Source organism: Mesocricetus auratus, unplaced genomic scaffold (assembly GCF_017639785.1).
Source record: "Mesocricetus auratus isolate SY011 unplaced genomic scaffold, BCM_Maur_2.0 Super-Scaffold_100015, whole genome shotgun sequence".
NCBI lineage: Eukaryota > Metazoa > Chordata > Mammalia > Rodentia > Cricetidae > Mesocricetus > Mesocricetus auratus.
This window is the reverse complement of record NW_024429198.1, coordinates 33,232,816-33,295,809: the sequence shown is the minus strand read 5'-3', so window position 1 is coordinate 33,295,809 and position 62,994 is coordinate 33,232,816. Positions and strand designations below refer to the sequence as shown.

General features: G+C 47.2%; 1 protein-coding gene and 1 long non-coding RNA gene across 6 annotated transcripts; one reads left to right on the top strand and one right to left on the bottom strand.

Annotated features, from left to right (window-relative positions):
- The first annotated feature begins 3,492 nt into the window (after window positions 1-3,492).
- On the top strand, window positions 3,493-60,212 carry Ctdp1 (CTD phosphatase subunit 1). Of its 3 annotated transcripts, XM_005065412.4 has the most exons (13): window positions 3,498-3,964; window positions 11,861-11,944; window positions 12,631-12,724; window positions 13,137-13,265; window positions 15,647-15,797; window positions 19,121-19,211; window positions 20,966-21,132; window positions 22,077-23,123; window positions 24,665-24,806; window positions 25,808-26,017; window positions 37,326-37,488; window positions 48,941-49,128; window positions 59,406-60,212. In XM_005065412.4, the coding sequence occupies exons 1-13, from the start codon at window positions 3,651-3,653 to the stop codon at window positions 59,545-59,547; spliced, it is 2,922 nt and encodes a 973-aa protein (XP_005065469.1). In that variant the 5' UTR covers window positions 3,498-3,650; the 3' UTR covers window positions 59,548-60,212. The 3 variants fall into 3 exon arrangements, with proteins under 3 accessions (XP_040613716.1, XP_040613715.1, XP_005065469.1); XM_040757782.1 differs by lacking the exons at window positions 48,941-49,128; window positions 59,406-60,212 and adding an exon at window positions 29,618-29,778 and having other exon boundaries at window positions 3,493-3,964; window positions 37,326-37,462; XM_040757781.1 differs by lacking the exon at window positions 37,326-37,488 and having other exon boundaries at window positions 3,495-3,964; window positions 59,406-59,541.
- Window positions 18,161-31,049, bottom strand: LOC121144306. Of its 3 annotated transcripts, XR_005881633.1 has the most exons (6): window positions 30,908-31,049; window positions 28,538-28,636; window positions 28,278-28,428; window positions 21,586-21,804; window positions 19,922-20,116; window positions 18,161-18,640 (listed from the first exon to the last, which is right to left on the bottom strand). It is a non-coding gene; the product is annotated as an uncharacterized LOC121144306 (long non-coding RNA). The 3 variants fall into 3 exon arrangements; XR_005881631.1 differs by lacking the exon at window positions 21,586-21,804 and having other exon boundaries at window positions 30,908-31,046; XR_005881632.1 differs by lacking the exon at window positions 21,586-21,804 and having other exon boundaries at window positions 30,876-30,918.
- Window positions 60,213-62,994: the final 2,782 nt, after the last annotated feature.

Genomic DNA, 62,994 nt, shown 5'->3' with positions numbered 1-62,994 from the left:
GCCCATTTTAAAATTGCCTTTGAATTGTAGAAACTGTTTGCATAGTCTGGATATTAGCCCCTAACCACACACACACCTTGCAAATAGTTTCTCATTTTGCAAGCTGTTTTCCATTGTTGTGTCTTCTGAAAGCAGACATGTTTCAATCTTGATGTGGTTTTGTTTGTCTATTTTTACTTTTATTGCCTGTGGATCCGTCATATCAAGAAATCAATGCTAAGTCCAATGTCATGAGGCTCTTCCTGTTCTAGAAATTTTGTGGTTTTTAGATTTGTCTTCAACCCAGTTCAAGCTTTTTTTCACTTACCTTATTAAGATGTGTGCTCATGGCTTTTCTGGAAGCCACAAGCTTGTGCATGAAACAGGCGCCTGGTCTTTAGCACAGGCGTACAGACATGCAGTTGAAAGTCTGGTAGTCTGAGAAATCTGGCCTTGTTGAGGTGTTGTTTTTGCCCTGGCAGCTCTCTTATCTTTCCTCTTAACTGCCTCTCAGTTTTGACCTCACTAGCATTGACCAGTGTCTGTTCATCAGAGAACAGGGTCTGAAAGAAACATATCTCGGTCAGGAAAACAGATGAGGTAATTCTTCAGCTTGTGTAAAACTGTCCAGGTAAAGTAAATCAGGCTGGAATTCAAGAGAGTGGGGCCTCCTTCCCCTGGGTCATAAAGATTAATTCATCACATATCTAGATAGTATGTTAGGTCTCAACCTCAGGACAAATGGCTGAGTACTGATTAGCATGTCAAAACTGACACTGGCTCTCCCAGCATCCCTCAGTCCCTACCTGTTATAAAGTCCTCTTGGCTGGCATTCCCAGCCCCTTATCCTAAACTTCTCTAGCTCAGAGCCTTGGCTGGGGTGCCGCTCCCCCAGCCACTCTTCCCTATGTAATTCAGCCATTTTGGCTACACAGGTCCTTTTTTGGCCTCTTACCCTTTTGGCTATTGCTCCTGGTTTGCCTCTTTTCCTAGCCCCTCCCCCTCTCCTCATGTGGCCTGGTTTGGTTGGCTGGTCATGTTTGTTGCAGGATAAAAGACCCAGAGACTGATACTGGGGTTCAAGCTTCAAGCTGAAGATCAGAAAAGCAAAGCAGGGCTGGGCGTTGGTGGCGCACACCTTTAATCCCAGCACTCGGGAGGCAGAGGCAGGCAGATCTCTGTGAGTTCAAGGCCGGGCTGGACCAACAGCCTCCAAAACAATACAGAGAAACCCTGTCTCGTAAACCAAAAAAAAAAAAAAAAAAAAGGAAAAAAGAAAAAGAAAAGCAGCTGGCTACTAGCTCTCACTCTACCTCAGAGTGAAATGCAATCCTGGCTCCACCAAACCTCAGACTTCTGCCTTTCCTCAGCGTGGCTGGAGAATCCTGAGACTTCAATGTCTTTCTAACCCTCAATGTGGCTGGAGAATAAATCCCCAGTACTGACTACTGAAGACCCCACTCTTATCTTTCATACCTCCTAATGCTGGGATTAAAGGCGTGTGATCCCAGGTGCTGAGATCATCTTTGTGTGAGCTGTTTCTCTTTAGGACTGGATCAATCTTGTGTAGATCTGGGTTGCCTTGGACTCCCAGAGATCCCTCTACCTCTTAATCCTGAGTCCCAAAATTAACAGTGTGTACCACCACCTTGTAGCTTCAGGCTGCTGGGATTAAAGGTGTTTACCACCACTGCCTGATCTCTGTAGCTTGAGGCTGGTTTTGCTTTCTGAATCTTCAGGCAAGCTTTAACAAATCATAAACAATGTATTACCATACTCTTCCAGACGCCTCTGGCTACACTTCCTCTCATATCTACAATAAACCACATCCACCACACCTGGGGGTAGTCATGTCCTTTTAGTTTTTTTTTTTCATTCACAGTACTCATGTCTTTCTCCATAGATCCCAAAACCCATAGCTTAAAACACAATAACTTTAGTGTAACTTATCTGATGGCAGAATCTGACATGAATTGACACAGATTAGTTTCATACATTTTTTGTCATGTTTCATGAAGGTGCTGTTTCTATTTGCAGATGATAGGTCCACACATCAATTTCTTAAAATCTGAAAAGTTATGGACTCAAAAACCCATCCATTCCTAAGATTTTAGGATAGAGAGTTGTAGCTTATGATAAACTTTCCTGGCTATGGCCTCACCTTCTGCAAACTAGTTACTGTTCTTTCTAGTGAGTAACAATCCTGTTACTGTTCTTTCTAGTGAGTAACAATCCTTACAATCTTTCTGATGCTTACATTTTGTCTCAACGTACAAACAAAATAACTGCCTGGCGTGCAGGAATTGGTGGCGTAGGCCTTTAATCCCAGCACTCGCAGGCAGGAGCAGGTGGATCTCTGTGATTTCAAGGTCAGCCTGGTCTACAGATCTAGTTCCAGGGCAGACTCCAAAGCAATACAGAGAAACCCTGTCTCCAGAAACAAAACAAACAAAAATCTGCCTGGTGGATTTGGGCTGTAGAACAGAGGTCACGCCCCCACTCCAGTCTCATAATCTGGTTACACTATTTCAATTCATTTCCTTATTTACTGGTGGACTAGTAATAAGTAACTTGGAGAACCTTTGACATATTCTCTTGGTTTTAAGCTAGAAAAACAAATTCCCCGCACGCTATTCGATGCACTTTAGGCAACGTGTTGGACCACAGCCAATAGGCACAAAGGCCTGATAGCTTTGCAGAGGATGCGGTAACAAGTGTAGGCATTTTTGGGACAAGCGTGTTCGCGCAGCTTGGGACACCCACTCAAGCTTTATGAAGAGTGCTATTTGATAGGATTCAGAAACTGCGAAATCTCCAGTCAGAGATACTCCTGGCTCGCACTTGTAGGCTTGATGAACACCCCAAACAGGACCCGATAAGTAATTAGCACACCACAGTCCAGGAGAGGCGAGCAGGCGAGGTGGATACTCTAAAAGCAAGGGGCGGGCAGGCGAGGTGGACACCCTAAACCAACCACAGCCCCAAGCTAGAACTTCACTTTGAAAAGAGCGCCAGCTGCTCGAGGCCACTGCACAAGATCCTGTGCCAAGCACAGGACTAGGGCAGAAACGAGTGGGACCAGCAGGTACTCAGTCCCGCCGCTCCAGTATTCGCAGTGCATCACGGGAGTGTTGGGACAGGGGTTCGCGTTGCATGCTGGGAGTGGTAGTCTCTCCACGACAGCGTATCTCTCACAGCGGTCCGCTCTCAATGCTTTTAGCATCCGAAGTCTCCCGTAGTCGGAACTCGCAGTGGACGACGGGAGTAGGCACGAGACTCGCGCTGCATGCCGGAATCGGTAGTCTCGATGCGTCAGCACTTGCAGCGTGTGACCGAGGTCTTGTGACAGCGACCCGCTTGGCATGTCTGTAGTCTCAACGCCGCGGCCCAGCGTCCGGCGGGTGTGGACCAGCGCCTCCCGGTTTCGCGTGGGCCGACTGTCTACCCACGGCCTGAGAGCACGCAGTCACGCGTCCGCACGCCTCCGGCCCCGCCCCCGTGACGTAGCACGCCTCCCGGAAGTGAATGCGCAGCGAGCGGCGGGTGAAGCCGGTGTCGGAGCGGGAACCGCAGTGTCGCCGCCGCCCGCGGTGGGCGCCGCGCCCTGAGCGCCTGTGTTTTCGTTCCTCACCTCCGTTGTCCTGACCGCCCTTGCCGCTCGCTGGGTCGCGATGGAAGCGCCGCCCGCGGCCGGCGTTCCCACCGAGGGCGCTCCGGCGGCGGCCGGGGCTGAGGTGCGCTGCCCGGGCCCCACGCCGCTGCGCCTGCTCGAGTGGAAGGTGGCTGCAGGCGCGGCGGTGCGCATCGGCTCGGTGCTGGCTGTGTACGAGGCCGCTGCTTCCGCGGAGCCCGCCGCACCAGCCCCGGCTCGCACCGCCTCTGGGGGCTGCGTGCGCGCCCCGCGGACCGAGCGCAGGCTCAGGTCGGAGCGCGCCGGCGTGGTCCGTGAACTGTGTGCGCAGCCAGGCCAGGTGGTGGCCCCTGGGTGAGTGTGCGGAGACCCGGTTCTCCGGGCTCTCAAGGATGTCGGGGGGGGGGGAGGGTCTCAGGGCTACCGCTGTGGTCGGGCGTGCAGAGCCGCCCGAAGGTGCTGCAGCATGACAGTATAGGAAGAATGGTCGCCGTTTGTGATCTTCTCAGACCCCAGATACTTCGAGCTTGAAAAGTTCTCGATGACCCAAGGTTACCCTTTTGGGAAATGTTTTGCATTCGTCCCTCTTCTATAATTGGTGGACTCCACCTTTGTGTGTGAAGGCAACTTGGGTGGCTGTGCCCACAGGACTACTCAGGCAGGTTCCAGGCTCGTTACTGAAATAGAAGCTGTGGGGCGTGTGTGTCTCTTTAAACGCTTATAAAACTTTGTGAAACGCGGTTGTAAAACCCGGTGATTCTGCATCATAGCCTCGGAAAGAGAAGGGCCCAGGCTGCATCGGGTGATGGGCTCTTGGTTCTCAAGAAATCCGAGGACTTTTTTGCTTCGTACTTGTGTCCTAGCTCTACAGGATCTTGAATTGGTTTGATCTGCCGCTGTCTGGCTTTATGCTCGATTTTGCCAGAGTTGTGTGTTGAACCTGAGTTAACACGTGGGCATGTGTGTCACATGGCTGTGATAGTTTTGGTTGTAACAAACAGAAACTACTGGTGTGTGTGTGTGGGCGGGTGAGTGCTCCTGCCTACAGTATGTTGTGCTGGGAGCTTCCTTCTGAAAACATCCTTTCTGTTCCTTTTCTGGTGTCCTATGCTTCTTTGGTACCTGTCCTGCCTTTTGAGTATTTGCTACCCATCATTCTCCGAAGGGAAAATTTCCATTTTCCACTGCCTGACTGTCTTCCTGGCCACTCCTCCTAGTGCATCTTTGTAGATGTTGTTTGGGTTCTTGGCCTTGGACCTGGCACCTTTCTCCTGCCCACTGAGGGTGGGGTGGCACAGCTACCAGAAAGACTTACTTCTTAGGGGCTGACCCCCTTGAGAGAGCTGTCTGCTTGGTTTCTCTGGGAGGACAAGGCTGTGGGCTTGGTAGGCACTGTTCCTACATCAGAGAAGCTACTATCTCAGCTTCACCTGAGCCCTCTCTAGCAGTGGTGGTAACCTGCTTTTGAGTAGAAAATGCCCACAATGAATGTCTCATTTCATTCTGGTCCCCTGTGGCAGCAACACAGGCCCAAACAGGTACTACCATTGTCCCATAACTGGCTAGTATACATACTCAGGCTCAGATCCACCACTCTGATAAATCAAACCTACCTGGTTCATTACCCAAGGAGTCAGCCGAGTGGCTACCAACTTTTCTTTGATGTTTAAGATCTTGGTGCTCGGAGCAGTGGCTTGTAGCGGGACTCGAAACTGATGTTGTGTCCCTTCTTAGATGGCGCATCTTGGTGTCCCCGAAATGATTCTTGGAATTCTGGACCACTCATGGTACATGTATCATCAGTTCAGTGATGTCAGTTGAATTCCTACTTCTGGGAAAATCATTAGCAACATTACTTTGATTTAAAATGTTTTCTTCCCTTTTCCTATTATGTGCATTTGTGGACTTCATTTTGCCAGCTTTCTGGGGAGTATTGCAGTGAGGTGATGTGCATATTTCCCATAGTACTCCTATATGCCTGCATGTACATGGTGACCAGTGTGAAAGATCCAGGAAGGAGCAGTTAACAAAGCCTTAGTTTAAATCTGTTTCATGCCCTAATGTCGATCCTAATAGTTCCTTTGGAATAAATTTCATGGCTGTGGGTTGCCTTTCCCAGTTGAGTTCTTGGGTGTTTGGGCATGAAGCCAGGGTTGATTGACATGCAGTAAGTTTTTGGAACTACCAGCTCTTGGGAACACCAGTTAGGCCTCCCCCAAAATGCCATACTTTTGTAGAACAAAATAATAAAAAAACCACTTTGTACAAACACCACTTAGTAGAGAATTATCTTGATACGGCATCAACCTGGGAGAAGCAGCATCCACTGAGAGTCTGCAGAGATGGTGCAAGGAGCAGTCAACAGAGCTCTTCATTTTCAGTCTGGACAGGCTTTTGTAGCACACAGATTTCAGCTAGGTGGGCCTTGACTCCACAATTTAGTTGTACAGGTTGGGTGTCCTTAATTCTAAAATCCAAAGTCTAAAATATTTCAGTATCCAAAGCTACGGCATATTTGCCCTTGAGTTTTCCAATGCTTAACATGTGAGACCTATGTAAACATACCAAACTCCACATGGCCCCCACAACTAACTGCAGCACTTCTGGTCTCTAGAGGGACTTGCATATTAGGAAGTCTTTCTAAAGGGCTTGTGCATTTCCCTGTTTGAGAAGACAGAGTAGTAGATATCATTTGAGCCTGGTATTGAGTGATACTTGCCATGACTGTTAGACCTTGGTCAACAAAGAGCTGCCTGGCTCACACCAGGTACCCTGAGCCAAAGCCCTCTGTTATTAGAAGGGTTTCTGTCTCTGGCTGCAGCCTCATCCAGCAGCAGTTCCGTCACAGCAGTGGCTTCACCCCAGGTGGGACCCAGGAAGGGAGGGTATCAGGAAGAAGTAGCCATGCCTGATCACCCTAGCTAGATGCTTACTTCTCTCTGAGCACATGCCGGAATCACACTAAGACTACTTGATAAAGAATTTATCAGTACTGGAAGTTTGTTCATGATCTCAAGTTCTGGTCTTCCAGCAATACTGCTCCCTTTGTTCTTAGTGCTGGGATTAGAGATGTGCACCACTGAGTTTGACTACATATTCTTAAATCACATGGGAGAGCCAGAATTTACTGACATTTTCATTGAACCTTTGTAGAGTGATTATTGGATGGTGGGCCTTAGAGCCCGCCCACACACACACTTAGTCACATCCATTTATATAGAGTTATGATGGGTGAATTCAGAACTGTTTTGAGGAGACTCTTACCCACCTTCAGCTTGCTTGTTGGCAGAGGAGCCACCTGTTTGTGAGCTTTCCTTCTCCGCTTGAATCTCCCCGCACCAGTGGGACCTGTGGCTCTTGTGATGAGTGGCAAGCTCTGTACACTGCTGAGGAACTTGGTGGTAGAGTGTCAGTCTTATACAACTGCCTAAACAATACGCAGCTGAGTTAGTCTGACAAGCGATAGACATTGCTTCTGGGCAAACTGGACCTGCGTCTTCATCTGTGTACTGCACTGTTTGGTCCTCATTGGCACCTCTTCTGAGATCAGACCACTCTTAAGCCCCTGTAGGCAGCATGAAGATGTTCTAAGCCCGACATCTTTGTGATTTTCCTGCCCATTATTGTCCTGATTTCTCCCAGGGTTGACTGACACCACACTTTTGAAGAATGAAGGAAGATCACCCACAACCTGGGTGTTATGGCACAGCTGAGCCCAGATGTGTGTGCACTTACTTGGTGACAGCAGACCTCATTGACACAAGCCTGTTTTTGCTGAGACCAGGAAGCTGGGTAGAGAAGGTGGCTTGTGTACTTAATAAAGATTGACAAAATGAGTCCCCTGTGGTTGTAGTTGGCACTGCTGTTTTGGTCATTAGCAACACCCAGTAATGCCACATCTGTGTTTGTTCCCAAAGAACTCTGGTTGAAGTTGAAACATATCACTAGGCTGTCTTTTGAGTTGTGCTGGTACTGTTTCCGCAGCACTTCATCCTCCTGGATGAAAGATGCTCTTCTCCCAGCAAACGGCAGGCACTAACTGTCGCCCAAATGCAATATACAATCGCTGCCGTTTGCTGGGAGAAGAGCATTTGCATAGCCAACCCTGGCAGGATCACCCCTGCTAAAACACGGAATTATTCCAGTTGCCTAGAGGATGAAAAGAATCTTAGAAAGCCTGTAACAAAACTCAGGGGTTGTTCTTAGGATTAGCCCCCATTTCAGTGTTGGAAAGTTAGATGGGCAGAGGGGCTCCAAGTCAAAGCACACCCAGGTGCCATTCCACCGAAGCTGGTGCTGTGCACCGTCTGACCTTGGGAGTAAGATTCTACACTCCCATACCCAGAACTTTTATGAATGAATATTCTTGGCTAAATACTCATAACTTTCCCTGTTGGCGTCTGTTCTATCTAAATAATTACTCAGAAGACATTCTTGTCTGAAGCTAGGGAAACTGTTACTTTAACTGGACTTGTTGAATACAGATGATTTGTACTTCAGATGGAGCTGCATTATATTGTGTTGTGTTCCTGGTTTTGAAGGAACTCTTCAGGCCTTTTTTGGTTCCTGGGTTTTGTGGGGGGTTTTTTGTTTTGTTTGTTTTGGTTTTTCGAGACAGGGTTTCTCTGTATTGCTTTGGAGGTTGTCCTGGAACTCTCTTTAGATCAGGCTGGCCTCGAATCCGCCTGCCTCTGCTAGGATTAAAGGTATGCACCACCAACACCCGGCTCTGCAGGCTTTTAAGAAGCCTGGCAGTCATTTAACAGAGGCCTCTGAGATAGGTGGGCTTTGAAGTGTGTCCATCTAGGAACAGCACATTGGCTCTAAGATTTGTATGTGCACTGGGAAATGTATTGCTAGTCTTGTGTTTTCTTTATTTCTTTATTTTAGAAGAGATTAAACAAGGGGTTCAGAGGTTAAGAGCACAGACTGCACTTCAGAGGATCTGAGTTCAATTTCCAGCACCTACATGGTAGCTCACAACCATCTGTGACTCCAGTTCTAGGGAGCCCAACACCCTCTCTGTCCTCTGCCAGCACCAGGCATATATGTAGTACACAAACAATGTATGCAGCAGAATACACATACATATTAAATAAAAAAGATTAAATGAAATCTTCATATGTGGAGGAATAGAGAATCAATTTCATATATTTTTTAAATAATGCATAGATAATGTTGTCATTGCCAAACATGACAAGTGATATAGATCCATTGTCCCAGGAAAAGTGCATTTTATTTGCAGGAAGAGAAAATAGAACAAATTAGTTTTGAAATGGTTAGAAAATATTTAGTAAACCATCAGGTGATTAACTCAGGTGCATTGTCATAGCCAAAAAAAAAAAAAAATGGCCAGCAGCCAGCGAGCGCTTCAGACTTAGAGAAAAGTGACAAAACAGCAAAACATTCTCACCTGAATGTCACTCAGGTTTCTAAAGTGTCAGCATTTACCATGTTTACATTGCCACTTTTCTCTGAAGAGTTGGAGCATCAGTTGCACTGAGATATAACGTTCCTAAATACTCACTCCTAAATACTCACTCTTCAAAACACAAAGTGAGCACTGTGTAGTCATCAAACCGGAAGTTAATGTCTGTGCAGTGCTGTGTTGTCCTCTGCAGACTTCTCTGCTTTCCTCCTGACTGTGGCCTTTATAGTAGAAGCAAACTACTATAAAGTAGTAGTTAAACTGTGGCTCTGTGTGTGGCTCAGCGGATTGACAGTGGTGATAATCCTTCCATGAGGTCTTCAGCTTGAGTTAGTCTCACCTTGTGTGGTTGAATGTTGATCACTGGGTAAGTGGTGGCATCTGTTGGGTTCCTGTTATGGAAAGATACTGACTTTCTCATCGGGTTTTACTCATCTGTAAGTTCTGTATATTCTCATCAAACTTTGACCCTAAAATAACTAGGTGTGGTCTACTTTTCTTTGAAGCTTGTGTAGGCTGTGTTCTCTCTGGGCCATCAGTGTACATATTGTACCTGTCTCTGTGTTTTGGGGGGGGCATAGTCCCAACCCCAGACGCCTACATCTCTCGTGCTCCAGAAACACCAGAAATAGGGTTGGGAATGCTCAGCAAGCAGACACAGGCATCAAGAGTGTGGCAGCAGATAGCATGTGGGCTTTGCTTATAAGTTGTGTAGCCCACTGCTTAAGTTATGGAAATGCTGTGTTTGAAGCTGAGACTATTTGCAGAGGATTTTTTGCCCATGGCTTCCATACTCCAGGGAAGACCAAACTGGCCAGATTACCCACCAAGGTGGTTATCTTTGTTTCCAGTTCTGTCCTTACAGCAGACTTCATTATGACTTTACTCCTGCCTTTGATGGTAGCTCAGTGCTGCCATGTAAAACGTTCCTTGTCTAGTTTCTAGACAGGCACAGGAGGGAGATAACCGGGCTGAGCCCACAGAGGCTGGTGGGCAGAAGTCTTATGGGCTCAAGGAATGTTCCTGTGTCTAAATTAATACTGATAAGGTGGTAGCACTTGGGTGGTCTCCTGTTGGAGGATTGGGAGGAGGTGGCACATCACCTACTTACTCATGCAGCCTATGCTGCCGTGTGGAAGATGCTGACTTGTTCCCCAAGCAGAGTTTAAGTTTAGCAGCTTATGGAAAATGCGGAACTGGTCCTAACGCTTGTACAGAAATACAGGGAACCTTGAACAACCACTGGGAAAAAGAATCGAGTTGAGAGCTTTTATTAACTGGTTTGGAGACTTGTTTTAGAGCTACAATAATCAAGGTCCCATTCAATTTTATTGTTGACTTGTGAGGGTTCTTCATGCTAGATAGTAAAGTAGCTCTTTGTTAGGACTGTGGGTCCCTGGCCAAAAACTCAGAGAGAGCCTGCACCTGGCACTGGGCTTCGTGTTTAGTTGTAATCTGTCCTAAGTCAGGTTTGGTATAAGGTATGAACATTAAGTCAAAGGTCCTCTTTTGCTTTGCATTTTCTTGCCTATGGTATCACACAGCACTAGTGGAAAAGGCTCTCCCGTCTCCACTACATTGTGGTGTAGGCCCTTGGGCATATGCCCAGCTCAGGTAGGTCCCTCTCCCTGAGTAGAAACCCTGTCCAGTGAGGCTCTGTGTCTTGGTCTTGACCTTCTACCTATTGCAAAGTACCATATATACCAGGGAAGTGCCCTTTGTTGTTCCTGCATGGCTGAGCTTCGGTCTAATCTTTGTCCTGCTTCCCTTTCTCTCTCTCAGAGTGGTGTGAGGGGGGCAGTGGAAAGTCTTCTCTGCCCAGGTCCCTGGGAGAGCCAGGTGCCCTGGCTTAGAGTATGATAGGTCAGACCCTTGGGAGTTCTGCTGGGGACAGGCGAGACCCAGTGCTCTTGAGTGTAGAGTGGGGCAGGCCAGTTCTGGTTTCTGGGAGGTGACCCTGCTTCTGGAAATTGTTAATTTCATGCCACTAGGAAATAATTGGAAAGGTCCCAGCAACAAACATGGGCCTGACAAGGACCCTGCTGAGCCATATTGGAGATGTGAATCTCTGCTGAGTTATGAGGGTGCAGCCTCTGCTTTTGCACTCTTGAGAATTGTCTGTAGTAATCCCTCCCTGAGGCAGTGGTGTGTGTGGAGATAACAAGAAAACCAGTTTCTGTTTATTTAGAAACTAGAAAGTGGATTTGGTGGCATATCCAAGTACTTGGGAGGCTAAGGCAAGAGGATGGAGAGGCCAGTGTGGGCTACATGGTCAAATGTTGTTTTCAAGGAAAACAAGCAAACGACCGGGGATATTATAACTCTGTCAGGGAATGCCAGATGACTATGAGCTGCTCTAGACTGGGAGTCATCTGTGGGAGGGAATGGGAGTTTACTTTGGAGTTATGCAAACCTGTGCTTATAGTAATGTAGGCAAAGCTTTGGTATTAATGCATTCTTTGTCAGAAACATGAGAGGATTGTGTGCATGTAGTTATTGAGACCATCTGTATGTCATCTTCTCTTCAGACTAGATCTCTGCATCTCGTTCTTTCAAAGCAGTAGACAGATGCTTGTCCTGGCTGGAGTAATTTGAGAGTCAGATGGAGCCAGCCTGAAGACTTGCTTGGGATGCTTTTACGAGACAGGGTTTCTCTGTATTGTTTCGGAGGCTATCGGTCCAGCCCGGCCTCGAACTCACAGAGATCCTCCTGCCTCTGCCTCCCGAGTGCTGGGATTAAAGGCGTGCGCCACCATCGCCCGGCTTCCAAGAGATTTTTTTTAACGTAATTCAGTTGCTAATGTTTGCTTCTGTTTTTGCAGAGCACTTCTGGTGAGATTGGAAGGATGCAGCCATCCTGTTGTCATGAAGGGCCTGTGTGCTGAGTGTGGCCAGGACCTGACTCAGTGAGTACACATGGGGAGTGAGGCTCAAGAGTCCTAGGCTCTCTTTTGGGTGGGTAAACCCGTGGGTACTGAGGGCAGTGGTGCTCAAGGCAGGATACAGGGTCGTGCTGCCTCTGTGCAGAGTTGGACCCAGGACCATGGCCAGTTCCCAGGGAAAGAATCCTTTTGTTTTCAGCCATCATTGCCTGACACCCTAGGTTATGCAGGGTACATTTCTTCAGTGTTTCTGGAAGGCATATGCTTTCCTCGCAGTTGAGACTACAAATCATCTCTACGTCTGGAGCACACACCCCTACCCCCTTTAGGATATAGCACAGCTTTGACTCTGAGCCTGTTTTTCTGATGTTCTGTAGCTGACCACTGATACTAAGTGTTCTCTATTCAGTCAGCAGTGTAGGTGGAGGGTGGCTGTCACTATCTTTATTTGGTTCCATGTAACTGCAGTTGGTTTACACAGAATTGACTCTTGCATTGAGCACATGACTGGCATATCTGGCTGTAGGTGTGCCTTAGAGCTCGATTTCTACTAGTGTTTTCCTATTTTTAAAGACAGGCAGCATTCACTTGGCTATCTGTACAGGAGTATGCTAGGATAGGAGTGTTGGTTACCATGTGCTGAAGGCATGCCACTCACAGTTAGATGTGCCTTCCATTCGCTTAACCAGATGTTCTTTCCACACTCACAGGTTGCAGAGTAAAAATGGAAAGCAGCAGGTACCACTTTCTACAGCGACCGTTTCCATGGTCCACAGTGTGCCGGAGTTGATGGTGAGCTCTGAGGTGAGAGAAGCGGCTGCTGCTGGACTCTTTAGGGGAGCTCTGGAGCCTGGATTATAGACATCTTTTCATAGGCAACCCTCATCTGGAATGTAGCTTTCCAGGCCTCGGAAGCTGCCATTTTTTTCTTTTTCCTGCATTAACACCTATGTCTACATGGATGCCTCGAAGCCCCACAGCTCTTAGTTCTGTGTATCAGTGACCTCCTTGGTGCTACCAACACAATAGCAGGCAGGGGTGGCTTCTGTTCCCCTTGAGCCAGACTTTGCTTAGAGATTCTGTGATAGGCTGCTAACATGGAGACAGTGGTGATGGCTAGGAACTTGCTATGTGCTTTTTCTTAATCAAATTGAATTTTATTTTTAATCAAAATATACATACACTGACATTTTTCTCTTTTCCTTTTTGACTTTAGCAAGCTGAAAAACTAGGAAGGGAAGATCAGCAACGGCTACATCGAAACAGAAAATTGGTCCTCATGGTTGATTTGGACCAGACCCTGATTCATACAACTGAGCAGCAGTGTCCCCAGATGTCCAACAAAGTGAGTGACACCAGCTTTTCCCACGGTAGCCCTCACAGCAGCTGTAGACCTCATGATTATATTTCAAAGTACATTATCTTGTTTTAAGTGAATTCCTATGATCACCTAGATGTGGGAAACAGGCCAGTCATGTATCTGTGTCTGGGCTGGGCCTGGTAGAAAGTGGAAAGTGGCCTCTTACCATTAGCATTGAGCTTTTGTGTGAGGGGGCGTTGGGGGGTGGCGCTGACACACAAGTAATGCTGTTGGGGACATGGTCTTGGGAAGAGGTATCATGTAGAGTTCCTCATATCTGGATGTCTAGAACAAGAGGATATCTGGATCTGTGTTCAAGAGAAGATGGGAGTCACCATGAGGGAATCGAATTCTCCAGAGTGACATAGGAAGTGACCAGGTGTGGAGTCACATTGAGGTTAAGCACGGCTTGGTGGGAAGTTGAGGTTCAGGTGCAAAAAAGCTTTTGTTTAGCGCCTATTAGAGAAAGATGACCTAAAGCCTGTAGTCATGCGGACTGTTAACAAGGAAGGCCTAGCTAGTGTCAGGTTGCCAGGTTTTAAAATATTAGCTGTTGGGCAAGTGACACATAGACTATTATTTTAGATTTTGGGTACCATTACAGCTTTGTATGTGTCCTTCTGTGCCAGGGATGAGAAGATACTAGAAGCTGATCACAGCCTAGGGTATGGTTTACTGTAGAGCCAAATTCCTTTGTTTGAATGAACTGCTGTGGATATAGTAGTGATATGAATAGTGACCAGTGAAAATAATTTAATGACAAGTGTAGGTAGAGTTTTTGAAGATTAGCCTAATATGACTAGAGTTCCTCCTCCATGGCACAGCTTATACTTACACTTGTATTAGTTTTCTTTGTGTGTCATGGAATGTTACAGGACAGTGCATAGAAGGTATTACTGAATAGTGTATCATTTCAGTCACACCACCTGCCTGTGTAGGGAGCATTTGCAGGGCCCAGAATGGAAGGGGCTTTGTTCCTGTGCGCCTTTACATGTGTTGCTGTGGTTGTTTCTTTTATTGGGCCTTTGGAGTTGCACATTTTACATTAGTTCAGTAAGATAGCCTGAACCAGTTCTCACTTGTAAGGGATCTGAACTACTACAGTGTCTTCACAGGGGTAGTCCCTTTCACACAGATTACCTAAGACCATTAGGAAATATTTACATTACAGTTTATAACAGCAAAATTACAGTTATGAAGTAGCAACAAAAATAATTTTATGGTTGGGGGTTACCACAACATGAGGAACTGTGTTAAACTGTGTAGGATGATTTAGGCAGGACCAGATCTCTCTTAGTGTCAGTACTGCCAGGATTCCTCTAGTCTACAAAGGGCACCTTTGGCCAGGACTTGGGCCACCACTGAAACATAATTGTAGACCTCTGAGTTCAGTTCTGAAGTCTGAACTCCTGGGGAAGAGCTCTTTATTCTCGCTGTGGCCATCCATCCATCCATCCATCCATCCATCCATCCATCCATCCATCCATCCATCCATCCATCCATTACGGAGGTTGACGTTACAGCTGTTGGACTGCTTGCTGTTGAGAAGGTGAAGCTAATAATAGAATCTCTCACCATCCTGGTGTGTTTATACTAGAGCTAGGGAGTATCTATCCTAGAAGTCAGTATTTTTGCTGAGAAAATAATGGTAAATAGAAGTAAACAGATGGTAGCTTAGTTCCCTAAGGAAAACACGATTATCTGCAAAATAATAATGGGAATATACACATTTTACCTGCCTGCAAGGTGATCTAGAACACCAATTCATCACTCATATACCTGAGTGAAGCAGTTTATCAAGCCACTGACAGTTGTACCCTCATTAGAAGCTCAGGAACCACCATGGGTGTGTTTAGGACGGTGGCTACAGCTCTGTTGCTTGACCTGTAAGAACATGTGAAGTAGCAGAGGTGTAGGCAATAACAGGATAAGGTAATGCCACAGATAATAGCACAGATGGGACATATAACCTAGCACTGATCCCAAGACATGATTGGGTAGTCACTAACAGCCATCATCAGGCTGTCCTGATTGTGGTTATCACAGATAGTTATCATGGTGGTTATAGTGACTGATAGTTACCAGGTAGTTTATAGTGAGTAGTGTCATGGACAGTTATAATTATGAGAGGTAGTTATTGCAGCCTGTTATTACAGTGGCTTGTTGGCATAGCTATGGTAGTCAGTGGCATCCATCATCATGCACCTTCCCATGCTGCCTCATTCGTGCAGTATGTGGATCTCATGTGCCCTGTGCAGTCCCTCATCTAATCTGTACTTCTACAGACTTTGCAGGGTCCACAGCTCAGATGCTACCTGGGCAATTCTCCCTGCACCCTCTTCTCACTCTTACTCTTCTTCTTACAGGGCATCTTTCACTTCCAGCTGGGCCGGGGTGAGCCAATGCTGCACACCCGCTTGCGCCCTCACTGCAGGGACTTTTTGGAGAAGATTGCCAAGCTGTATGAGTTGCATGTTTTCACTTTTGGCAGCCGTCTCTATGCCCACACCATTGCAGGTCAGTCAAGCACAGTGTAAGGTCCACAAATGCACGTAGGTGGCAAGTTATTTCATATTTTCAAATGTATCTTCTTCAAAACAAAGAATGGTGCAGAAACTGAGGGTTAGAACTGGCAGTTGCAGTGGGAATGTTGACTGGGACCATAGGTGAATTAAACTTATGTGGGTGAGTTTTCAAAGGTAGTTCCTTTAGCTGACTAAAGATGGCTTTGGAGCTCTGTTGTTCAAGTATATGCCAAATACTTTATAGGCCATCATGAGTTACTTGAGGACTGAGGGACTGAGTGGCCTGGCCTTTGCTTGTCTTCCTGGGAGTCACTTAACGTCCTCTTAGTGTGCAGTGTCCACCAGATGGCAGCACTGTCTGGGGAATGAGTTTGGTAGGAAGTTACACTGAGCCTCTGTATATCTCAGTCACTGTCTGAATGATGAGGGAGGACATGTTCTATTCCAGCAAGCTTGTGGCATCTGAGTGGGTAGCAGTTGCAGAAGTTGCTCAAGTGAGCACTTTAAGTTCAAAGTCTTGGCACTGGGAGTGGGTACAGCTCTTACTGTGCAAGCTTGAAGACCTAAGTACACATCTCCAGCACCCACCAAAAATCAAAACGATCAGCAGTTTCTGAACCAGTGGGATCAGAGACCATGTTTCAAAACACAGAAAACAATGAAACAAAGAGAGGAAGAAACCTGGTGTTGACCTCTGGTTTCACACATGCATGCGTGGATGAGTACATCAACACCACACACACACACACACACACACACACCCCTACACCTACCCACCCACCCCACATCCACATGTGCACAGGCACATAGCACTTCAAAGATACAGATTGATCTCTGTCTTTGTTGATGGAGTTGGTACTTTAGAATCTGTTTAGTCTTTCGTTTCTTTGTAGCCTATTTTTAAATAGGCTTTGTTTTTTAGGTCAACTTTAGGTTCATTGCAGAGATTTCCCATATACATTCTCTCCTCCACAGACTCTGCCCCTATTGCACACACTCTACCCTAAACACATCCTGCCTCCCCGCCATCAACAGCTCCCACTAGGATGTATACTCATAATTTGTGAATCTACACTGATACTGTGTTTGTCACAAACATTGAACACATGTTAAAGCTGATCCATATTGTCTGTGATTCAGTGTTTTAAGGTTGTGACTCCTGTGTACCTGGGACATGGGATTTGAAGATTTGTGTAATTGTATAATCTCAGACCAATAAAGAACCCCGTGCTCTGAATGCGTATTCTAACCTTTAATCAGCAAGGTGATTATTAGGTGGCGGCCTTGGGAGGTTATGAAAGTGACCTCAGGGCACTTGCTTGTCCTTTCTGCCCTTCAAAGGCATAATGAGATGGTACCATCAACAGAACACTACCACCTGTCACTGAAGCTGCAGATGCCTTGATCTTGGGTTTATAACCTCTAGAACTATGATGTGTAGATCCCTATTGGTTATAAATCACCCAGTCTGCAGTAGTTAGCTGTGGTAGCCCCAGCAGCTAAGGCATCCTATATAAAAGTAGATCCACACCCAAGCTTGTGACTTTTCCATTGAAACCTTGCCTCTCTGGGTGGTAATTAGTGACTCATGGGCTAATAGTGATAATTGTGCAAGCTTTAGGCAGGTGATGTGTAGACATCAGCAGAGTTTAAGGAAGTAAATACCCCAGTTAAATGAGTACTTTGGTACTTAAAATTTTTAAGTTTAAGGTGTCAGAAAGGCTAAAAATTAGAAAAATAATCATCACTCTCATGTACACATGTGTTCCCTCTTTGGTGTGTGTGTGTCTGTGTGTTTGCATAGTCTTACATAGTTTGTCTAAGTACATACACACTATGCCATGTTCTTTCACATAAGATTCTTAACATCATTGTGGTAACTACATAGTAACTATTTCTTTTTGAACAATTACATTCATTTTGTTCTTTCTTCATAAGAAAAATCTCCACTGAGCATCCAACTTTTCTCGCTTTGGATTGGCTCCTGTGAGTGAGCCTGTGCCTCCTGCCCAACTAGTGGCAATGCCAATATTTCCTATTTGGGGTTCTTTTAGATCTTATAGTTATTTAGGAAAGTTGCTGGACAAATCCTAGAGCAGTGGTTCTCAACCTATGAATCGAAACTCTTGTGGGGGTGGAAGGACCCTTTCACAGGGCTCGCATATTAGATATTCTTCGTGTCAGATATCTACAGTCCTGTTCATAACAGTAGCAAAATTACAGTTATGAAGTAGCCACGAAAATAATTTATAGTCACGAAAATAATTTATAGTTCAGGGTCACCGCAACATGAGGAACTATATTAAAAGGTCACAGCATTAGGAAGGTTGAGAACCACTGGCCTAGAGTCACTCCTCCTTGTAGATAGTGTGTTTTATTGATCTGACCATATAACCCAGCAAGAACCAGAATGAAGAGGCTTAGGGACTATGTCAGTACTGAGCAAGAGGACATTTGCTTAAGGAAAGCCACACCCTGGGTTTCATCTGGGTCCCATCCGCATTCGTCCTTTTAACACTCAGTCAATGTGTTACTGCACCAGATCCCTGTCAGTAAGGCCCCAGTGATGAAGTTAAGAGAAGAAAGAATGCCAGGCTACTTTCAGCTCTAATAAAGGAGAGGGTGTGGTTGCTTACTGCTTTGATAGTGTCCATACTGGTGGTGGTGTTGACAGTGTCACCATATGCGGCAGCTAACAACCCTGGCCCTGTGTGACTGCCAACTCAAATCCTGCCGCTGGGTCTCCCTTCGCTAGCAGACACTTGAGGCTTGGGCACCAACTCCATTATAGCTGTGGCTTTAGGGGAGAATTCCAGTATCCAGTCCATCAGAAGCCTGTTGGACAGAATCAGAAAGCAATATCCAATAAAACTGTAGACAGTGTCTTTACCAACATAAGTGTACGTTTCTCCTGGGAACACTGTGTGCCAGAGCCTGAGGAAACTGGGCAGGGTGTGAAATCCAATGGTAGTTACACCTGCGGATCCTAAGTCCTAAATGTGCTGCACAGTGCACAGCAAGGTGACTGTGTACACTTGTGGGAGGTAGTTCAGCCTTTAGGAGGTGGGGTCTGGTGGGACAAAGTAGGATCATTAGGGCAGTGTCCTTAGGGGATGCTGAGACCATGCTTCTCTTGGGCTTTACACAGCACAGTGCATCTTCCAGATGCTTCAAGTCAATGCTAATGTAGACAGCAAATGTGGTTTTGCTTTAGACATTCTGGCATGTGTTAAAGAAGAGCAAGTCTCAGCTGTACCTGTCACAGTTTGAAGTGCTGTGTGCACAGCATGACCTTTGTCCTTTTTAATCTTACAGGTTTTTTGGACCCTGAAAAGAAGCTTTTTTCTCATCGAATATTGTCTAGAGATGAATGTATTGACCCATTTTCTAAAACAGGAAACCTTAGGTATGTACTTGGCCAGTTACCATGGGGACAGCTTACTATTCAGTTTCCAGACAGTGGTGGCACAAACCTTTAAGCCCAGCACTCAGGAGGCAGAGGCAGACCGATCTCTGAGTTGAGGCTAGCCTGGTCTACAGAGTCAGTTGGAGTACAGACAGGTCTACACAGAGAAACTCTGTCTTGGGGAAAAAGAAGAGAAATGAAGTTTGAGACTCAAGTTTCGGAGGGTTAGTACACGACCATCGTTGTGGGGAGTGTGACAACAGGTGGGTGTGGGGTACTAGCTAAGAGCTCATATCTGACCCACAGTGAAACTGGGTCTCCTCCAACAAGGCCACACCTCCTAATGTTCCCAAAGCTCTTCACCAGGTGGGATCCAAACATTCAAATCTATGAGCATGAGCCTATGGGGTCTTCTCATGCTAACCACCACAGGCCTAAGGGTACCCAGTCCTTTCTGCACCCTCCAATCCTATTCCCTCCTCTGGACCACACAGCTGTGCAACTACTCTTAGGTGGTTCTTCATGTCTGTCAGAAGTGTTGCAGTGATCATCTTCCCCTGCATGGGCTGCATGGTGGCTTCTCCTTCACCTCTCACCCATCTGCCTTCCATGCCTCGCTTCACCAGCTGGCCTGGGAGAATAAACCTTGAATTTCTGGCCTTTTAGAGGCCTGGGTAGACCTCACTATTGCAGAGACAGGAAGCAATCACCTTGGAGGTGCTGGGTTTTGGCTCAAAAGGCAAAGTAGCTGAGAGAAAGTGAAGGATCTGTAGGAAGCAGCAGTGACTCCAGCAGCTGGCAGAACGTCACAGTTTCTTCACATGGCTTCTGAATTGATGGAGGAGGACAGCAGTGCCAGCTTCTCAGTTATAACTTCTTAGCAGTTTGCCAGGCATTCATTCCACCTATACATAAGACCCAAGTTAAATAGCTAAGTGTTACATCTTCCCTGTTTCCATGTCTTCCTTTTTTGTTGTCTTTCTATTGCTTCCTGTCTTCTCTAAGCTTTTGTGACAGGGCTAGCTCATCCAAGTCCTACTTGGAAAGCAGTGCTATATCTGAACTTTGCACAAGACAAGACATTTCCCGTTTCTCTCCCGAAAGGCTGTGTCTGCCGTTCGTGTATCAAGTGGCATTCATTTCTATAGTGTGTTTATGCCAGGTGAGGGGGTGTGGCTTACGCAGGCACCCTCTTCTGACACTTCATCTTTAAGGACTCTGTAGAGACCAAAAGCTGTGTGTGTTACCAGTAACGAGACTGGGGTGTCAGTTGACACCAGGCCTCACTTTTGCCAGCTCATGTAGAGGGAGCAAACTGAAAGCACAAGATCATGCAAAGCTGTCTGAGGGGATGGTTGCTAGACCCCAGCAAAATCACACGCCGTGTGCTCAGGGACAGCTGCAGGTCCACGCTAGGGTCCCACGTGAACTCTTGGCTCTGTACCCTGGCTGTGTTTGTGAGTGTGGTCTGACCCATTTGTTTACAAGAACTGTGCTCTGACCTGTGACTGGAGAAGTTACAATTTAGGAGAGTCAAACAGTGGAAGAAAATATTTTAATGTTACTTTCTCTGGACAAAACAGTATAGATTGTGAGTTAAGCGAAAACAACCTGTTATAGCTGGCTTCTTTGAAGAAATCTGCTCTTTGCCCTTTATATGTAGTCAAGAGTCCTAAACTATCCCTTTTAGCAGAGTAAAAGATTATTGAACTGGCAGATCAGCATTTGTGTAAACTGCATGTTTTTGCTTGTAGAAATCTCTTTCCCTGTGGAGACTCAATGGTTTGCATTATTGATGACCGAGAAGATGTCTGGAAGTTCGCTCCTAACCTTATAACTGTGAAGAAGTATGTCTACTTCCCAGGTACAGGAGATGTGAATGCACCCCCTGGGTCCCGGGAACCTCAGACAAGAAAAAAAGGTGGGTGACTCCTCATTGTGAAGTTAGCATTTTGAAGAATGTTTACCTTTTTTTTTAACCTGCATAATGACTTATAAATTCAATATTCGCTTTATTCTTCTTTGGTTTTTTTTTTCTGTGTTTCAATTTTCCTGAGGCAATTGGGTTTATGTAATGAAAAGTAGAATATTCAAAAATCTTATTAGGGTCTGGTGATACTGTTTATGGTTATCCTGCTCACCTACCTTTCACGTGGCCCTGGGTTCACCTAGAGGAGGAAGTGGGGGAGCAGTGGCGGTTATACTGTAAATTTTTACTGGGTGAGTAAATATTAAAAATGCTGAGTATCTGTGATGCTGTTGCGTTTCATCCCAGGCTTTTTTAAACAATATGCCCTGTGGATTATATATACCATAGAGGAAGTGAGGTTATAGTTGTTCCCCTTGTAAGAACCAACCCCAATCAGGGACTTACTGCGTGGAGACTGCAGGAGCCGTGTCTGTTAGAGACATGTGAGCCAGAGTGTCTGAAGGAAATGTATGTTTCTTTTTCCTTCCTTTTTTTTTCTTTTTTGAAGATAGTCTTTTTATGTTGCCCAGTTCCTCTACTTCAATCCGAATACAGGGATTGCAGATGTGCATCACCAAACAATTTAAAAGAATGTTTATAGGCATGCCATTACTCCCATAGTCCCTAAAGTAGAGAGAGAAGATAAAACCCCTTTTCTTGGGCCTTGTAGACAAGGACATTGACCTTGGAAAGCCACTCCCACATGGACTATAAAGGCAGAAGGTATGTGTATGGCCACAGACCTGCACTACTTATTGTCCGGCTGTTGGATCAGAATCTTCCTGAGGCCTGAGCTAGAGGGCAGACAGTTCAGGCTGTCCTGGAGAGGGGGCAGTTTTGAGAGTTTTTTTTAACCACTGAGTAACAGTAACTTTTCCTTTTGTGTGTATATTTAGTCAATCACTCTTCTAAAGGAGCCGACATCTTAGAACAAGCTCTGTCAGTGAAGGATCCTGAGGAAGGCAGATCTGCTCCTGGGGTGGAGCAGAGCAATGGCCTTGGGAAGGCCTCCAGGGAGCTCAATGGTGGCGAGGCTGTAACAGGAGCTTTCCCCAGTAAAAGTGACGAGAAGGATACCTGGCCCCTCACCCGGACCTCTCCTACTAGCAGCCCCGGTGGCCATGGGCTGACAGAACCATCAGAGCTCCCGGTGTCTTGTGAATGGGATAATCGCACCACGCCAGGGGGACAGCCCGTCCAGGGAGACTCCGCCCAGGATTTGAATTTTGACTTGTCCAGTGACAGTGACAGCAGTGAGAGCAGCGAGTCAGAAGGGCAGAGGTCCCTCTCGGCTTCTGATGCAGAGAACGAGGAAAAAAGAGGCCAGAAAGCTTCAGCTACCCAGGACAGAACCAAAGTTCCACAGCAGGGGGCGTCCCCTGACACAAGTGGGGGGAGGCCTACAGCAAGCCCCTTGGGTGAGTCTGGGCCTAGCACTCACCCACATGATAAAGTACCAGACCTGGACACACAGGAGGAGGGTGAACGGGACAGTCTCTGTGGCCTGGGCAATGGCTGTGTGGACCGGAAGGAGGCTGAAACAGAGTCACAGAACAGTGAACAGTCGGGTGTCACTGCGGGCGAGTCCCTGGACCAGAGTGTAGGGGAGGAGGAGGAAGAGGACACGGATGATGATGACCATTTGATACACCTCGAGGAGATCCTAGTCCGGGTCCACACCGACTATTACACAAAATATGACAGATACCTCAAGAAGGAGCTGGAGGAAGCTCCAGATATACGGAAAATTGTGCCCGAGCTTAAGAGCAAGGTGCTGGCAGATGTGGCTGTGATATTCAGTGGGCTGCACCCAACAAACTTCCCTGTGGAGAAGACTCGTGAGCACTATCATGCCACGGCCCTGGGAGCCAAGGTCCTCACTCAGCTGGTGCTGAACCCTGATGCCCCCGACAGGGCCACTCACCTCATTGCAGCCAGAGCTGGTATGTGCCATCATCCCTGATCCCTCGGGTAGGGACAGCAACCAACAGTGCTCCTGGGTGGGCGTGCACCTCTTGTGCTTCCGCTTGATCTCCTTTCGAGGCCATATCATAATGGAACACTCTTTATAATCATGACATTTTAAAAACAAGGCTAGGGAGATACATGAGTAGATGAAGTGTTTTCCACATGGGTATTAGGACCTGGGTTGGGATCCCCAGGAGCACGTCTGTAATTTCTATGCTCCTACAGTGTGATGCTATGGTAGACGGGAGAATCCCAGAAGCTTATGAGCAGGATAGCCTGGCATAAGCAGACAACAGACCCTGCGTCACGGTGGAAAACAAAAACCAACATCCAGGGGCTCTCCCTCCCTCCCTCCCTCCCTCTCTCCCTCTCTCTCTCCCTCTCCCTCTCCCTCTCCCTCTCCCTCTCTTTCTCAGTTGATAATTGACTTTGGGTAAAGTTTTTTTTTTCCTGTACACATTTCACTTGTCTTGGGTCCCTAGAACAGTTACTTTGATGTTTTGTATAATGGTAATGGATGCTGCTTTAAGAAAAGCTTAAAGAAAACAAATAGCTAATTACTATTTTAAAAGGTCTTTAAAAGCAATTTGACTTTCCCTTAATAAAGATCACCCATGCTATCTAGGCACTGCTTGTCCCCTTGCTATTTCTCAACAATAGTCAGTGAGTTGGCTCTGCTCGGCTGTCAAGGTGACTCATTCTCAGTCTCCCTGAAGGTTGCAGTCTTGTTTGATTGGCTCTGGCTTCTGGCTCTGATGTCATCTGCCCTGTAGATCGAGCAGTTAGCACAGATTGGTGGGGGTCAGACAGGCTCTCTGGCCCCAGCAACATCTTTTGTCGTCCTTCCAGGTCAGGGCCCTCCTTGGGTTGTGTCTGTGTGTGCACCTGCTTATGGAGGGACTTTCCAATACTTGGTCCACATCTGTGTTTTACCTGGTTCTGAAGCTCTTTTCTCTGTGGACACTTCAGCCATAGGGATGATGTGAGATGTAACAGGCATCCTACCTTTTCCTTTGAAGAGAATGACTTCCTTGAAGACACAGTTAGCCAGGGACTCAGTTGGCTATTTTATAGCATAGGGTCACTGAGCTGTGCACAGAGTAGCTGTCATACACTAGGATAAGGCAGGATCAGCTGGAGATAGAATGGAGTCAAGGAGTCACTCAGTCCTCAGGGGATCCTTTATACACACAGGAAGGACAAAAAGAAGCAGGGGACAGGGTTAGGCCAGATTGGTTAAGGAGGTCCTGGAGTTGAAAATTGATAGATCTCTTGCCATGGGTGGTGCGGGAGCCCAGGTCATAGACAAGCCTGGAGGGCAGGGCCTCAGGCTGTCTGTGGGGTAGCTCGAAGATTAGAAAGTAATTTAGGTACAGAATTCCTGTTGGCAGAGGTTGTAGCTCCAGCGGTGAGGAGGATGCTTGTCTGTAAGCCTGGTGTGCAGCTCCATCCTAGGGAATATATAACCCCCACTCTGGTACACCTGGGCATGCAATCTGACATGTTGTCTCTGTAGGCACAGAGAAGGTGCGCCAGGCACAGGAGTGTAGGCACCTACATGTGGTCAGCCCTGACTGGCTGTGGAGCTGTTTGGAGCGCTGGGACAAGGTCGAGGAGCAGCTCTTCCCGCTCATAGACGACGATGCCCGGGCACACAGGTAGGCTCCCTCCCATCCACATCATCCTATTCCACGCTGCCTTTCCTCCCTCAGGTACTCAGCCTCAAGCAGGCATCTAGGTCTGCCCCCCACCCCACCCCTGTGATCTTCCCATACTGGACCAGAAGTTTCTGCAGACTCAGTTCTACTTCACATCCAGCAGTGATGTGAAGTGGATATGTGAGGAGAGCCTTACTGCTGCAGCGTGTAGACTTCTCAAGGTAGTCATTACTAAGTGTTACAAATGACACCCAACTCCCAAGGCTGCAGGGCTCCCGAGAGGAGCCTGTTCTGTCCACCCTGGCCTTGACCTCTGCAGCGGGAAGTTGCAACTCTTCTGTGAACTCAAAGATGAGCAACAGTTAACATCCAAGGAAGCATCAGATCTGGGTTTTCTCTTAGTACAATTCAATGTGGGATTCATTCGTACATCCTAGTTTGTATACATTTCTTCGGGGCTGATATGCCATACATTATATAAAGGAACCAAAGAAGGGGTGGTGGGATGGAGGCCGTGGAACACGTTTGCAGAATTACTCCAAGGGGGAGGGAGGTATATGGAAAAGGAACTTCCCAGTTTTTGTGTATTTGTGATGAGAAAGTAGGATGTTGAGGGCAAGTGGCAGTCAGTTCTGTTGAGAGTAGCTCTGGTCATTGTCGGCTCAAGCAGATATCACAGCATGAAGTGTAGAGACCTGACGTTGTCCTGCTGGAGTAAAGGCGGCTTCCTCTAGGTTGTCCTGCTGCACAGCAGGCTTGGTGATGCTGGCGGATGAACACCATGTTATATTTACACATCATTATGTTCTAGAGTCCGAGTTACAAATCTTCCATGTTAAGGGTTCGGTCAAGAATTGAAGAAGCTTTTCATCTGGAGCCTAGCCAGTAGTTGCTGTTGTCCCTGGTACACATCGCCACATTCCTGTATCCACCCCCTCTAGTTGTGCCTCTCTTTCATCTTGTTGATAATACCGTTCATGGCCCTTGCTCTCATCCCACAGGGGGAACAGCCCTGCAGCCTTTCCAGACAGACAGAATGTGCTCCCAGCAGCCTTGTTCCACCCAACACCCATCCATTCCAAGGCCCATCCTGGCCCCGAGGTTCGCATCTATGATTCCAACACAGGCAAGCTCATCCGGATGGGTACCCAGGGTCCTGCACCAGCTCTCTCCAGTGCTCCACTTATCCATGGGGAGCCTTCCTCCTTCAGGTACGTTGTGGCACATCTAAAGTGTTAAGTTTTAGTTTCCTGAACCTATGAAGATGGTTATATTGGACCACAATGAAGACAAGTGACATTTGAGGCTCTGCTCAGTCCTTGGTTTGTGTTGTCCTCCGTGACAATGGTAATTTCCAGTGCAGAGAGCGCCTCCCAGCTTGTGCTGGATTCTGGTGTTTACTCTGCCTCATCTTGGGTTACAAAACCAAAAGTAAAGGAACCCTTGCTTTAGTTCTGCGATATCCTATATGAGTCATGTGTTTCTGCAGCGTGCCCAGTGCTGGCAGGGTACTCAAGAGTGTCCTGGGGTGCCCAGCAGAGGAGGAGTCTATGGGGGCCTCCGACCTCCCTCCCAGATGTGTCCTGCAGCAGGCAGTCTTGGTCTCCTGGACTCTTCCACATACTTGTCAGAAGGTTGTGAGAACACTCCGTAGATTAAAAGTCATTTGTTGGTTGGGTTGGTGGTGCCCCACAAGGGACAGACCCTTCTGGCCTTCTACTTTCTCTATGCAGTCTTAGTCACCCCATCTCTATGAACCCCTCAGACTCCCCTTATATAGCTGAAGCACATCCTGCTTGTTTAAATAAGGAGCCTAGAGGTTTGGGGCAATGATACAGTGTTTGGCTTGCAGTCCACATGCAGTCACCTGCCCATTCCTTTGTGCCCCTCCAGAAGCTCTGAGATCATCCCTGGTAGTTGCCCTATATGGTCAGCAGCCCAGAACTATAATGGTGTTAGTTCTGCTCTGATTGCAGTAGGCCCTGGAGGCCTGAGCAGTTTGCATGTTTTTAAGAGAGTACTTTTAGGGTGGAACAAGAACTTTGTCCTGTGTGGCCCAGCCTCAGTGACACGCAGGCAATTGGAAGCAGGATTGGCACGAACAGAAAACCAAGATGTTTGTTCAAGACTGGTGTGAAGCGGCTCTCTCTGCTTCCTCAGTGTGCCTTGAGTGTGCCTGCTGCTTTGCAACTCAAAACATAAAGTGTCATGGCTACTGAAACTTGTTTTCTTCCAATTAGTCACTCACATGCTTGGGTGTGTCCACTTGCTGCTGCTTCTAATCACATCACCAAAGTGGGGTCACTGAGTTCAAGGTCACTAATAGTTTTACTGTAGTACAGCATAGCAACTTTTGCCAAAATGTGCTGCAGTTGGCCTGACACCCAGAAGAGTAGACCTGTATGCCCTGCTGAGGTGTGTGCTGGACATACCCAGTGAGCCGTCCTGGGATGCTAAGGGATGGCAGGAGCCTTGTGGTAAGCCTACCTCTTGTGGATGTAGGCTTATTCTCAGAGTGCACTTCAGCAAACTGCCTTTTTATGTCCTCTCGATCCTTTTTGTCTACTGAGCTCTTCTTGTGTGAGAGGGGTGTTAGGGGTTGGTTTGTCTTGTGAAGGTTTGTCAAGTAAAAGTTTAGGGAGCCCCCTACGTGCTTACAGAAGAGATGCCTTGGTTAGTGCCATCCTGCCCAGCGTCCCTGCCTGTGTATGACCTCACTGAGTGGTATGGAGGATTAGGGATTTTCCTCTGGAGCAGGCACCTATGGCTCAGACATTCAGTCACTGTCTGTGAAATGAAGTTCGGTATAGTTTTCTTGAATTTTCACAGCTCAGTCTGAGCCTCCTTTCAGATTCTATTGTAATTAATACCATTTGGCAAGTTCTCCACACTCTGAAGTGTCACTGGTCTCAGAGCACAGGGACAACAGAAGTTTTGGCACCTCCTGCCGTAGCCACAGCTAAGCTTGGCTGCTATGCAAAGCCTAGCAGGTGTGAGGTTGCAGTCACACACACAATAAAGTAATTGCTTGTGTTACAGTATGAGAAATCTGAGTTTGGTTCAGAACACTATTTACATTTTTCTGTCCTAGGGTGAAACACTTACTCTTTTGTCAACATGTCCTTTAAAATGCTGAGACTGTCCTTATTTTTGAGGTTTTGGCTAAAAATTAAGAGGATGAAGGGGAAGGGCACAGCTGGCGGGCGGTACTGTACTCCTAGAAACCCACATAAATGCTGGCCACGGTGGCATGCATCTGCAGTCCCACTGCCGGGCAGGTGGAGACAGACAGATACCTGAATGAAGTTCAGCCAGCCTAGCTGAATCAGTTAGAGGCCTTGTCTCATACATACAAAGTGGAGGGTGATTGAGAAGACACATACAGTTCAACCTGTGGCCTACACACATGCACATACTTGTACGAACATGTTCATTTGCATACCACATCAAAGTGTAAAAGAGTACTGTTACCTCAGATGGGCACAGTGACACCTCTGTTCACCACCGATACTTGCCGTCTCACTGCTTTCTGCTTCTGTGACCCATGATGCTGGAGGAGACGGTTGGTGGGGTGGCAGTGTTCTAAAGAGTCTTCTAGCAAAGCTCCATAGCAGAAAGTGTGCTGTAACAGAAAAAATTAAACCACACGGTACCAAAAAGCTCAAAACCAGGTGAGGTAATGTGGAACTTGTTGGCCATAGGTGTGTGCAGGTCCTTTGTGTGAGACACACCTGCACCCAGTTGGAAGTCAGGGCAAGTGCGGCCTCAGGACTGAGCTGGATACCTGGAGCCCAAGGTGGTCAGTGCATGGGTGATCTCAAGAGAAGACACTGTAACAAGGGAGAGAGATTAAGCATTCAGCTTGTGGGAATTGGGGGTGTGATGAGCTCTAATCTCCTCACAATCACTAAGTCCAAAGGTTTCACTCCTGTGCTGCCTGTTGATTCAGACATGAAGTGTGCTTGTGTTTCACTGAGGATGTTTAAGTGGACTCGGCATTTGGCTGGGCTCTAGCGGTGTTTACCAAGAGTCATACCCTTTGACCCAGGTTCTGCTTTAGGAGCTGTGCCCTAGAAGTAAAAGCAGTAACTGAGGGAACTCCAATTTCTTTCTGGCTAGAAATAATCATAAAGCTGTCCCACAAAACAATAGTAGCCGATGACCGGCTGGTGTTATTCTCTATGGGTGCTGCACCGCAGTGGGGAGCTGAGGCCACCACAGCATCCAGGATTTGAGAAACAGCCTGGTGACTGCGGACACTTTTAATTCTAGAGTTCTGAGTGTGCTATGGTCAGCCCAGAGAGGCAGATGGGTGTGGGGAAGCGGTGAAAAGATGGAGAACTCAGGCAGGATTTGGGGAAGGTGTGGGCCTTTCCTGGGGGAGCAGAGACTGGGCACAAGAGCCTCAGTCCCTATGAAGTGGGGACATGCGCATTCCAAATCTCTGAGTCCACCCTCTGGAGGTTTTGTGTGGGACGCTTTACATGAGTATAGTAACTTAATCACTGCTCCTAAGTGATTGGCTCTCTGGCGGTCAGAGGTTGGGATTGGGGTTTGAAGTTCCAGGTGTCAATCTTTCTAGGAATCAGTGATAGATACTGGAGGAACCAGCCCTGTTCTGAAGCCTTGATGGACACTCCAAGGTTTTGACTTTTGTGTCAGGAACCGGGAACATCCTAAGGTTTACCCTTAGTGGTCAAGGGGTCCACATCTCCGTTGCTGTCTGTTCTGCAGTATTATTATAACCTGATAAGGGGCGAGAAGGAGCTGTGATTGAAGGCTATTTCTGAAATTCAGTTTCTAAATTGCAGTTGGACAGCAGTGCTTCCAGAGTTTAAAGCAGCCGCAAAGTCAGTATGTGCTGGTGTGCACCTGCGCAACACCTGTGCAGTCTGCTTTCCCCACTGCGGAAACCAACTCAGCTTCTCATTTCTTTTTCCTTAACTAAAAAAGCAAAGGCCCTTTGTCTAAGGTGAGTACAGTGTTAGGCACAATATTGTTCCTTTAATTACTTGGTTTTGTTTGAAGCGTGTGTCAGTAGACTAGGGATATCCAAGACAAGTGAAAGTAATGAAGTGTTGTCTGAAAACTAATTGAGTATGGTAGACTGAGCCTCAATAAAGCTTTTATTCCAGCAGCAGAGAAAACAGGCTCTGAAATGTGAAGCCGCCTCATGCAGCTGCAGGAGCTGGTCTCTGGCAGTGCATGCTGGGAAGGTGACTTGTGCTGATATTTTCTTTAGAACCTGGAAGTGTCTTGTGTATCCAGGTGTCGTCCTGTCCTGGTACATTAGAGGATAGTAATGAGTCATCGACTGTATTGGTTGTAGAAACTATAATGGAAAGTGACTTTGTATTGTCACAATGACATGTCATCTCAGCCCAGTTAGTTCACTCTGTAGGCTGTCAGGTAATTGTCAAGTGCCTTACTCTTGCTGTCCGCACTTGCGCGGGCAACAGGTGTCAGAACTACTTACTTATTCATGGCCTGACTTCAAAGGCCGATGAACTGACCAGCTAACATAAGGAAACATGGAGTCTCTGGCCCTTTCTCTTCCAGGCTTGCATGTCTGCACACAGCACAGGATGTCTATGGAGCAGAAACATCTAAATGCTCTCCTTGTGGGTGTTTGTGTCCTCTAAGAAATGTAGCTGAGGGATTTGACCCCACCTTGATCAGACCTGCTCTGCCAGATTCCTCCTCTGCTGAGTGAGAAAGTCTAGCGTGCGTTTCCTAACAGCACCATGTGTGTCACTCCCTTTTAATTTAAACTAGAGACTCCTCCCATCCTTGTTGGACTTTGCTTCCTTTCTGCTGAGTCTCCTACACTGAGCCACTGAACACGTAAGGTGCTCTGGTTCAGTTCTCCACGCTGCTGGTTGGCACCTAGTGATTTTCTTTTACAGTCGTGCCCACCACAATTCCAGACATCCACAATGGCCTTGGTATCCAGTCCACATCCTTGACAGTAGAGAGTCCTCGACCCCATAGCGTAGAGGAATGAACCAGTGTTCCACCCATCCTACAGCCTGTGTAGCTCCTGTTCTGTCTGTCGCGGGGCTCCTGCACCTGCTGAACTTCTGAGATTTCAGCCCTGTTACCTCCATGAGAGAGCGGCAGTTAGCTTCATCCTGGACCTGGAACTCTATGTAGACCCATTGTGACAGGGCGCTTGGCAACAGCACCAAGCACTATCTTTGGGGATCATTGTCACCCAGGCTGTGAAGTTGTAAGTTTTGCTTGGTACTTGGTAGCTAAGAGTAGGGTGGAGTCTCCCAGACGTGTCACTGAGTGACATCAGAGACATCTGCAGGCACTCCTTAATGACACTCAAGCACATTAAACGTGTGGCTTGAGAGCAGGCTATGTCTAGTTTGTAGGTGATTCCATCTGATATTCCTCTACCTCAGGGTGTCTGAAGCAGGGTGAGGTACAGGTCCCCACTGGCCATGTGGAGAGGTGGACCCCTCAGCTTGACTGCACTTGCTAAGATGACAGGGGCCCCACCTGGAAGCCAAAGCCCAGGGAGAAGCCAAACATGGCTCTCTGGGGGGACACTGAGCTGGGAGTATCCATTGAATATGCTTGCTCTTTGGTGAAACAACTGTGTTTTTGCGCATTCTCCAATTGAAGTGTTTGATTATTACTGTTAATGTAAGCCTTTGTATGTTTTTACTTAAATGAGCATTTTCTCAGTCTACTGTGGTTGGACTTTGCCAACCAGCACCTTTGTCTTTGCATCTTTGAACTGGGCCTTTGATAGAATGATAAGAGTTTTTGCTTTGTGAATTTTGGAAGTTCTACTTACCAGCTTTTCTTTTTATGAATTGTGTTTTCATTGTTGAGTTTATTACTGATAGGCCAACCTTCAGATTTCCCTGGTGATTTATTCTAACCATTTGCATATACTAAAATATGATGTTTTCAATCAAGTTTGGTTATTTTTTGAAGGAGGGTGGTATAAGGGGGTTGTGGATGTGCTCACACACGAGTACCCCCACACACACAAGAATGCATGTGGAGGCCAGAGGTCAGTGTCCCATGGTGTCTTCATTTGCTCTTAACCTTACAGTTTGAGTCTCTCACTAGACATGAGCTCACTGATTTAGTAAACAACTGACCAGTGAATTCCTGAGATCTGCCTGTTTGCCTCTTCAACACTGGAATTAAAGGAACATGTGTGGCCAGCTGTGCCAGGCTCTTACCGAGGTTCTGAGGACCTCAACTCAGGTATTCATGTTTGTATGACAATTACTTTGTCACTTTTTATAGAAGTCGTGAGAGGTTTTTCAACCCCCTCCTGCCCCATGAGGTTATGGGGAGATTGATTGGTTAGCATTTTGGGACAGTCTCACTTTCCTCCTACTGTAGCTTCTCCACTGCAGGAATCACGGGTGTGCATCTCCATGCCTCACTAAGCCGTGAGACTTTCTTGCTAACGTCTTTTTGTTGAAAATGTCCTTTTCTCCCTTGACTTTCATTTGCAGTTATCTCAAAGTCAAGCAAGTACGTTTCTGTGGCTCTGTTTCCATTGACCTGAGGACATAGCAACTTTCTTCCAGTCTTGGGCAGAGTTCTGTCTTGTTGATAGGTTGTTGAGCGCTGTGAGGGTTGGTGCATCCTCCTTGTCACATTGAGGAGGGTTCCTCCTTCCTCCCTCTGATAGGAACTTCCCTTCCTGGTGCCTGTGAATGTTTTGAATGGTTGTGTATTGTTAGTAACATGACCCTGTAGTTTTCTTTTTGACGTGCTTCGACATGTGTAGTTAGCCTCTTTGCTTTTCTGTATCACATTTATGCACTTGTTTCTTAGAGGGAAGGTCTGTGGGCTTGTGGGACGTGCCACAGAGCAAGTATGGAGGTCACAAGACAACTTACAGGAGTAGTTCTGTCCTTTGACCACGTAGGTCCTGAGGATCAAACTCAAAGCTTGGGTCAGCAAGCTTGGCAGCAAGTACCTTCCTTCATCCAGAGCATCTCCCCGGCCCACTGATAGCTTTAAAATAAAAGAGTGCCTTCAGACTCTTAGAGTGGGGCTATGCATATAGGTTTGTATATGTTGGCAGGCACACCAGCCATGAGTCTGTGACATTTTTACTACTCTATGCATTTTCACATGCCTTGTGTGACTTGCTTCACAAGTTGGATCAGTAGTGTTCCCTCTTTTTCCCTTCCTCCGCTGAGCCTGTAGAGAGCTGGTGCCACACCTTTGAATGTCTGTATGTTTCAATGATATGGACTGGACCTGGAATAGCCAGCCCTCTTTGCTCTGATTCCAGGAACCTTGTCTTTTTTGCACGTCAGTCTGGAGACCTCTTTCTAAAAGCCAGTTATTTGTACTTGGGAGGTAGATAGATAGTCAAGAAAAGGATCAGAAGTTCAAAAATCATCCTAAGGTCAGCCTAGACAGCATGATACTGTCTCAAAAATGAAACAAACAGCAATTATTTATTGACTTGTGGTTGTTTCCTTGTGTTCAGCTCCATGGTTTCTCTTTATCATCTTTCTCCTGCTTACTGTCTTATAATTTGTTCTAGCAGTTGGATGCATGCAGTCCAGGATACTGCTTCAGAACAGGGTCTTCTATAGTGCCCTCAACTGCTCTGTCCTGTGTGTGCTTCAGACTCCATGCTTCTGCATGAGGGAGGTCCATGGTGGACTCTCTGTTCCCTTAGCCTCAAGCAGTCTTGACTTAGCTCCATTCCTGAAAGTTGTATTCCAGTATAAGGATCCAGGCTAATAAATAGTTCTATTTCAATCTCCTGAAAGCATCTGGTCTCTGAATTTGATAGACAAGCCCTACTGTTGCCTTCTTTCTCCCTATAGGTAAGGCATCTTTCCTCACTGCTTCCAAGACACTGCTATTTATTTGTTTGTTTGTTATTTTACTTATTTGCCCCCTGTGTGGGCTGCTGTGGGTTTTGAGAATCTGGGGATTCACTCAGCCTCTTAGATGAGAAAGTTTCTTATTCTGGGTTAGGACTGTTTCCAGCCATTGCTGTTTGGGTTCATCCCTGCCAGTCTGGGGGTCTGAACCTTTGGTTCCCACTGCATTCATCTTTTCCTCTCCACTTGTGTTTTCCCTCTGTCCAGACATGGTGATTTCTGTGAGTTTGCTGACATTTCCCCCTTCTTCAACTTGCTGCCAAGTCCATCCTGTGTGTGTGTTTTCATTAAGCTTTTCATCTCTTAGACTTCCCCTTCGCCTTCTCATCTTCTATTTTTTCCCAAGGGTTTCTTCTTTTTCCATCTCTTTCAGATATATTTGTAATTGATGGTTACGGTCTTTTTGTTGTTCATGCTTTAAAATCTTTGAAAGCTAAAAGGTCACCTTGGAGTTAACAACCCCTCTGTTAATTGTCTTTTTTGTCAGTTGGAAGTCTTCTGGTTCCTGAACTGTAATTCAGATTGAAGCCTAGTCACTTTCCCTTCACATTAAGGATCTGGGTCTGGTCCATTCTCTACTTTACCTGACAAATGGTATTGAAGTAAAGGAGGGTGGTGGTGTTACTAGAAAATGATACCAAGTCTCTCTTCTGTGCCTCATCAGGTACCCAGCATGGAGGTTAAAATCCAGGCTTCCTACCTGCTTCCCATCTTCATTAAGGCAGCACAAACAGGCTGACTCTGTCATACTTTCTCTTTTGGGGGTGTTTCTTGGAGTAATAGGCTTTGCCCTGGGTTATCATGAGGCAAACAGGAGCTCACAGGTACTCCAAGGAGTCCTTGGAAACTTCGGTATGGGTCTGTATGTAATATCTTACAGTCAAAGAAGGTGTTTTTCATTTTTAAGCACTTGGAACTTATCACCCTTTCAGAACTCTTCTGGTGCCACCAGACTCAGGATGACTATGATCTGGGCGTGGCCTTGGCAGTGTTGACCTTTGAAGATCAACTGTCAGCTTTAGTAGAAAGGTCTTTCTTCTTCTTAGCTCTTCAAACTTAGTTGAAACGTTAGACAACCTTAAAGAGAAGCATAGTACATTTAATTTTAGTAAAAGGAAAACTTACACGAGCTTTTTCCTGTTTCTCTTTGGAGCTGCGGGTGTTGGAAGCAAACAGTGGTGGCTATAAATGTGGTCAGTCAGGTGTCTGGAGTCCTGCTGCTGTCCCTAGATAGAAACCATGGCCAGCAAGGAAGAAGGTGCTTGTTCCTCAGGCCTGGACAACTGCAACTATGGCAGCAGGTGGCGCCATGGTGTTAACAGTTCTCTACCAAGCTCAGGTGTCTGGGCCCTTGGCTCTCCAAGTGTTTATAAAGGCTCTACACATGCCCAGCTCCCTGTAGGCCTAGGAGGTTTAGAATGCCTTAGATGTTGGCATCAGTTGGCATCGGAACTTCCCTACAGGCCTAGATGCCAGGATTCCCTAGCCCTTGACAGCAGACTCTGTCTTCCAGCACCAAGGTCCGTGGTTTCTCTTCTCTAGTTCTTCAGTCTTCTGTTTGTCATCCTCGGGTCTCCCCTTGTCTTTGTCCCGGCTGTTCTGAGCTCTTCAGCTACCAACCCGGCCTCTGTGTGCCGACTGTTCAACTGTCACTGCCGCTCTGCTGTCTACGCTGCTTTCTTCACCTTGCCACTTAGCCCCCTCCCTCTACTGAAAGATGGCAAATGATGATTAAAGAGAAGCCTAACACTGCAGAACTAGGATAGGCACCACAGGAGAGCACTGCCCATCTAGCTCACCAAGTGAGCCGATCAGCCTGTCCCGTGCAGCTGGAGGGTGGGGTTTTCCCGGTACTCACTGCATTGCCCTTCGGTGCCAGTCAAAGACAAGTCTCTGGAAGGCCCCCAAGGGAAGTCGTGTCCTTTAGTCTAGGTGGAAACTGTTGTAGGGTCATTTAGAGCTTGCCAAACCTTGACTTATGATAGCAAAAGCTCTGGTACCGAGGGTTTGAAACAGCCCTGGGGCAAGCAACTGCAGTTGCTGTGTAGCTTTCCTGCAGTGTCTATGGAGGTAGGAGAATGTCCAGTTCTACATAAAGATAGTTCAGCTGTCTGTTTGAGGCAACCAGGACAACAAGGGGAAGTCTGATTGCCTCCTCCCCAAATTCTTTGATTACTTACAAGAAAATAACATCAGAAGGAGTGTTTACTGTAGCAAATTTACCAATACTAATAGTGGTGTTTTATTGTTTTAAGAGTCACCTCATCTGTCTCATAAAGGCAGTATTGGGCCTTGACCACACCCATCCTGATCATACTTTCTGCTGAGCTGGTTGACTGTGGTTTTGCCAAGGATATGAACATGGAGTCTTAACTGTGGAAAAGCAGAGATTGCACTTTTTAGATTTCTAAGTAGAAAATACTTTGCCCTCATTAGATAATATCTGGTTAGCCTAATATAGTTGCTTTTTGATTTGTGAGTTTGGGTTAACCCCCCATTATTCTTGTTTATTACATTTTAATCTTTATGTGTGTGTGCATACTCACATGCATGTGTTTGTGTGGAAAAGCATATGCTATGGCATCCTTGTGGAGGTCAGAGAACTTGTAGGAGTCAGTTCTCTTTCCACCTTGTGGGTCCTGGGGATCCAATTCAGGTGGTCAGGCCTGGCAGCAGGTACCTTAATCAGCTGTGCCATCTGGCCTGGTCCCACATTTTTCTTCATGGTGGTGGGTGGGGTCTTGTCACCTATCTACAGTGTTTGTAATGGCCAGCCTGGGACCCAGTGGGCAGTGATACTCTGTCTCGCTCCTTTACCTGGGGAAAGACCTGTTACAGAGATAACTGTCTTACTCTCTAGCACAGTCTGGCCTCATAGGCTGTCCTCAGACTCCCAACAGTTTTCCTGCTTCAGCCTTTCAAGTCCTAGAATGTGCATATGAGTCACTGTGCCTGGCGTGCCTTAAATTTTGACACAAGCTTAAACATGCATAAAATATATTCAGTGAGGTGTTTGGAACACCTAGATACAGATTGCACACAGATGCTGTTTGGACAGAGCTGCAGTTTTTGCCAGTAAGAATACCAGCTTTATGTTGGCATGTTGGGGGCCACTTGGTCCTTGCAGCTGATTGGCCGTATAGTACTCAGTGCACAGGTAACCTAATGTTTCTTCCCCAGCCTTTGTAAGCAGATTAGTTCCACTCCGTTGATGCCCATCTCTTAATTCACTCCTGTTTGGGTTCTCTTTTGTGCTGAGTAGAATGTAAATGTCACTTTTGTTTTCTTTTGTCTTGTGATTCTTGTGACTTTGAGGGTAAATGACATTTCCTGATGATTTCTAGCAAACCATTTGTCTTTAAGTTTTGTGCTCAGGTCAGGTGATGCCCTCTGGACAGGGTGGATTCTCTGTAAAGGAGGTGAGTGTGAGCTTCCACAAGGCCAAGGACATGGCCCCTGGAGAGATGCTGGGTATGCTAAACGCGCAGAGATAGCAAGTGGGCACAGTGGAGAGAGCACTTATCTTTCCCTCCAAGTGTTATCCGTTCGCCTCGTCCAAGAGTCAGGCAGCTGCTCAGATGGAAAGGTGCTATGGAACTGCTTTCCTCACACGGGACTGTAAAATTCCTTTCAGAGCTGTTCAGCCACATCAGCAGCAGATGTTTGGTGAAGAGCTGCCAGAAGCTCAAGATGGAGAGCAGCCTGGCCCTGCTAGAAGAAAGCGACAGCCCAGTATGTCAGAGACAATGCCGCTGTACACTCTCTGTAAGGAGGACTTAGAGAGTATGGACAAAGAGGTGAGAACGTGATGGAGGTCCCAGGGCCTAGACGCTTGTGTGCACCAGCTCAATACAGATTCACTGGGGTGCCATGCAGGACAGTACAGGTGGTGGGAACCAGCACCCGCTCCTATCAAAATGATGTACTTGTGTGTTTGGCAACAAGACACTTAGCCCGCACTCCAGAGCTCTGTGACAGTGTCTGAGACATTCCAAATGTTGTCCTAACAAGAGTTGCTTCTGACATTTGGTGGCACAGGAGACACAAGTGCTTTTCAGGATACCCTACTAAGGAACAGTCCAGACAGACAGTTGATGGGGTTCAAGATGAGAAAACCTAAATTAGTTTGTGTTCAGTTGAATATGGATTTTAAATACATGAATTCTGACAAATTAGCACCAGTTTTTCCTGTCATTTTTACACCACTAAATAGTTTTAGGTACATAAGTGGTTAGCTTTTTCAAATGCTCTACTTTGGGAATTGAACACCGGACTACATACATGCTTTGATTACAGCCTAAATACAGGGTGCAAATACATATCTTTTGGAACTAAAGCAAAAGTGACTCCTAGGTCAGTGGTCTGTATTCTAGACTCATGTCTGTACAGAAGCCCTGGCTCAGCCCTGGTGTTCCTGTGTCTGTTGGTCTTACACATCTTCCTCGGGCCTCTCAGGCTGGCACTCTACAGAAACTTTTGCTCCCAGGATCTTGTGTAGTCTGCAGTGTCATTGCTCCATAGCCTGCTTTTAGGGGACCACTGTGACAAATGAGCCTCAGGTCAAGGAGACGAAGCTGCCTCTACACTTTTCCTGCAGCCACAGTTGAGCACGGTCTACGTGGCGTGCTGTGTTATGGGGACAGGAATGTTGTGTTTCCATTGATCATGCAGCAGAGACTGCCCACGAAGAAAGCATGGTTTTCATTTCTTTTTAGCAGAAGCAAGAAATGCAAACATTTATTCTCAGGGTCCAATCCCATCGACAACTCAGACAATAACTTCTGAGCTCTACCATTTCTGTGTTTTTGAACATGAACTATTTCATTGCATGAAAAGGTTTTTCTCAGCCACTATTTCCTTGTCCTCAGAGTCAGATGACTCTTATCTACAACAGTGCCCGCTCCCTGCAAGCATGGTTGACTCTCTGCCCTGTATGACTGCCGTGCTGCTGTTTGCCTTCTGGTCTGTCATGGGCTTCCCTTGTGGTCCAGTTGGACACAGCTCGGCCACACTTTTGGTTTTTATTCACTCGATATCAAAAGACCTCAAATTATCATGTGAAACAGCAGCTTTCAGCAATAAAAACCAGCCTTAACCCCCAGCCTCCATTCCTCAGAAGTGTGCTCCTAAGGAGGAGGGGCTGGTCCTGTGTCTTCACGTGCATGGGCACTTGCTCTTGTGAGAGGAAGAAGACTCGAGACTTCACAGCCCTCAGCACCCTGCATGGGCTTTTGTTCATTCCTGGGTGCTGGGCCCAGAAGAGAAAACATCCCTGTCCTCCAGCAAAGATAGCAGCCAGGATTCCCCATAATTAGGCATAAGGGAAATGTTCTTGCCTTCTGAGTACCATGGGCCCCAGATCACCTTGGGCTCTTTTCCCAGTCTTCAGAGGGAGGAAGAGGGCAGGTAGTCACAAAAGATGTAAGCACCAGGCTATTCTCACGTGCTCTGGCCACCTAGGATCTGCCTATAACGTCCGCGTCCATTTAGTGTTGATGTGCCTGTTACATAGGTGCTTAGGTTTAAAACTCTTCTGTGTCATGGTCTGTCCCTCTCTCAATAGTCACTGGTCATTGCTCTTGGACCACCCTGATCCAGGTGACCTCATCTTACCTAGCACAAAGACCCTTCTCCAATGAAACCATAGACACAAGGACCAGAACAGTACCTGGGGGCCAGGGGTTCGGAAATTGGGGCTCTCTCTTTCTACCAGAAGCACACACTCACATCCCTCCCTGTAGCTACCTGGGGTGCTTCCTTGGGTGAGTTGAAGCAGGGTTTGTTTTTTTTTACCTGAGAAATTAACCTAGTTTATCAAATATGTATACAACTCAAACATTTACTTGTAGTAAATCATGAAGAAATTTATTTTAAAACAATTCTTTGATGTACATCTAATCTTGTCATTTACTAAAGATGAAAGCAAACTTGCATACTAATAAGATGAATATGCTGATTTGAAGAATGTTTATGAATACATATGTTGCCATGCCTATGGAGCCCAGAGGACAACCTTGGATGTTGTCCCTAAGGTACTGTCCACCTTGGTTTTGAGACAGGGTCACTCACCAGCTAGGCTAGGCTGATTGGCTAGCCAGCCCAGTGGGTCCACCTCTGCCTGCAGAGCTGGATTATAAATGTACCACTATGCCTCGCCTTTGTGTTAAATTTAGGGGTTTCATCCAGATCTTCAGGCCTCGTGCTTGCAAAGCAAACACTTTACCCACTGAGCTGTGGCCCCAGTACTGTGTCTTCATCGAATATTTGATACTGCAAAGTGTGGAACACCCTCAATATTTTTCATATTAGAATACCATCTCCAAACACACACGCACAGAATGGCAGTAATATGCTCACAGCCATTTCAAAAGTTTTTGGGAAATTATGTGCTAATCCCAAACCAGAGTTCATTTGGTGATTTTTATAAATGATATTCAAGCAAACACCTCAAACACCATGTTTCAAAATCAGCAGTCTACCATCCTAGAACCTTCATCCAGTAACTGATGGAAGCAGAGGCAGATACCCACAGCTAAACACTGAACTGAACTCCTGAACCCAGTGACAGAGAGGGAAGAGTGATGAGCCAGGAGGTCAAGACTGGGCTGGTGAAGCCCACAGAGATAACGGACCTGACAAAGGGGAGCTCTTGGACCCCAGACTGATGGCTGAGAGGCTAGCATGGGACTGATCCAGACACACAACACGTACACATGTAGATCAGTGTTTACCATGACGTACAAATGAACCTTGGGAGCCCATTCCATATGTAGGGAAACTTTCTCAGCCTGGACACATGGGGGAGGGCCTAGGCCCTGCGCCACATGAAGTGACAGACTCTGGAGATCCCCCATGGAGGGCCTCACCCTCACTGGGGAATGGTGGGGGTCTGGGGGAGACTGGTAGAGGGGCAAGGGAGGACGGATGGGAGAGGGAGCTGGGATCAACATGTGAAACAAGCATGTTTCTAATTTAAATAAAAAATATATTGAGGAAAAAAATCAGCATTCTATGCAATATAGCTGAAAGAGACCCTAATTTCATATTTATGTTTCCTAATGACAGAGAAGTAGCCTTTGTTTTCTGCCAACCGTTGTTTGTGTCTGAGCAGACGGTTTTTTATGTAAGGCGTCAGCACTGACTGTAGTTGTCTCCAGTCTGAGCTGTGGTATTTCAGGCAGCTGTCAACTTGACACAGCCCAGAATCACCCAGAAAGTGAATCCTGGTGAAGAATTACCTCGCTTGGTTGGCCTATGGGCATGCCTGTGGGGGTTGTCTTGGCCGTTAACTGAGTTGGGAAGACCCATCCTGAGTGTGGGCAGCGCCATTTCACGGGCTGGCCCTTGAATTGTGTGAGAGTGAAGAACACTAGCTGGGCAGTGCAAGCCAGCAGGCAGCAGTTTCTCTGCCTTTTACTGGGTGGGATGTGACCAGCTAGTCCACCTGCCACCTTGACTCCCTCAGTAATGGGCTGACCTGAAGTGTAAGCCAGACAAGCCCTTTCTCTCCCTTAGGCTGCCTTGGTCAGAGTGTTTTTATCATAGCAGAAACCCACCGTGAAGTGGGTTTGTGCTTTTTTTGTGCCTTCGATTCTTGTTGGAGGATTGTGGAGGATTTCAGAACTTGGGGCCAGAGAAGCTTTTGAGTTTTGAGAGTTTAATGAGCCTTTCTGGTAGGAGCTTGGAAGATAAGATTGCTAAGAATAATGCAGACAATGGAGAAATAAGTTCAGAATTTTGTCCTTAACTCAGTTGAGGCTATCTATGAATATTTTTGCTAAGGGTCTGTGTGCCTGGGGGTGGAGAAATGCTGTGATTGTCCAAGAGCTCAGCACCACTAGGGTGAAACCTTCCATGTCTCAATGGGACAATAGAAACATGTTTCCTGAGGGGTCAGCACACAGAATCTGCCAGAGGGGCAGGCTACAGCTTGAGTTTCAAGCAGAACTTGGCAGTGTATAAGCATTGTCCACACACTGCTGGTTTTCGAGGCATGAAAATACAAGATTGAAAGAACTGTATAGAGTGGCTGAGGCTTCCTGCCTTTGTAGCAGGGTCACAGTGCCTGTGGAGAGGGCCTGCTTAGGGAGAAAGACTCAGAAATGAGCAGTACTTTTCCTTCCCTTGCACCATGTCTATTCTTCCTGACCTGGTGAGCAGGATCCCCACCCTTGTCACTGTTGTTCCTGGCTTGCTTTGCAGAAGTTTTGGTGACTTCCTGCTAACTTCACTCATGCTGTCTCTCTCCACCTCTATGCCTTCCAAGTTCTAGTAATGGGAGACCTGGAATACCTGGTATAGTCAGACACCTGTGTGTGCTGTGGCCCCACAGGAAGTTCTGCAGGCACTCTGTGTCCCCCGAGCATGCTCTGAGTGGTGGTCTTCAGGGGGTTCTCATTGACTTGGCACCCTGCAGTGCACGAATGCTCCAGTGCCTTTGGCAGGGTCACAAGTTCTATTAAAAAATCTTTTCAGCCCTTTGACTTTGTTCAGAAATTAAAGTGTAAGCAGATCTAGTGAGGATGTGTGGTGTGCTTTTGTACTGTATACACCGAGCCTCTGCAAAGGGAAGGCAGGGACTCGTGCATGCAGACATAGATGCAGCTGGGTTGGAGGAGGCGAGTACCGTGAGTGGTTGTAAGAGTGAGGTCAGTGCAGACAGACATACACGGGTAGGTGCTGCAGGGTCAGCAGCCCTGTCAGGCACAGTGACTGCACTGCCAGCCACTCTTAGTCCCATTGTATACTATCTTCTCGCAGTGCATAAGATTGAGTTCCTTGTTGCAAGACTGGGGATCCAGCTCGGCCTTATGCATGCTAGGCAGATCCTCTACTACTGAGCCACGTGCAGCCCAACATTATAGTTTGAAGGTTGTTTTGCTTTATTACTACATTTTTGCTTATGGGTGGGGGTTCGTGCTGCAGAATGTATATTGAAGATCAGAGGAGAACTTCCTGGAGTTGGTTCTCTCCTCCTTCTGTGTGGGTCCAGGGGATGGAACTCAGGTCATCAGGCTTGGCAGCAAACACCTTTCCCAGCTGAGCCATATTGCTGGTCTCGGAAGTTTTGTTTCTGCTGAACATTTTATACGTGTTTAGGATGTGTATGAGCTGTAAGCTAATGGTCGTATATGAACTAAAGGTGACTGAAGATAATGGAAAGTCTGAAGCATGTTCATATTGCCTGGTTAGCTCCAAGTCTGTTTGGTGTGAGCTAATTTAAGGTAGTGACTGCTGGGTCCTACAGAGACCCCAGAACCTGCAAGCCAGTCTACTCTGTACAGTTTCCATCTGGACCCCCTGCACCTCAGGGAGCTGCCGATGGCAGGCACAACATGATCTGTTACATCACCACTGTCTGCCTTTGGTGTTCACAGCTGTGCTCAGTGTAGAGCTCGGCTGCTGCACGTAATTGCTTTTCCCACTCCTACTGGGTGCCATTGTACATGCAGGTTGCATAAGACGTGTCCTTTGCTGTAGGCAAATTGTGTCTGGCAGTTGTTACTTTCTGGGTGAAAGGCACCTTTCCATTGCCCTGCAAGTGTTAAAATGAGGCGGGTTTGCTTCTGGAGCTGGCAAGGCCCCTAGAGGCAGGGCATGGATTCAGGCCCACATGCTTGTGTGTAGTCAGCATTGCTAATAGTGCTTCAGGATCCTTTGCATAGCATTAGGGCTAACCTACTCTACTGTGCTGTCACTTTTTAAAAGTCCAGTTCTCTTAGGGCACTGTATGTGATCCCATCACTAGTGCATGAGGAAACTCAAGTGTGCACTGGGAGGTGTCGGGTCATACCGTACATACCCCATGCCAGGAGCACTGAACCAAAGGAAAGGCAGAGTGGCGCTTTCCGGGCAAAGTGGGTAGGACAGACAGATAAGTTGGGTTCCAGTGCAGTCCATCACTACTTTGTCCATGCTACAGCAAGCATTTGTGTTGTGGAACAATGGCAGTTGACAGTGTCTGTTTTGGTGTCCCTACAAATCTCTTTACATGTATCTGAGGACCGTCGGCCTGAAAGGAGGGAGCACCAGTTTGTACAGACTCTCCTTAACTGATTGACGTGCCTGTGCAGAGCTGAGCAGGAGTCTGACCCAGACTTGAAGTAGTAAAGGAGACTGGCTACAAAGTGAAGGCAAAGACACCAAGGTTTTTATTTGCCCATTAGGCATCTGCTGGCCCCCGAGAAATGGCAGAGCTCTCATCAAAACTGGCCCCTGTGGTTTGAGAGCCCATTACTTCTGCCACTTTACCAAGAGCAGCTCTGGTCCCTAAAATCTCCAAACCACTGCCCACTGCAGAGTGGGGGCTTAGGGTAAATCTCTGAGGGAGACCAGGGGAAGGAACCCTTCTTGTGCTGGTGGATTATGAGCCCATACCAGTGTTTGGGTCATCTGAAAGCACAGACGTGGACCAGTAGCTGTTAGAACTGACCAAGGATAGGAGTGATCATTCCAGCATCTATCTACCTCAGCAGTAGGTAGCATTGCAGGATCTCTTAGATTCCCTTCGGAGTCTTGTCCACAGAAAGCAACACCGATTTCATCTGCTAAGTCAGGGCTATACAGTGGAAAGCAGGACTGTGACAGTGAAATGGTTAAACAGAAACACTGATGCAGCCTCATGTGGCCTGTGAGTGGTGAACTACCCTAAAGTTATTGAAGAAATGGGAACTACACAGAAGAATCGGTTTCAGAAATGACCTGTGCAGGAAGTATGACAGAGCCACTAAAATCCACCAGTGACACCATAGTGCACAGGGGTAACGGGGAAGTATCACAGGACCTTTTCCAGACAACCTCAGGAGTGGTTTACCTTGAAGATCACCTAGGAATGGTGACAGGGTACCCAGGAGGACTGCTAACGGTCTGAATCTGAAGGGGGTGGGCTGGAACAGGAATGTTCTAGAGGAAATGATGGCTGAGAGTGTCTGAACTGAGGAGGAGATAGATAGCAGCCTCCCAGTGTGGGTGGATGGGTTAAATCCATACTGTGTCAGTGTCAAGTCCAGACTTTCTGGTGCTTTTGTTGGGTCAGAGACACCATGGGAAGGTGTGTCTGCGTGGGGCTTGGGGTGGGGCTCTGTCAGGTGGTCATCAGCTTGGCTTGTGTGGTTCCTCTGCTTCCTAACCTGGTGTGTAATAGGACTGGGAATTGGGTCCAAGGACTCTAACTATACCAGGAAATTTTGCAGTTACTTGCCAAATTTTAAATGGACTTTTGTATGTTAGGCCTGACCTCCTTGGTGCTGCAATGTGAATGTATCCTGTGACTGAAGCAAAGATAGCTCACATCTTCTGTCTTGTGGCCTGTCTGTTGTATACTGTCTTGGAAAGAATGTGTTTGGTCAGCTATGAGAACCAGAAGATTCTCTGACTTGTTCAAGTTGCAGGCTTATCACAGCGATGTTTGAAGAAAAAAATCGGTGATAAGAATTCTGTGTCTCCTGTGTCTTTCATCTTTCTGTTTTAGGAAGTAAGTAACCATTAGTATTGTGGACATTCTGTTTATCCTCAGATGATTAACAAATATTGCCTTTTTATAAGAAAAAAATACAAGAGCAGTAACACCTGAGAAGACCATTTTATCCTGTGATAATGACTAGAGACAAATGCATCATCAGTTCCTTGCTTGCCTGCTTCTGTGATCAGCCCTAGAAAGCTGCTGCTGAGGAAGGCCAGTTGTCAAAAGAAGCCAGCAGGTACCTGTGTGGCTTGTGAAGAAGAGCAGAGCAGAGCAGAGTGGCTCCTTGGCGGCTTGCCCTTCAGTCCCACCTCTGTGTTCTTGAAGACTTGCTCCTGCTACCTCAGGAAGCTAAGAGGGTGGGATGAGTGTTTGGGGGTCGCTTTGCCCAGAGTGTAAGCATTGTCTCCTGATTCAGTGTTTGGCACCATAACCTAAACTGCTGTTGTTAGAGTGGGTTTGTTGTTCCACTGAACTCAGCCCTCGTCTGTCAGCTCCCATTCTCCTTATTACAGTAATTAATCACCTCTTACCGTTTGGGCTGAGATCAACTGTATAACAGTAATTCATGCTGTATTAGAATCTGTCCAGGGAACTGGAAAAACAGCCTGAACTGTGACTGTGCACTGTTTACACATCCTCAAATCACAGCAATCATTCTTGTCAGTTGTGGCTGGATCTTAGACAATCATCCTAGTTAACCAGGCCTAAGAGCACATGCTTTTTGTAAGCTCTTTAGTCAGGGGAGGTCATGGGGCACTTGGTAACAATGTATCCTACACAGAATGCTCTTTGACAATGATCTAAAACTTCCTTATCAGGTGTTTATGCTCCGTTTTGATTTTTAGTCAAGTGTTTGCAAGAATGATCCTGTCTCTCTTGTCCTTTGTTTATTAAAGTTCATTGCATGTGAAAATCTGTGTGTGAGGAAGAGCTTGTGGTTATCTTTTGTTTTCATCTCCCTGGTGTAAAAAACTTTCTTGGGGGTTTTAAAGTGTAATTTGCATTAAGTCCTTTTCAGAACATATGTGCTGCCTACAGCCAGCATCTGTGTGACAGTTTTAAATCCTCTTGAGCAGTTTCAGAACGCCTCGAGTTTGTTTTCCAAGTTTGGGGTTTTCCACATGTCATTAAAGTTTCTCTTTGGCCTTCAAAGTGTTTTCTGTTCGTAAAAATAGCTTCTCGGTTGACATCATTCTTCTTAAAATACCTTCTACTGCTGTATCCGTTTTCTGTGCTGTGTAACAAGCATGCAGATGCAGAACTGAAAGCAGCCTCTGTCTATGTCTCTATTGTAGTTCCTGGCTCAGGAATCGTGTGCTGGGCCTCAGCATTCTGGGTCAGCCAACCAGCCCAGCATCCTCCGAGCACCTAGTGGATGCAGGTTGATTTCCTGCTGTTGTAGCACTGAGGTCCTGAGGTCCTAGGCTGCCAATCTTGCCTTGGCATGATCAGTAGGCCACTGGCCCACAGTAGGAGTCTCTTCTAGATGACCAGAACAGCCTGTGTGGGAATATCCACCATAGGAATGGCAATCTCCTCTGTTGTGTTTGCCGGTGGAGTGAGTTACAGATCCCTCCTGTCTTAGTTGAGTGCCCACCACTGAAGAGCCAGTTTAGCTACAGACAAAGAAGGACATACAATTGGGTTTTGAAAGTACTGTGAGATGGTGGCTGTTTATGAAGCTGAATCATGGTTATTGATATATGTCAGGAACTATGACTGACGGACATTAACTTTCAGTAAGGAGGAGACCAGGGCAGTCTCAGGGTGACGCAGGTCGTGAAGTCAGCATGTGTCAGCAGTGTCCTAGAGGCCCTGAAATTCTGTGTGGAGTCCTCTCTGTCCTGTTTCCTGTTTCATCAGGAAACTTCCAGAAAAGAGCAACTATAAATAAATTTAGTTTTTCTTTCAGAAAGCTCTGCTAATCAGAATGTTGGTTCTTTGGAGCAAGGAAGTACATCTATTTGGGTTCCAAATAAGTTGGTACAAGTTTAAGGTTAAGAAACTTGTTCCTTGGAGCTCATGTTCTCTGATCGGTCACATGAATGAATGGTGGTGCTTTTAGGGCAGTGCTGTTCCTGTTTGGTGAAGTGGGTATGGAGCCATTCCCTGGCAAGTTCTGCATTCACCCTCTGGTTTCTGTACCCGGCGAGGAAGAGGCTGTCTGTGTGTCTGTTACATGAAAGATGGCTACGTGAGACTCTGGGCTTCTGGGCTTGCTGCCGTGTTCTGTCCCTTGTGTCCAGGTGCCTCTGTCTACCTGTTGACATACTTACTGGCTTTAAAGCTGATGAGACATGCTCAGAAAGCTTGTCCTCCAAAATTGACTGGGCCTCTTGTGTGCTGTGTGTTGATAGACACAGGAGTGTTTGATACACAGTGTGGCCTTTTGTGAAGATTTTAGTGCTTAATTCAGTATATGTTGAAATTTTTTCCATGTCACATACTTGTTTTTATGGTTTCCCTTAATATTTAAAACAACTTTGCTGTTTTGTCTTTTAAATTAAGTTCAATACAGAGAACTAGTTTTCAAAAGGCAGTTGACACATTTGTAAAAGAAAACCCTTGGAAAATTAATGTCCTTTCCAAACGGAAGCTTGATTGAAACAAGGCCAGACTTGATGTATGCCCACATTTTTGTTTTTGGCTTTTAAGATCTTTCTGTAAGTCTTTGGCCAGCCAGGAGAGTTAATGCATGCTCAAGTCAGCTGTCTGCCACGCAAGGATGCTGGCACAGATACGGGAAATGCCTTCTGGTTGGGATATAGATGCAGGCGACCACACAGAGACTCTGGTGGCCATGTATCTCACCCAGGTTGCCCCCTGGCCTGCCAAAGCTCTGCTGTGGGTGGAAGCCCCCAAAAGAGCTGCCCATCGAGATTGTGGCGGGCAGGACTTAGCCCACTGTCACTGCTGAAACTCAGTAAACCCTCACTGGTGAGCAGGTAATGCAGTCCCACTCCACCCGACAGTGCAGGATGAGAGCCAAGAGCTTGAGTTCTGGGGTCAGAGTGCCAAACCAGGTGCTGCCTTTGCCTACTCTGCAGTGTTGGCTCCTGTTTGCAGTAGCGATAACACCAGCCCCTGCTCTGGGTGTACTCAAGTGAGGGTCCCCTAACGGCAGCCTGTCTTCTATTTGCTGTGCGCCACCCCTCCCCCCATTCTCTGCCCCTGGCACCCCACTTCCCTCTGTCCACCCTCAAATCTCAGTAGCCAGAATCCCAGGTAGGCCGGCAGGCCTGTTCCTCCTCCCCATCACTGTTGCAGCATCACCCTCATGTCATGTTCCCAGCTTGAGATAGACGGGAAAGAGAAAGCCAGCTAAACAGCTGCCTTGTAGCACAACTGCACCCTAGACTCCAGTATCGAGGAGCCACGTCCCTCTGGAAGTGCGTGCTCAGGCTCTGGGTCTCACTGATCTAGAGCATGTTAAGTAAATGTCCAGCTCACAAAAAAAAAAAAAAATCCATCAGTACAGTATGTGAGAACTTAAGTCCATAGATAAAAGCTGCCATCCCTTCCTCAGGACTCGTGTGTGCTGGCCACACACACACACACCCCACACACCACACACTCACACCCGTCTTCTGCTGTCATTTAAGTCTGTTATCAGACCCCAGCATTCAAGTCGAAAGCAGAACTAAACATCCACCCCTGTGCAGAATGGTGCTGAGTATGCCCTATGTGGGGATGATGTGAAGCTATGGTCTTTCCTGGGAGAGTGTGGTCATGTGACTTTTACAGAAAACGGACTATAAGGCCACTGACTATCCACCTCTTGTCAGGTCGATGACATCCTTGGAGAAGGCAGTGATGACAGTGACAGTGAGAAGAAGAAGCCAGAAGACCAAGAAAATGAACAGGAAAGAGCACCAAAGCCCAGGAAGCCCAGGACCCCAGGGATCCGAAGAGAGCAGCCTCTAGGCTTGTCCTCATCTGGCGAGAGGAGCACCACTGGCATGCGTGGGCCCAGGTAAGGGAGGCCTGCGACCTGGGCAGTGGAGGGGCCCCATGAGGGAGGGAGTCCAGGGAAATGTAAACCGCAGGCAGTCTGGGGCCTGCCCCACTGCACATGGGAAGGGAGAAAAGAGCCCTACCTGACCTGTTTTGGTGGCGTTAGCACTGTCACATTGTCAGACCATTCATGGGAACTAGTTGTTACCACATGTGGTTTCAGCTCTACACTGAGAGGTCGGACTGCTCACAGTTGGGTCATTCTATGCGATGGTGAAGGGTGGCACCTGTGGAGGTGGGGGAGTGGCCTGAGGTGCATCTTTGGCCTTGCTTGGAGAAGCATGGTCCTTATGCTCCAGGAGCTTATCCTTGAGCCAGTGCAGCCCTGCCTATGGCAGTGGATCTTGCCAGTGGGCATATAGTTGCTCTGGCAGCACTTTGAGAGGCTCCATCCTGGGCTAGCGTCCCCAGGATGCCTTGCCTTGCCTTCTCCCATGTGTAAGTACAAACACAGATGAGGCATTGCTGTGGAACTCCTCCTCGGTATAGGGTTCACTGTGATGCTGAGTTCCCAGCTTGGCGCCGTGAGTGGGCAATCGAGTGGTAGAGCAAGATGCAGGCAGCTCCATGTGCTGCTGTCACAGTGGTGTGCAGTGTCTTTCCAGGTGTTTCCGTCTTCCGCCTTCTCTTGATGCGTGGTCAGTGCTTCATCTCATCTCCACTAGGTGTGCCATTAGCCTACCATTTGTTTTTGCCCTGATGCTGCAAAACAGCTTTTGTGCAGTTATAAGACTAGCTTTCCTGGCATCATGATCTTCAGTCACACGTGTTTCACCAGATACTTTAGGCCTTGTCTTTCTAACATGTATCTTAGTAAAAAGAGACAGGGTTTCTGTGTAGCTTTGGAACCTGTCCTGGAGACCAAACTGGTCTCAAATTCACAGAGATCTACCAATCTCTGCCTCCCGAGTGATGGGATTAAAGGTGTGTGCAACCACTGCCTGGCTCCTATGTGCTGTTATTAAATAGTGGCAGGGCACTATATCCTCAACAAGTCAAGTGTTTTGTCAAACTGACATGAATTTATGTAAAATCCAGAAAGCCCTAGAAGGCATAGAACAAAAGATAACCAATCCAAGTGTTCTGCCCCAAGTCCTGCCCTGCCCTGGCTGCATCCTGCTTTTCCATGCTTTGGCCTTTCCCTCGCCTCAGTCCTGCCAGTGTCGTCCTTCCAGGGTTAGATTACAGGATTATGCAGTACTTTTTGTGACTCAAATCATTTTTCTAAATCTAGAAGGCCACACGGTTGTATTTCTTTCATAATCGTCTTTGGTCTTTTCTTGATTTGATAATTATCTTTTATTTGGTTAGTGTTTGTGCCTGCCTGGCTGGCTGCCTGTGCAGAGTACAGAGCTGAGTACAGAGTTACATGTTGTCTTTGTCCTCTCGTATCTCACAGTGGTGGCCAGGATGCAGAGCTCAGGAGTAGTGTGTAAAGGCCCTTGTAGAACCAACAGAGATTTAACATGGCTTAATCATGTTATTAACATGGCATTCCTGTGGCCTCAATGTCGTGGCAGCCTTACTGCATCCATATAGCCTTAGTGGCATAGCCCTGTGGTGATAAAATAACATCCATTGAAAATGTGTGTTACCGTATCAGAGGGACAGAGGAACTTAAACTATGTGTAAGACAGAGCTCCACTGCGCTCGTCACTCTGCCTTTGGATGCAAATCCACTGAGCTCACAGGAATACAGCTGCTTCCTGGCAAAGAAGGCCCTGGTGTCCTATGTCCCTGTCCAGGAATACTGTTACAGTGGATCCTTTGACTTCCTGGCCCTAGCCCTTCTCTCTAGCATTTGGAGTCTTGTCTTATCCTTGTTATTGTCTCTTGTGTGGTCCTCATGTGCCACACCTCATACTCGTGCTCTTTCTCCTCAAAACCTTCGACAGCTCATCTGAGAGAAAACACTGAGTCTGACAGAGCATCAGTTTACAAAAAAACTGCAAACAGACACATCTTCCATCCACTATATGAGATAGAAGAATTGCTCACCCACCTGAGAAAGCTGAACGAGACCAGCAACAGCATTGGGAAGTCAGCCTCTGCTCATCTGGCCTGGTCCTTTGACTGTTCTTTAGTGAAATGTGGCAGTCAGAAAGAATGTGTCGTTTCTTGAGGTCCTGTTCTGCCAGCAGCAATGGGAGATGGTGTCACTTATAGTGGGATAGTCCTTACCCTATAGTTAGAATGGCAGGACAGATGGGTCCACAGCTTAGCAGGAATCAGGATTCTCATTGTACCATTAGGAAGGGGAACTTCCTGGGCACATTGAAATGCTTCAGAATCACGGTACCTTAAGGAGATCTGTAACTTCTAACTGGGTCATGACAAACCTGTCTTTCCACATGAGTTACATGTTTTGGTAGATGTGTCTTCATCTCTAGGAAGACATTGGGATCTAAAGGGAATCATGGAGTGGGGCTCTTAGGAATTAGATTCTGTGCCCCCTTGAGAGCCTGAATGTAAGGTGGGCTTTATGCTGCTAACTTAGTCTCTGTTGCAGTGTCAATAAAAAAAAAAAAAAGACTGTGGGAGTGTTTCCTTCTGCCTACTGGGTGTCTGGATTACTGCTTGCCTCCTCTGGGTAAGGAGATCACATCCTGGCTGTATCTCTGATCTTAATTATGTGCAGCACTGGAATTCAGGAAGACTCTAGAGTCTCAGACTAGGGGAGGGAGCTCTGTTCTTGAGCTGAAGGAGGCCACTGGATATTTACAGGGGGAATGGGTTGGACAAGGTTCTGGTCCCTGCTTCGTTCCTGGCTCACTGGGCTCCTGGGCACGTCACTACCTGCATCATGTCTGTGTGTACCCCCATTTTAGTGTTATTCTGTGAGAAAGCAAGCTGACTGATTATTTGGGAACTTAAGAGCAGAAGAGCCAAGCCCACGGGCTAAAGAAGAGCCTTGTTAGCAAACACACACAATCCTCACCCTCCTCAGATTTGTTCCTCACGCCTAAGACCCACATCAGCCTCAGCGGTTCTCAAATGGAGAGCTGCAAGTTCCCGTGGCCTTTCATATCATAGTATATGAGCTGTCTCTGATAACCGTCACAGTCAACAGAGCCAGCACAGCCTCTGTTGGAAACGGAATAGGAAGGCGATGCTCTGGATGGGCCCAGTTCCATCAACTTTGCGCTCGTTAGACTTGGATGTCCCACACGTCTGCTGAGTGTCTTAATAACTCTCTTTCTATGTGTGATGATGCGTCGCAGCTGAGATGCAGGCTTGGTTTGTCACGTGCTGCTCTGCTTGGCAGCACATCCTGTCAGGTTCACATGGCCAAGCTGTTCAGAATCTTAGCAGCACTTGAACTTGAAAATGACTAACAGAAGGAAGGAGGCTGTGTTTTGCACTCATCCACCAAGAAGTGATTCATTCTCCTCTCCTAGTGCACGCCGCATTCTCTGTACACATTCCTCAGATAAGGCACAAGCTTAGAAAGTGTCTGCCACCATGTAGAGGACATAGGTATAGGAAGGCCTGTCAGACTTGGTCCTTCATAGCTACCTTCCCTTCCAGCAGAGCTTTCTGCAGGGAGAAGGGGTATATATCACAGCCAGCAGCTGTCAGCCTTGAAATACAGCACGACTTAGTCTGTTCCTAGAGTTAGTGCAAAAGTGAAAGCAACAGCATTTATGGTGAAGCCCACAGCAGTTTTGCCGATCGATCCCTGTAACTCTTGGGTGACAAAAAGCCTGATGAGGTGTATCTGTCCTTCCTTGACTGTGACAGCACTAGAACCTGTTCTGTAGTGATCTTGGTGTTGCTTCTGCCTCATTGGTACTGCACACATACTGCCTTGGAGGACCCTCTAAGATGCCAGTCCTCTAAGTATGGGGACACAGTGAACAAGGAAGATAACGCTACTTTAATCAGGAAGAATGTCCTGGCCCCAGGTTCTGTTGTGTTACGTCCTCTCGTGGAGAGTGTGTGGTTACCAGGGGTGGCCAGGGCAGCTCTCCCCCAGCCCTTCCATTCCCTGGTGGCTTATGTTAGTCCCAACTCTCACATTGAAGGACCTCACTAAGTCGTGCTGCAGAGATGTTCACACAGAAATTAGGTTTGACATGATAATTAACTTCAGGAGAAAGAAAGCAGAAAAAAATATTCTTGGAGAAAAATGACTAAAAACTTCCAGAATTTGATGGCATTGATTTTCATGACCCAAAAGTTAAACACACTGCATGTGTGGCAAGAAACCCACACCAGACACGGTACAGCAAAATTGTGAAAATGAGAAGAAGAAAACTTAAAAGGCAGCAAGAAAGCATGGTGTCTTTCCAGAGGCTCTCCAGTGAGCCTGCTTCCGGGCGGGAAGCAGGACAGAGGGCCAGCCAGGTGCTCGCAGAGCAGTCACCTGACAGGACTCCTGTTCCTGGCAACACTGCCTCAGGAGTGCAGGGGAGACTCCCTTGCCAGTCACTCCTTCCAAGGAGCCCTGACGCTTTAGACTGAATGTGTAATACTTCAATGACACTGTGATCCCCACAGGTGGTAGGGAATGTCCAGTAACCATGGAAAAGAGTGCTCTGTGTTTCTTCCTTCTGATTGACTTGTGCTGTGGTGCATATAGCTATACTGCTGGCCCTATGACATACTGAAGTGCAGTGTTGGCCAGCAGCACTGTAGAGGAAGTAGGCAGGAACAGGCAATTGGTAGCTCACAGCTGTAGCCTCAAATATGATGCTGACTTACCCTCTCGGCCCTTGAAATAGAGGCTGTGGTCCAGAAGGAAACTCAGGACTTTGGGCAGCTGGTAATGTATGGGGAAAGTCTAGCCTGAGTCAGTGTATCTGAGGCTAGCCAGAAGGACAGAACAACTCAGAAATGCAGTCACCTGTGTCTGTGTGTGAGCTTGCAGACTTTTCAAAAGCTGTCAAGATAAGTGTTTTGAAAAACACGTGAACTATGTGATGACATTGTGTAAAATGGACATTTCCTGTCCCAGAGCTGCTTAGTCCCAAATACTTGACAGCCACTTCCCAAATTACCACACAGAGTCTTATGTTACATATAAATGCTCAGCTGGTAGCTCAGGCTTGTTACTAGCTAACTCTTACACGTAAATTAACCCAGAATTCTTTTCAATGTTTAGCCATGTGGCTTGGTAACCTTTTCTCAGTACAGCATTCTCATCTTGCTTCTCTGTGTTTGTGGGTAACCCTCTGGCTCCGCCCTTCCTTTTCCCAGAATTCTCCTAGTCTGGCTCTTGCGCTCAGTCTTTCTGCCCAGCTATTGGCCAATCAGCTTTTCCACAGCAACACTGCATGTCCTAACTGCATTTTGTGTGCTGCTGCCTATTGAGATCTGGACACTAGGAGAATAGACCTCACAAAATGTGTGCATGTGTGTCAGGGGAGGCACAACATCTTTTCTCTACGTAGTTTTATCTGTGTGCAAAGTCACACACTTTAGTGTGTGGAAAGCCACACAGACCCAAATCTTTGGAGAAGTATTTCTCCATGCTTGTGCAGCTTACCCAAACCCATCCCTATTCAGGGAAGACAGTGGAATAAAGCAGGGTTGCCCCATAAAACGCTGGTCTTTCCTTTCTACCAAATGAACCACACAGTTGTAATCATCAGCATGTGAACAGTGCACACGTGAGCCATTGACTCTTACTAGATTGGGTGCTGGTGTAAAACAGTATCTTTTTGAGGAATAAACCCTAGGCAGTGTTCCATGTGTGCTGTGATGACAGTGAGTTCAGAAAGCTGAGATATTGGGGAGGAAATTTACATCTATTATTCATATTTATAGCCTTCTACCACATTGAATTTGATATGCTTTTTTAAGCTCTCAGATTTTCCAAAATTAAAATCTGCTAATATTTCTCTGTGGAGTTGTGCAGCTGGTTCTAAGAACAAAATATAAACACTGCATGTTACACCAAGAGGAAGTGAAACATACCAGCTACAGACACTTATCACTGTGGCCTACTGCTGTCTGTTTCTAATTTTCGAGGTAATTTTTAATTGTCAAAATTTATTCATGCTATATTTTAAACTGTACTGCTGCAAACATTGTTTTAGCCAAGTGTGAACCCTATGCATTGTTTCTATAAAGCTCTACCGCGGTCTCTTACACGCTGAGGCCATAAAGGCTGGACTAGTCAGGCTATCCGCAGTAGGACTTATCACCAAAGAGCTCTCTCCGGTCTCCTCTGTGAACCCGTTAGCCATCTGTCCCTCCTGCCATGGACCTGCTCTCTTGTCGTTCTCTTTCCCCATATTCTTACTGTTCCAATCTGTGTTCTCTCGTGGTCTTGCCTTCTCTGCGGAGGACGTGTGCTCTGCTTCCTCCTGTTTCCTCGGAGTGAGCACAAGTTCCCACCCCAGACCCCATGTCCTTGTGCATTTCAGTAAGAGTCCCTTGTTTCTAAAGTTGAGTACATTCAGTCGCTCTGCTCTCACACCCGTGGGTCAGACACTGCCCTGTTTGAAGGGCCTGTGAGAGCCAAACAGATACACGGCATCCCCCAGCGGGTTTCCTGTGACCGTTAGGGATGCAGTGGTGACTGCTGTCTGGAGCCTGGGGGCCAGCAGGATAGATACATAGCTCAGGCAGCCCCCGTGTACAGATCAGAGGCTGTGTGGAAAGATTGTCAGTCTAAGTGTCCTGGAAATGTGAAACTGTTGTAAATAATTCAGTTCTGATGGTGTCTCTACCTTGTCTCTTCTTTATCCAAAACAGTACTCCACCTTTGTCTTTCCTTTTTCTTATTTTATTCACATAACTTTAAATACCAGTTTAAATTTTAGAAACATTAAAAAGCCAAATTGACTTTCAAAGGATTGCCTGAAGACCAGAAAAAGATGGTATTTGTACTTTGCCTATTGTTTTCAAGCAGTTAAAGCTAAGTGTGGCTGTGCATGCCTGTAATTTCAGGGAAGTAAAGGCAAGAGAATTAGGAGTCCAAGGGCAGCCTGGCTACTTGAGACTCTGCCTCAAGACCCCCCCACACACACACTAAGAAATTAAGTTTGTTGTTAAAAAAATGTGCTTGAGGGAATTAACTCTCCATAGCAAAACATGCTTTTGTGTGGCTGAGCTCTATGCGTCACACCCCAGGAGGAAGTGAGGATTTCCAGACTCTAAACCAAGTTTCCCTGCTTTCTGGAAGGTAGGCTGGGGAGTTGCAGCATGGCACTGAAGGAGGGTGCCTCACTGTGCTGGCATTTGAACTCATGCAGAGTCAGTGCCCGTAGCAGCACTATACTTTGTGACTGACGTCTGCAGTCCCCGGAGTCATACGTGTATTGCTATTTAAGGATGGAAAGTCACCAAGGGCCATCAGCATTGACAGTAGCCAGTTGCATCAAATCAGATAGAAGACTCTCCTTGTATCAGTGTTGATGACCTCCCCCTATTTCCCTTATTCACCAGCTATCAGGTACCCAGGATAGGCACACGTGACTGTACCATCCTCCCCTATGATGTGTTCAGGTCCCGAGCTGTAACTGGAAATAAAGTTAGGTGCCTAACATATCTTTAACTTTTAAATCATTTTTGTCACTATCTTTGGGGTTTTTGTAGGATTCTTACTTGGTTGGTAAGATTTGGGTTTTGATGTTGGGTTTTTGTGACCAGATCTTATTATGTAGCCCCCACTGGCCTAGAATTCACAGAGATCTACCTGTCTCTGTCTTTAGTTTTAGCTGGTGAAGTGTTCAGTCTTTTCCTGTAATAATACTGCAGTGTTTCTGGCTGAGCAGAGTGGTTGTTCGGTTGCTGGTGAGTAGAGGTTGCTACAGCTTGTGAGCTGGGGCATCAGGTGTCAGCCCTGGAAAGGCTCTGGAGTCATTTTTCAGTCCTATATTCAGAACTGATGGTTAGGACATGAGCTTCTTGCTGTAGACTCCTCCCCAGTCACACTGTGGTTTTCTTAACGCATGTGCTATCGAGACACTTCTGGGTCTGTCAGGCTAAGAGTCGTGGTCTTCTGTTCTTTGTTCCTTCTGGGTGCTCTGCAGGCCACCTCTAGAATGCTTGACCACCATGAGGCATGTTCACTGCTTGGCTTCAGAAGGATGCTGTGAGGACCAGTTCTTGTGCCTTTTGCTGTCTTTCTCTGACTTTTTCCCGCCTGTCCTTTCTGGGTCCTACCAGGCACCTCTCCCCTGAGACTTCCTCAGGAACCTCTGAACTCCCGGCTGCACACCTGTGTCATCATCGATAGTCCAGGGCAGGCAGCTGTGCCACTCAGCTGTCAGAGTTTTGCACCAATGATGTAATCAAATGTAAGGATCTTCAGCAGTGAACACACATGCTTCCACATATTCCAGAACGCAGGCAGCTTTCCCAGAGCAGAGCTGCATGGGTTCCATGTGTGCCCAGCATCTCCTCCTGACCCCCCCCCCGCACACTCATTTGTACTGCACCATAAAAACCGAGTACACATGGAGCCCCGTCCTCAAGGTGGGAAGGCTGCTGACCTGTGGTGTTCATCCATTCAACCTCAGTTTGGAGCTGCCCCTGTCCCTGTCACTCTAGTTGGAAGATGTGGTTGGAGAAAGAAGCATGCTAAGTGGAAGGGATTTGTGAGGGTGGATGAGATTTATTTAAAGCCCTTTGAGCATGGATAGCAAGCACTGGTTAAAAACGCATTTCAGAATCTGGTGCAAGTTGTCTCAGCCTCTGCCAGCCCTGAGCCTCAGTACCCTGGGATCTGTATACCTCCTTCTTTGCTGCCACAAGGGTGAGTGGCCTCCTCCTGGGCTTGTTTCCGTGTGCCCGAGCATGCACACGTGCACAGGCGATGCATCAGTCTCTCACCTAATGTGGGGCTTCCCGTTTCAGCTAGGCTCACTAGCAAACCCGTCCCCAGGATCCACTTTTCTCCCCCCCCCCCCACTCCGCCCCCCCCACCTGGGATTATGGGTTTGCACTGTCCTGTCCAGCTTTTACATTTGTGCCAGGGATCCAAGCTCAGACCTTCCTTCCTCCACTTTTCCCCACTGGGCCATCTCCATGTTGATGCTGGTCATTTCATCTCGTCTCATCTGTAGGTGTTTTGTTAAACCTGATGGGTGATGTCCTGCAGGTGGGACAAAGCACACATGGACCAAAGCAGATGTGTGTTTCAAGATCAGCATGTTGGGCCTGCTTTGGAAGGACAGCCTGAGTTCATGCAGCTCCCAGAACTCAAGGCATCGAGTGCTTGCACCCAGCTGGGGGGAGGGTATTCCTCCCGGGGACTGAGGTGTTCTGTGCCTCATTACTCTGACTTACATTTCCCAGCCCTCTGTGTTACTGTCTGCTTGGATTTTGGTGGTTTTGTTCACTTGGGGTGTATTTCTCTTCTAGGTTATTTGTTGTCCTGCCACTTTTAGAGCATTTCATACATTGCATCACATACATGGCCAAGTGTGCGCCATCTGTCTTGCAAACCCAGTGTTTGCAACTTTGTGATCCGTTTGCTAAACAAATACTCGCTTTCCTGCAGCCAAATACACTTTTGCTTCAAAATTCAGTTTCTTTGAATAGTGGGGTCTTTATATTCCCTCAGGCAGTTCTTAAATTTTCTTTCCCACAAATGGTGCTATAGCAGTGAGCTGTGTAACTACGAAAGAAAGAAATCTCAACCCATACCTTACACGCAACACAGAAATTAACTCAGAATAGAAACAGACCTAAATAGAACTGAAGCTTTCAGGAGAAAATCCTTGTGAGCATGTGTTACACACGGGTTTTTAGTAGTGATCTAGAGAGCATTGGCCATAAATTAAAAGGTAACTTGTTTGTAAAAGAAAGACGAGAAATAAGAGGAAAGCTACAGATGGAGTGATGCGTGGGAGCACACCTAGAGACTCTCCCAGACCTGAGCGGTGTCACCGTGTGGTGGTCATTCCTGTTGCTCACAGTCACAAGCATCGTGCTCTTTGCGTTGGGTTAGAATCAGCTCCGCTGGGGTTGAGAGCTCGTGTGTGTTTGAGTAACCCTGTACATCACCTACCTCTTACTCTCCAGTCTTCTTCGTTGTGGCCTCTCCTGTTATAAATCTGTCACCCACACCTACGGAATTCCTCCTCGGCATGTACCTGAGGATTGGGATGTTCTCCCCCAGTCCACGCAGCTCCCTGCCACTCCCTTCCCCTCCAAATGCAGCCACGTGTGGAGTGTGCCCCGCCTGAGACAGTGGCCACAGTTGTCGTGTGCCGAGATGACTTGGGGGCTGCGTGCTGGCCCCGCCAGTGTCTCACAGTGCTCTTGCTCTCATCTCTCCAGAGGCCACAAGAGAAAACTGAATGAGGAAGATGCTGCCAGCGAATCCAGTGGAGAGTCCAGCAACGATGACGAGGAGGGCAGCAGTTCCGAAGCGGATGAGATGGCTGCGGCTCTGGAGGCGGAGCTGAATGACCTCATGTGAACTGGACCTGCCACCAGAGCAGCCCTTGGCGGGGGTCCTTTTTCTCCAGGAAAAGAACAGAAAACCAAACATATATTTTGCAGAGCTCCACATACAGAAACACATTATTTTACAGAAATAAGTGTTTGTAAGAAGTTTTACTATAGGAAAGTCTACTTTTTTAAGCGACAAAGTGTTACGAGGAGTTGGTGTGCTATGCCAAAGAGCTCAGCAGGGCCTCTCGTGGCGAGAGTGGATATGTGATGTCTGGTCACGTAGTGAGAGGCCTTGGGGACGTCCCTTTGAATACAACAGCATATTTAGAGTGAGGACTGGGGGGACCCAGTAAGACTCAGAGAGCAATGTAGCAAAAACCTGGCATCTTGGGCTTTTTTTTTTTCAGCTGACGCTATGAGAACTTTGAAGGACTTTTCATTGAAATGGCAGTGTACATACATGTGTACAGGACACCAAGACTCACAGGCAGGCCTGGGAGCCCCAGCCACCCTTCAGCCCCTCAGCAGATCTGTTTGCAGACTGGGCTGCCTGGGCCGTAGCCTGCCAGTACGGGCAGTGTGACGAGAGGTGGTCTCTGCTGCCCTAAGAGCCGATGTAAAGTTTTTGTATATTTCATATTCCACCCACCAGATTCTTCCTCCATTTAATAAAGTCCTTTTTGTAAGTTCTCTCCTCTGGTGCGTGACAGCAGTGCGAGCGGCCCTCTCTTAGGATTCCCTCAGCCAGACTCCAGCTCAGCAGCCAGGTGCTGTGTTGGGTTGAGGTGACCAAGCCTGAGCCTGTTCTTATCAGAGCTGTAGAACAGCAACCACAGCACACTAACAGAGAGTTAACAGCAATGGAGAATAATTCCCTGTGACTAGATGAGAGAGCTTGTTGTCACCCGCTGGTTGCTGGGCCCGCCCCCTTCCTTTCAGAAATTGTATCAAAGCATGAAGAATGCAGAATCCTAATTTGCAGCATAAGGTGGACACCTGGGAATCAGGTGGCTGTTCCAGTGCTCGGGGCCCGAAGCTGGAGAGAGGGTTCATCATGGGACGAATCTACTGCCCTTTACTGCATTGTTTCCAGAGTCAGTCTGTCTGCCACACGGGTATACTCAGGAGGAGCTGGGGGCGGGGGTAGCACAGAGTGGCCCCTGGCTTCAAAGATACCTGAACAAAAGAGCCAGTCATTTATTCTCCTCCGCTTGTTCTGCTGAGCATGGGCATTGGGGGAAGAAGTCTTCGTGCGTGTATGTAGGGTCCATGATGTCACGGCCAGTCTCCAGACCTGTCATTGAGACAGTGTTTGTGTCTCGCCGTCTGCAGTGACAAAGCTAGCGAATAGTGAAGGGTGAACAAGATGGGAACCTGTTAGCATGAGATTGACAGTTCCAACAAGAAACCCGGTCACCAAACAGGAATGACAGCAGCGATGGAACGGGGAGAGGTTTGCAGTCCTAGTTGCGCAGGATGCTAGCTGAGAGCTCGCCGACGTGTTAGGAGGTGTGAGTTCCAGTCTGCAGCCAGAGCACGTATGTCAGAGAATGGAGCAGCAGGAGACCAAGCAAGTTCTCTGCCTAAGGCAAAAACCTCAGGAGCAGTGAGGACCCAAGGCGTTCTTCCCTCTTACTCCAAGCAGATTGTTTGCCTGTCGAGAGCCTGTTCATCCTGTTATATAGACCCCCATGCGCACTGATTGGCTGGGCATGGGTATGCAAATAAGTATAAAACGAAGACCAGTCAAGGGAGCTATCATGCCTCCCAAAAGCTTCCCAATCAGGTCAGTCATCCATTCCCACCTGGTGGTGGTAGTAAGGAAGCCCGTACTTGATGTTAGTTAAGGGCACAACAGAGCAGCCCATTTTGGGTTGTCCTCATGTTTAACTTGAGGCCATCCAGAAGAGAGATCTTTGCCTGCACATTGTCAAACCTCCTGTTAATGGCTAGATTGGTGTCTGAGGTTTTGTTGGTTTCCCAGCAGGGCTTTTCATGCAAGCTGGGGGTCCTTCTTCTATCCCTATGCCAGGACTGGGGTGCACCCAGGATGAGTTTTGCTCATAAAGACACCAGTGCCTTATGTACCTTCCTGGCTTAACCACTGCATTGGCAGTGAAGTTTGGGACCAAGACTGCATCACCATGCTCAGCTACTCCTCACGAGCACACTCTGGTGGGCTCAGCCTCCTATATGCACTGGATTTTCAGAGAAGTCATTGCTGGAACTTCAGGTCCTGCAGCATCAAGGCGTTCAGATGCTTGGAAGCCATCAGGAGGTGGAGATCTCTGTGGCTTACCTTTCCACTCTGCTGGGCTGTCCCCATTGCTCAGTTAAGGTGGTCATACTCTCCCCTGAGTGATGTGAACAAGGGCATGAGGTCACAGAAAGACTGCCGTGGGCCCAGAAGTGAATGTCGAGCAGGCTGACACCCAAAAGCTGCGCCTCCCAAGTGTCATTGAGTGTGTTTATTTACTCCCAACAGCAATAAGCAGGACCTCTGTGTCTTCAGTCAGCACTTCCTATGAAACAGTAAAGGGAGAGCCTTGTCGGCACAGCTGGGCTGGGATGGAAGTGAAGGTCATCGGGGAGTGTGCCAAGCCAGCTCTCCGCCGGCTGTCTGAGCAGTGCCCATCAGGGTCTTCTCACAGTGTCGCTCTGTCTCAGTGGTTTGCTCATCGGGGTCTTCAGCTGCCGTTCACCTCCTGCTCCCAGTTTCATCCCGTTCCCTGTATGGCCCAGATGAAAAAGAAAACCTTTCTAACATGGCCCCAACTCCTCCTTCCCCTGGAAGGCGGGTGGAGAAGCTGCTGTAGGGCGTGGCCAGCCTTTATCACCAGCTGAGGAGCACAGGCTTGCTGTGAATGCTGGGCCAGGGCAGGGCTCCTCTCAGACCACCACTACCCGTCTGTGCTCCTGCTCCCAGGGCTTTGCTGTCCTCTTTGAGGTGGGGCTTAGCATCTCACACAGAGATTAAGATGGACTTTCTCCCCCCAACCCCATTTTTGACTGCCTTTGCACATCAGTGCCAAGGCTGGGCCAAGCAGAAAAGTAGGTGTTGAAGACCCTACCACAAGGGTTTTAAAGACTGCATACTGACTCCAGCTGTCAGAACTGGCCGTGTCCTCGGGTCCTCTGACCTGCAACCCTCTTGAAGCCCTATCTAGAGCTGGCTGCACACATGTAATTATGGCAATGAAAGCCCTGTACCAGACCCAGGTCTTCTGGTCATGCGTCATAGCTACACATTCCAGAAAATAGGTTTCATAGTTTGAACATCTGTTTTAAATAGCATCTTAGTAAAGTTTAATAGGTTTTTTTTTAAATAGAGACAGGGTCTCTATGTAGCCTTGGCTGTCCTAGGACTCACTGTGTAGATCTGCCTCAGTCACCCAAGCACTGAGATTAAAGATGTGCTCCTCTGTGCCAGGCAGGGCTCCTTATTATGATCTAGAGTTGACAAGTGTTGGGT

Bases quoted from the DNA above. Each gene is read 5' to 3' on its own strand.
- Ctdp1 (XM_005065412.4), top strand. From the start codon at position 3,651: ATGGAAGCGCCGCCCGCGGCCGGCGTTCCCACCGAGGGCGCTCCGGCG. The intron at 13,266-15,646 runs GTGAGTGACACC...TTCTTCTTACAG, and splicing joins GTCCCCAGATGTCCAACAAA to GGCATCTTTCACTTCCAGCT. The intron at 37,489-48,940 runs GTGAGAACGTGA...ACCTCTTGTCAG, and splicing joins TAGAGAGTATGGACAAAGAG to GTCGATGACATCCTTGGAGA.